General features: G+C 34.6%; 1 protein-coding gene across 1 annotated transcript; it reads right to left on the bottom strand.

Annotated features, from left to right (window-relative positions):
* Positions 1 to 13,075: 13,075 nt before the first annotated feature.
* ALDH1A1 (aldehyde dehydrogenase 1 family member A1) lies at positions 13,076 to 50,775 on the bottom strand. Its single transcript, XM_082782682.1, has 13 exons — positions 50,603 to 50,775; positions 40,048 to 40,152; positions 34,850 to 34,990; positions 31,824 to 31,953; positions 30,624 to 30,685; positions 28,530 to 28,658; positions 26,384 to 26,497; positions 24,487 to 24,589; positions 23,614 to 23,798; positions 18,975 to 19,139; positions 17,225 to 17,382; positions 15,892 to 15,966; positions 13,076 to 13,688 (listed from the first exon to the last, which is right to left on the bottom strand). Exons 1-13 carry the CDS (start codon positions 50,690 to 50,692, stop codon positions 13,616 to 13,618), a joined length of 1,530 nt encoding a protein of 509 aa, XP_082638808.1. The 5' UTR covers positions 50,693 to 50,775; the 3' UTR covers positions 13,076 to 13,615.
* Positions 50,776 to 60,948: the final 10,173 nt, after the last annotated feature.

Raw genomic sequence — 60,948 nt, 5'->3', positions numbered from 1 at the left:
AAAAGAGTCTTGGATTTTACAAAGTACAAAAGAATAAGATGGAAGAGAGATGGTTCAGCCTCACACAAGCTGAAGATATGTCAAGCACAGCTTCAAGCATTGAGATTTAATTTCACTGCGGGAAATTAAAGGTACATCTCAATCCCCCTCCTCCTCCCACCCCAACCTTTTCTTTTTCCTATATCATGGGTGAACAGGAACAATAGTATCTTTCTGTTTTCTGATACCCTTCTTTCCTCTTCTAACACAAAACATGAGTATGAAGCTGTGGAGATCTTATTTCCAATGCAATGAATGGCAGAGATGCAGTCATGCAGAGCAGTGGCATATCTAATTCCTACACTGTATTTCATTTAACCACAACAAATACACATACAGTCACAAATAACTCTCCCATAGACAACCTCTAGCATTGCACTAAAAAATGAACAGAACACCTCTGGAACACCTCTCGTGTTAGGAAAGGTTGTGAGAGCTGGGGTTGTTCATCTTGGAGAAGAGAAAGATCCAGGGAGACCTTACTGTGTCTTTTCCATACATAAAAAGGGCTTATAAGAATTATGGAGAAAGACTTTTTACTAGGGCTTGTAGTGACATGGCAAGGAGCAATAGTTCTGAACTGCAATAGTGTAAGTTTAGAATGGATAGAAGAAGAAATTCTTCACTATGAAGGCAGAGAGGCACTAGAACAGGTTACCCGGAGAAGTTGTGCATGTCTCATCATTGAAAGTGTTCAGGTTGGATGGGGTTTTGAGTAACCTGACATATTGAATGTCCCTACCCATGGTGGGGTGTGTGTGTGTGGACATGATGATCTTTAAGTTTTCATTCCAACCCGAAGAATTTTGTGATTCTATAAAAGACAAATATCACCTTACCTCCAGCTGCCACTGTTCAATGTGGAATTTTTTTGTCTCCTAAGAATCAAAAACAAACTAAAATGGTGTGGGAATCCAGCAAGCAAAAAAGCAGGAAAAAAAAATCCAGGGAAATATAAATACAAAAAAAGACCTTTACCAGGATAATTTTATACACTGTATTCATTCCTAGCAATATTTTATTACTTATGTGGGTCTATTTCCCTGTGGTGTTTTATGATGTGCCAAAGATATATAGCAGAATTCTATATGTCAGGTGATGTCTCTGCACATGTGGTGAACTTTGCTTTTACCACAGCAAGACTGCAGGAGATTGTGCTGCTTAAACTGCCATTGAAGTTTGGCTTCTTTTTCTAGTGTTTGTAAATGAATACATGGCCATCCAAAGTGACCAATCTGCAGAATGGCCAAGGACTTAGAGTACACCTTTCATGTATCAGATACACTTTAGCTGAGAGATACAAACTAAGGAGGTGTATCCACCAACAAAGACAAGCATTTAACTTCCACTTCCATTGCTTATAGAGAGGATTTCAGAATGAGTATTCTCTTTCTTGCTGCCTTTCCTGAATTTATTTGAAGTTCCTGTGTAAGATCTTTCTATCAGTAAGTTTCCCTGACATTTGGGTCTACTAGGGCATGTGCAGACATGATTAAGACATGATTGATACAAGTGTCAAATGCCAATTCACTCAGTTGTTCCAACACCTAAATTATCTTGTTATTAAAAAGGTAAGATTCAGGCTTAAAACCCACTAGCTATAAGTGTGTATGTATTGTAGAGCATGACTAACACTGTGAATGGTCAGGGCAGTACTCCCTTTTTTCTGTTCTAGAGTTCTGATAGTGAATGGGTTTTGTTGTATGTAACTCCAGTTCCAAATCTCTGGTACCAGATTCTTACCATTGTCTCTTCAATAAATGTTTGTATAGTAGCCTTCTCTGAAGATGGCTCTTTCTCCATTTATCCTGTTCCACTTGCAACAAAGCAGTCCTCACACCAGTGTGTGAGCCAAAATGACTCCAGAGCCCATTGATTATAGGGCCTATGTGAGAAGCTGATCTCTAGTCTGTGCCATGTTTAGCTGCAATGTTACTCCTTACTATTTTATAATTGATTATTAGTTCACAATTGATTTTTTATTTTTTAGTTGCAGATTTAAGTTCAATGTACTTATTAGGCTGGCTTGGATTCTTAGATCTCAGGGTACCTCTTGGAAATGTTCATAGGCAGCAGAGCACCTTCGAGTTAGAAATCTCAGGCTTGAGCAGGGAAAATTCCATGTTATTTTGCCAGTCTCTTGGAAGTTCACAAGTGCGTTTGTGGAAGAATTTCACTGAAGAATAAATAAATTAAAAAAAAAAATGTCTACTGCTTTAATTTAATTTAACTGTAGCTCTATACACAATTTCTGTGGCATTGTGGTATAAAAAGCATGATTTTTTTTTTTTTCTCGACAAATAATTAAAGAATATTTCAATCCTGGGTTAATAAATAAATAAATAAATAAATAAATAAAAATCTTCATGGTTCTAGAATAACTATATAATTGTACATTTATGTGTTTCTATTTCACTGACTAAGGCAAGTTAAATTAATGTTCTGCCATCACTTCCTTCAGGCTAGAATGTTTTCTTTGTCCAAAACCTTCTGCAGGTATTCTTTTTGCAGAAGGTTTTTCTTCATATATATAGATATGTTGAGGGAGAAAGTATTTACATTTGCACTATGGCAAAGGAAAAGTATGTTTACTGTGAAGATAAAACAAGACCCATCTGTCACAAATGTCACAGCATTAGAGCCAGATTTCACAGATAAACACAGTTTATCACAGTTTTTCACAGTTTAATGCCTTCTTGAAATCCTCACTAATATCTACAGCAAAGATTAATCTGAATGACTTCCTACTCATTAGTAGGTTACCTGCAGACGACTCTGCTCTTGTATACTGCTGTTTCTTAACTATCAACAATAAAGGAGAAAATACAAGAAGATGAGATATAGCTTAAATGTCAATAAATTCATTTCTCTAACCTGGATACATAGGTTCTCAAATGGCTTCTTCTCCTTTGCTTAGTACAGAACACCACTGTAAAATTACAGAAGTTTGGGTGTCACGCTATATCTTTTTTGCCATGTGTACTTGCATTTCCTTTAGATTTTTTAATTCTAGCTAAGAATTCTCTTAATCTCCTTTATACTGAGTTTTTTCTATACGTTTTTTTTTTCCTGAATTAAAAATTTTTAATATCCATGTGGATCTCTAGCCTCCTGGTATATATATTCCTTAAGGAAAGATATAAGGAAGAGTTAAAAGCTTAGGAGCTGGACATATTAGATGACCAATGAATATAATAATAATAATAATAATAATAATAATAATAATAATAATAATAATAACAATAATAAATATAATTAAAAAAAACATGAAATGAAATGAAATGAAATGGAATGAAATGAAATGAAATGAAATGAAATGAAATGAAATGAAATGAAATGAAATGGGATGAAATGGGATGAAATGTTTAGTTAAATGACAATTTCAGATGACGAAATGAAAACTTCAGTCTTTCAAATGCTAAAATATGATTTTTTATATATGATGATTTTATTATTTAATATGATGATTTTATTTCCTGTTACATCATTTGAGACATTTCTTTCTGCCTCTGCAAAAGATTCAGTGTATTTTTCTACATCAACTCATTATTAACTTTCATAACTTTTCTGCTACCATAAAGTTTCTCCTTGGGAGGGATTCTTAATTTACTTTATATCTTTACTTCTGCTTATTTTTACCATGTTTACTTCTTAAGCCAATAAAGTTTTGGGAATTTAAAATCTTCTTCATCTTGCTCATCCAAGAAATCCTCATGCCTTTAATTATTATGAACAAAACTTGACCTTGATATTATGGATTTTGCTAGGCGGTTGTAGTCTATGTGGAAACTTATACTGGCATATACACGCACAGATTTGTGCATCAGTGCTTTAGAGCAGCAAGTTTTCACACAGAGAGAACATTGACCAAAAAGTAAACAGATATTTTCTGTTTAATCATGTAATGTCTTATTTATACAATGAGAATTTTAGTTTTAAATATTTAACTTGTTTCTGGATTCTCTCAACTGGTGTGCTTTTCTTTCTGTCCTCACATTTGTTATACATTTCCCTGGTTGAATGCCATTATTAAAAGTCTCACCTTCAAAATAATTTATTCTATGCAGCATTCAAGAGAAAGATTAGCTTTAAAGATGTCCATTTGTTTTGTTTAAAAATTAAAGAGCTAAAATGCATCTTTCGGATAAAATATGTTTTGGGAAGTCAAAACAGTAATGTCACACAAGCAATTCTGAGGCACTAAAGGACCAGACTACAATGAATAACTGGTTCTTCTGTTCAGAGCATAGCCATGCTAACAGAAGATGTTTACCTGAGTTACATGGATATCCGGGGCTGTCTAAATTAGTGGTAGCAACAGATCACACCACAGAAATCTTCAATTTAAAGGCTGCTTATGTGGATGACACTGAAATTTGTATAAAGGTTATAGAATGTTTAGGGTGGTCTCTGTTGTATACAAGTCAGTGCCAGCATTGAAAGGGCAGAATGCCCAATTTAACCTTTGAAAATAATATTAGTTGATTAGATTTGGTGGTTATAGAAAGTTTCAGTCTGTTAGGGGGAATTCATCACTTTAGTATACAGATAGCTTCTCCCATACAGCTCTCAGTGTGTCATGAAAGAACTGCTAATGAACTGTGAATCTTTTTTCTCCAGCTGTGGTGGTGACATAAAAACACTCAAAAAATCTAAGTTAAACTGACTCACCCCACTTTTGTACCAGGTAGATAATTGTGTGCTAGGGAAATAGACAAAGAAGGTAACAGTGAAGCTGCCATGAAATTGATTTGGACAGGTACGTTTGGTGTCCTCACACCTAGAAGACATTCATAAGACACCTGTAATTTTTTCTTATCTGTCCTGTAGGTCAAGGTTTTTAATTTTCAAAACATTCCATTATGAAATAAAATTCTGCTGTGTTCTATTCTAGTGAATACACTCCATAATACAATGACTTCAATATAATGTGTCAGTGACACAGGATTAGTTCTTAAATATACATATATTTTGTGTGTGTGTGTGTAAGCAAAGTATTTATATGAAAAACAAGGAAAAAAAAAGTAAAATAGGTACTAAATATGTGCAATAAAAATGTCTCATAAAATTTTAATCATTTGATTAAATACGGTTAGAAAACTGACATATATAAATCCATATACATAAGTAGTTCAGTTTCTTGCAGTGAATAAACCAGTGGAAGTTAACAATTTGGTCTCTATGTTCATGGAGGCAGAGAGAAGTGACAGATAATATGCTGAAGGTTTTGAAAGATCTCCCTTGTTTAGTGATGGCTAGTAAATCACATACAGAAAAAAAAAAAAAAAAGTATGTGATTCTTCCAAAAGCGACATACTGTCTGACATGATCAGTCTTGTATCAGGGAATGGAGTAATCCATAGGCATTTTTCCTTTTGTTAAGGATAATGAAGACCTCTCTGAACAGGGGTACAGTGACAAAATGTGGAAACATACTGTGAATGAAACACACACCCTAAAGACACCTTACTTTGTAGATCATAACATTTAGGTTTCCAGGATGTTTCCTTGTGAAGATTAACCTCTCCTTAGTGTTAACGGCGTCAGCTGTTTCCTTATAATTGTTTGCTGAGAGATAAACATAAAGAAACCCAACCTCCCCATCAACATCAGCAAAATACAAGATACAAAACAAGATGTTTATCAGACTGTGAAGTTTCTATAGGTCTATAGAGAGGACTGGTTGTTTTGAATATTTGTATAATACCACAACTAATTGCCCATGTAAATAATTCCACAATTGTATTCCTCAATCATATTAAAGTTATTAGTTATGGCATTCATTGTGAAAGTTAACTTTGTAGTAAACAACTTCATTATAGAGGTGTTAACAGAGAAAATAGACATGCTGCACAGGGAAATATGTATATCAAGAAAAGCAGGTTGAAGTAGGAGAAACCTAACTGCTTTTCCCATTGCACGCTGGATGCCCTATGGGGAGACTAGCAAAGAAACTATATGTGAATTTCAATGAGATTAAATTTAGGTGTGTGAACTGGAAGTGCTTTTCTTCTCTGCCTTCTTACCTTTGTTAGGACTGTTCCTCTGATTTGTGATCATTCAAGAACAGTAGTTGACATATAGAGGAGGTTTTGTACCTGTTCTGGTTTCAGTTAGGACAGAGTTACCTTTCTTCCTAGTACATGGTAGGGTGCTATGTTCTGGTTTAGGATGAGAAGAATCCTGATAACATGCTGATGTTTTAATTGTTGCAGAGCAGTGCTTACACTAAGTGCTTACACTAAGCCAAGGACTTTTCAGCTTCTCATTCTGTCCTGCCAACGGGCAGGCTGGGGGTGCAGCAGGAGCTGGGAGGGAACAGACCCAGGACAGATGACCCAAACTGGCCAAAGGGGTTACCCCATTCCAAAGGGGTATTCATTCATTTAGCATGACCATAAGGGGTCATGCTAAACAATATATAGGGGTGGCTAGCCAGGGTGTGGGGGGACCGGACTGCTTGGGGTTAGGCTGGGTATCGGTCAGCGGGTGGTGAGCAATTGCATTGTGAATCACTTGTTTTGTGCACATAATTATTAGTAGTACTATTATCATTATTATTGTTATTATTTTCCTGTCTTAATAAAATGTCTATATTTCAGCTCATAGGCTTCACTTTCCTGTTTCTCTCCCCCATGGATGGGGGAGGGTGAGCGAACAGCTGTGTGGTGTTTCGCTGCCGGCCTGGTTAAACTAAACCACAACAGTCCTTTGCGGACCAACGTGGGTACTTGAATCCAAGACCCTGAGATTAAGAGTCTCATGCTCTACCAACTGAGCATGTACCCAAAAGCTTCTTTGTTGTTCTGCTGTTTAACCTGATCTTGTAGAATATTTTTTATTTTTTAAAAATTTTTTATTTTTTATTATTATTTTTTATTCTTTTATTTTTTATTTATTTTTATTTTTTTTCTTAGATCCCTAAAACCACAACGTCAGAGAAGCAGGATCAGTAACAGACAGATCTCTAATAAGCACAGTTTTCAGCAATATATGCTGCTTGTCCAAAGTCAGTGTTCTGTAGCATGTATCTATGTGTATCACTGGACATATTTAGAGTCCAAACACAACGTTCACATAACACTTTTCTTTCTCCACACTCATATGAAGTCTTTCTTAGTTATTGATTAGAGCTACTTGCAGACAGCTTTGTTTATTCCTGTTTAGTTCACTTCTTTTCTCATCAGACATTCTTTTCTTTCAATGACAATAAACCACTAATATTGCTCAAATTTTGCAGTCTTGTTCTTACTGTCACTACATGGTGTGCTACTTGGTCCTTAGCATGGTTGCTATGTCTCATAAGGATCTTTATTCAGAAAGAAAATAAAATCTGTATTACAAGAGTCACCAACATCCTTCTAGGAACTAATAAGTAAAGCTTTGATAGCCTATACTTATTTGGCAAGGTACAATGATACAAAGACATTATCCTGTTTGCCATAGCTGGATATGAGCTGTGTAGATCATGTTATATTATCAAAGTTTCTTAATATTCCATGAAAGAAGTACTCATGGCTATGATTTTTTTCTGCACTGACAGTGAGAGGGTTGTGCTCTGTTGCAGTGTTTTATATAAAAACTTGAAATGTTTGCCAGAAGCTGTCAAATTGCTCTTTATGTCTTCAGCCATCTTGGCAAGGGGTATATTGAACATTTGTAACTGTCAAGCAATAGTGCTATTATTTAGACATCACCCTACACTCCACATAGAACTATAAGCAATATGATATGTATAAGCTAAATTACTAAACAACAGCAACAACAAAAACTCCTCCTTGTTGCTGTCTCTTCTGGTTTTCTTGATTCTGAATGCCTCTTGTGCAATTTTCTTTTTTTTTTTTTTTTTTCTTGGAAGTATTTGCTACTTACATTCTGCTGCCATCCAGGACAACATTCTTATATTTTGAATAATCTTGTATTTTGGTTAACACATCTTCCAGATCTTTCTGCAATGCCAGCTAGCAATGTATAAAAGCAGCTGTGGTCTTTTCCTCTTGCATGTCCAGTTTATTATTCTGTGTATGAATCATCTTTGTCATTGCCCTTTGAGGACTATTTCACAAGTTTGAATTTCAACAGTCAAACCACCTAATACTCAGTTCTGTTTATTGGATCTCTATGCCTGTCCAATATTTCATGCAATAAGTGATTTATGTCCTTCCTACAAGACTATGCAGCATTTTATTTGTCTGAGTCAGTTTATGTTGTACTTCCAGATCTTTAACTTTTGTTTCCAGAGAAGTATATTCATCAAGGCACTGTTTTTCTCTCAGTGTAGTAAAGGTTATAATTCAGCCTTGAGAAGAATCCTTAAGGCCTCCCACCAAGTTCACAAGACACTATTATTCCCAATTTTTCAGAGGTTCTTCTTTGACTCTTTATTTTTAAGGGGACCTTCCTAATAAGGAGTTCCTTAAATCTCTGTTTTCAGTAGAAAGATAAATGGAAGACAGCTTTAATACTAAGAGAAATGGATGATAACAAGGAGAGCAGGAGGATCAGGCAGTACAAATACAATCTGACAGCAAACATGGTGACAGGGACATGTGGATGGAGTTTAGGAAAAACTTCATCCATTAAAGCTCTTCATATGAACTCTTACAGAATTGCAGTGAGATCTTACAAAATCTCAAGGTGACCTGCAGCTTTACTTCTTTATTTTCAATCCTTCTTGCACTCCTTGTATTTCCATCATTCCTCCCTTTCTTTCCCACTCTTTTTCTTGCACTTGTGTTTTCTGCACTTATCTTTTGTGTCCCAGATCCTACTCTCCTCCCCTCAAAACTCATTACTTGCCAAGGTCTCACATCTTTCAAATTCCTCCCTAAAACCTACTTCATCAGGGAATTTTCACTCCTTATCCAAGCCAGATGCCTTTCTTGCTCTGAATACTTTTTCTATATCTTCTCCTGACTGTCTTAAGACCTGAATATCTGGCAGTCAAGGATTATCAGTAATTTTCTTTCTTGAGACAGAATGAGAATTCCTTACAGCTTCACTGTTTTGACTGAAATAGCCTAAGGGTCTCTCTATCCTGCTGTTGTTGTTCAATAGCCTTCCTCCTTTTTAAAATTAGCACACTGGGGGCAGAAGCAGGGAGGGATGGCTTCCATCATGGCAAGACAGTGACTTTATAGACCTTATGTTTCTAAGACTTGCTGTAAAGACATGGTGTAAAGTAGCCTGGATCTGATAACTTTCCAAGAAATCTGCAAAAGCATGTCCCTGGTCATACTTCCAATTTTCCTGAATTCCTCACAGAATTAACTGTGTATTCAATAATGTTAATGGGACAGAAAGTTTTGATCTGTGAATGAAATCATCCTGTCCAGTTCTTCTGGGATTTTATTGTAGATTTTTTACTTAGGCACCCACTGTTTTGGAGAACTATACTAAAAATATCACTGTTTCAATCCAAACATAAAACATATCTTTAGTAGTTTCTACTGACTGCAAGAGTCAGTTTTCAGAAGCTCTAGAAGAAAGTGCAGCAAGTTCACACCTCTTGTTAATTTTTATTCTCTGTGAAATGCTGAACACAATTTCACTAACATTATGAGCAATGTTTGTAGAGAGATCAACTATTGCTGTTCTCATCTTTCATCCTAGTAAATTTGAATGGTGCTGCTTTGGCATATTAGAAGTGTAACATGATAGTGATTCAAGCCCAGAAAGAAAGGGCCTCATTAATTACCTGTGTAATATTTGCAGAGTTTAAAATCTTATTTATTCCTTTCCTGACTGGGTAATCACAAACCTTCATACCATATGCATGCATGATGCAAAGAAAGAAATGATATTTCACCTTGAGATAAATGAAATATTTAGTGCTATAGCCCCTGCTATGAACACTCTTAATTGTGAAAAGACTCATTGGTAAAACACATTTAAATGTGTGTGTCTGTGTGTGTGTGAGAGTGTGTTTACAGACAGATTGTATTAGTATTAACAGTGTGTGCATTGTGGAGAGAAATCCACTCCTGTCCTATGTATTAATAACTAGGTGGTTGAGGAAAAATTGGGACCATATTTCTGAAATTCTTTGGATTGTACATTCTTGTCATGCACTGTGAACTGATTTTCTCTTGTTATGCAAACAGGACTATGCAACTTATTGAGGCCTTGGTGTGCCTACCCTAATCATATTTCAAGTACTTTAGACAAACACACATATTGAATTCCTGAAACCTATCAGATGCCAAAAGGTGTATCTCTTTACTTTGTCATCTCTTGGGAAAAATGTCAGTGTGTCATCAGATTAACCCAAAGATATACTTTGCTCTGATGAAAAAGTTGGGTGTTTCACCTTGGTTAATGGCAGTTTTTGCCTTCATTTTCATGCACAATATACACATGGACACACTTCTTTTACTCAATACTTTTGCAAAAATGAGAACTTAAAGACATTACTAGATGTTACATTTTGATCATATTAAACCATTTAGATTTACAAAACAGGAACATCACCATCTTTCTTTTGCCTGCAGATAAATGAGAGATTGTCAAATAAGAAGTAAACCAGATTTTCAATATTTTGGAGAACTATATATATATTGTTTGGGCATTGTAAGAAATAAAATGTGCATGCATTCAAGGGCAGAGTTGGTACTTTTCGTATATCCCAGTATTTATCTGTTTTATTGTTGTTTGTTTGTTTGTTTTTTCCTTTCCTTGGGTTACATTTCATATAATCATAGAATCAAAGATTCATAGAATCATAGAATCATAGAATATCCTGAGTTGGAAGGGACCCATAAAGATCATTGAGTCCAACTCCTGGCACCACACAGGTCTACCCAAGAGTTTAGACTACGTGACTAAGTGCACAGTCCAATCAGTTCTTAAATTCAGACAGGCCTGGTGCAGTGACTACTTCCCTGGGGAGCCTGTTCCAGTGTGTGACCACCCTCTCGGTGAAGAACCGCTTCCTGATATCTAGCCTAAACCACCCCTGCCTCAGCTTGACACCATTCCCGTGGATCCTATCACTGGTGATTAAAGAGAATAGGTTGGCGCCTGCCCCTCCACTCCCCCTCACGAGGAAGCTGTACACTGTGATGAGGTCTCCCCTCAGCCTCCTCTTTTCCAGGCTGAACAGGCCAAGTAACCTTAGCTGCTCCTCATACATCTTCCTCTTGTCTCCCCTTAGTATCACTAGGGTTGGAAAAGACCTCCAGGATCCAAGATGGTCCAACCATCACCATACGAGGACTCTCACTCACTAAATCATATCCCTAAGTATCAAGTCCAGCCTTTCCTTAAACACACCCAGGGATGGTGACTCCACAACTTCAAAGTCATTCTTTGCCTGTGCTTGCAATAGAAGACAGCATAGCCGAGTAGGACTGAATTTGCTGTCCTATGCTGCCAAACGACCCTGTAGGAGGGTAAGGACAAACTGCCCACACTATACAAATTCAGATATGAGTTGCTTCAGACTAGTGCTAATCTGGTTCTATGAGCTGAACGGATGTTAGAGCTTGAATGACAGTGCTATGTCAGACATAACACAAGTGAGCATTTTCTGGTTTAGTGTCATTCAAAAGACATCTAGTTGTGCTACCCTGTATTGCTCATTCATGTGAACCAAAGAAGATAGGTGGGGATAATCAGGAAAATCACTTAAGAAGTTCACTGTTGATCCAGAACAAACTACATATGCAGACTTACTGTCATTTGACTTATTTATCCCCCATTTGGACTTCCATAACTGACTTCAGCAAAAACAGAATTTGGACAGCAAGAGATTTATAAAACCCTGTACATCTTCTACATTATGTTTTCCATTTCTTTCAAATATTTCTTTCAAATATTTTTCACTGAATCCGTATGTTATGTAGTACTGTGGTCCTTGTTGCTTTTAAAGTGTTTCTGCATTTTTTTCTCTCTTTTTTTTTTTTTTTTTTTCTTTCTCCCTTCTGTGCACCGTATCTATTTAGGATTTTTTTTTTCTATTTTTTTTTTTCCCTAATTTTGCTTTTATTTTGATTTTTGTCTTTCTCTATGCTTTCCTTTGCTGAAAAATCTCTGTTGATCAGTACACAGCACATATTGACACAGTACATTTTTTACTTTTGATTCAGTATTTCCTTTTCTTTTTCTGTTATTTTGTTCCCTGTTTCATGATATGGAATCAGGAGTGTTTATTTGCCATGGCTAATGAGATTTTTTCTTGCTGATATGTGGCACTTTGTGGTGTGCTATATTCTTACTAGTGGTCAGAGCCTGTAAATAAGTCTGTAAGGTTGTATGCACGGCTGACTCTAACAAGAGGTGAACTAGACTTCAGTGAGGCTTAAACAAAATATGACTTTATGAGCAGCAGGCTATGCAACTTCTGTAGGTGGTGTCTGCAGACAGATTTTTTCCTGGTTGCTGCTGATGGTTAGCAGCTGTCAGAGGGTGTTGATGGCTGAGCTAGTAGAGAATTACTGGACAATGAAGCTGCACAGACTGAAGGACCTTTTGAAGTTTTGATCAGCTTGAGATCTGTATGTCTGATGAGGGACTAATGAGAATAAGTAAAAATATATATGTATGTAATGTATGTATATATAATTATATATATGTAAAAAAAAAAAAAAAAGGCAAAAGTTTGAGGAAAAAAGATGAGGGGAAAAAAATGAACTAGAGGAGCAAAAAGGGGGAGTGGGGGTGGGGGAAGATCCTTTCTCTTCTGTGTTTCTTGTTTGTCTTAACAAGGCTTTAAAAGACCTCCAAAAAAGTTAAGACTTAAAGTCTTTTAAAGACTTTTAAAGACTTTAAGACTTTAGATATACATAAACCAAAGTTTTATACCAAAAAGCCAAGGTCAATCTTTTGCAAATAGGCCAGTGTTCTGTATATTCATATTTTTCCGTTGATAATACTTATGAAGAATTAGGGAGTTTAGTCTCCATATAGCCAATGTAATATACTTCCAATGACCTAAACGTACAATTGAGATAGTAGTTCTTATTTAAGGATATAAAATATGTGCTATGTAGTGCCCAGTGGTAAATGAATGTGATATAAAAGACTAATGAAAAATCAGTAATGTTTTGAAGATCTATTTTAATACTGTTTAATATTATCCAGATTACATTTGTGTAGTAATCAATATGATGAACAAATTCAGCAGTGTAAGAAATATGTCTACTATTTTTGAAAGACAAAGAAAATTATCTATCTGCTAGTTAGTTACTTATAAGTGCTTTTGTTAAGGCCACGAAGAAAGGACAGCTTAGCATCTAACATGTAGAAGACCACATAAATTTAAATGGTACCTGCAAGATATATTGGAAAAGAAATGTTTCCATAGCACTACAGAGAGCTCCCACTGAAAATAAAAAATAATTTTTTCTTAATACAGATTTAAAAAGACATTAGTCACGTTCCAAACATTAAAGTTTCCCTTTCTCAGTTAATCATGTTAAAATTTTCTATATTATTCTTTATATTGCTAATGTAAGCAAGGTTCTCTTTTACAATCAGAAAGCAAAAAGGCTAATGAATAATCTGGTATATAAAACTTTTCAGAATTCAAATACATTTTTCAGATTCAAGAAGAAGACACACTGCACCTCAAGCAGCATTATGAGTTCTTCTGTGGGATTTTGATAGTGACAGTCTTAACTTCTGTGTATTCATGAAGGCCGTATTCTCCCCTAGATAAAACAGAACAAAGAGCCATACTTAGGTTAATGCTTTTTATATGAGTTATGTCCTTGATGGTATTTTCTATTGGTGCTGTGCAATTGGCCAGATGTTTAACAAGGATACTGAACATACTTGGAAGACATCTGTGCAGCTAGACTACTGCTGGATGCCTTTTGAAAAGCTGCAGCAATTGTCTCCTGGGAAAAGTGTGAGAGAGTATAGTTTCGTTTCTGTGCAAAAGAATGGTGTTTAATCAATTTAGTTCATTTCTGTACTGCGTTTTGTGGTCTTTACAAGCACGCTCATCAAGTCTTTTGAAAAAGCCTTCCTCTGCTGTCAAGATTTTTTTCAGAGTCAGAAAATAGGGACTTCATCTCAAGTAAGTGGGAGACATAATTAATCCACTGTGAAATCTCCCAGACAGTAAAAAATACTTAAATCTCACTGACATGTCATTAGCATAATTTCACCTTCAAGTTTTATATGATGAATCTTACTTGTATGCCTGGCTGTTTGGCAGTTGTCATAGACAAACCATTTAGACATAATCGACTGTTTTATGGAACACAAGGTTTTTACAGTACAATGCCATCCAGTTCCCACAGCCATCTTAGTACATATGTATACAAAAGAAAAATCAGGACTCTGTGTTGTAGGAAAACTATTACTGATTCTCTTTTTCATATTATTTTGAAGAGGCATTCTTTTAATATGTATTTTACTTCATAATGGCATTATTATTCCAATAATTATACAGCTATTTTTATTCTGGGTTTCAAGGAAATCAATGGTTTGACATGATGACTTCCTGATTATTTCAGTGAAATTGCTTCACACATACTTCTGCTGCTCCTACAACTGATTCCCACATATTTATAAAATTTCCTTTTTCCATGGAAAAATTGCATGCCTTTCCCATTCTCACCTTTTAGCAGAACAAATTTTGATTTTCAACAGCATGAGGAAAACTTCATTTACACAAAAGCTGAGTACCTTAACTGATACAGAGATTATTAATTTTTATGATAGCATATTATTGTTTTCCTGTTATTTTCAGCGAATAGATCATCAAAATACTTCTGCAAAAGTCAGCAGTCCAGAATCATTTTCCGATTTTTGGCAATCAGCAAATACAAAACAGTCTGTGTTAGTAACGGCAAAAATGTGGTGGTTATTTATTTATTTATTTTCCATTTTGACATTTTCTAAAGCTCTCAGCATTTTCATAACTGTTTCCTTTGAAGTCTGTTGGAACTTTATCATCAGGAGCAGATTTGATGCAGTGGCATAAAAACCCAAAACTTAACTCTCTTAAGAAAAAAAAAAAAAAATAAAAAGAGAGAGAGAGGGGGAGAGAGGAGAGAGGGAAAGCACTAATGTATTTCATTTGCACATATAATTTTTAATTGGTTCAGTTACTCAGTAAAAGTGCTTTGCAGTTGGCATAATGTCAGGAAAAACATATATGTTCTGATTTGTATCCTTTGCTTTAAAAATAATTTCATTCTTAGTCACAGATTATATGACTGCTTATGATTTATGTTCCAAAAACTCAGAAAACAAAATGTTACATAATGTAACAAACATGTATGATATTAAACAGCGTAACACATTATCCATTATTAATATGAAAATCATAATGAATGCAGGAAAACAGCACATGATTCAAATTGAACCTGGATTAAACCTTAAAAGTTTGAACCAATTTGATTAGCTTTTCATTTCTGCATATTTCATTTTTTTTCCCACTTCTTTGGGGGAAAAAAAAAAAAAAAAGTCTGAAGACTATACAGGGTTATTTCTGTCATTACATTTATCCAAGCTGTACAGACCTTTCAAGGAGCATTTAAAGGGGATTCCACAAACTATGTGTGAACTGTATCTATAGTTAAATATATTCATGGAAATTACACTTTCTATATTTATGGAAAAACTGTACACCATAAACACAAGGATCAGTTTTGTATGTTAGTAGACTGAAAAATATTAAATGCAATCATTTTGGAAAGATTTGTATCTAAGCAATTTTCTTATTGGTTTCATAGAGGAATTCTTTGCTTGACATTGTGTCTGACAGTGTGTGGCCTGTGAGGCTACAAAGTAGGCCTCAAAATCAAATAAATCAAATAGAGCATCCTAGTTGTGAATGTTGTTTTTAGAACTTCATTTTGTACTTCCTGTGAATCTACAGTTTAAAAAACATTTACTCACATTTCTCGTCCATTTCCTGACATCTTAAATCCTCCAAAAGGACACTGAGCAGACATTGCACTATAACAATTAACCCTGGAAGAACAGGAAAATGACTTTAGTGTTCCACATTGTGGAACAAGTTTATTCACTTCTGAAAAATCAATGCTATTCCATGAAATGTATTAAACCTGTGGTGATATTCACAAACTATATACGAGCAACATATTTGCAAAAGTACATGTATTTCAAGACTGAAAAAAAACCACAAAGCATTACCGGATAATACATTACTATGACCAGGGCTCTAACATTGATCAAGGGCCTACAAGCAGAGTGACACTTATCTTTCTGTTAATAGTTATAGTAAATCTCCTTCCTAGTTAATGAGCCTAATTAATTAGGTAAATTCGGTGTCACTTCGATATCCATTTTGGAAGTTTTGTTTGATTCTTCTCAATGTTAAGCGATATTCTGTGCTATGGTTGAGAACAAAAATACAATAAGTGAGAATGGAATTTCATAGGAGACTTTGTAGCATGAATATTTTTGCCAGAATGTACATTCTACTCCATAGATGAGAAGTTCTTTCTGTCTTGCAACTTTGTCAAATCAGATATTCTTTATTTTCATATCTTATAATTTCTCCAACTGCCAGCCTCCTGGTTTCAGGATATTAGATATTAGGAAAAGATTCTTCACTGAGAGGGTGTTTGGACATTGGAACAGGCTCCACAAGGAAATGGTCAATTCCTTCATCTTTCAGTATTTCTCTCAGACTTTGCCTTTCTGGACCCATGTCTCTTTCTTTTCTACATGTATTTCTGCATGGCAGCTTCATTGGCTGCTTTTTCAGCCTTATAGTTTCCCTTGATATCTTCTTACTTGAAACAATTCTTTCCCCCTCTTGTGATTTTTTCCATTTCTCAACCACATTTTATTAATCTTTTCTACTACAGGAGGATACTCTTCACAGGTTAATGAACAAGCAACTTCAAATAATGGATTTCTTTGCACATTACAGAAAATTATCCCTGTAATTTGAGAATATATTGGGGTATCCCCAGATCCTGAATGAAAAGTAAAGCAGTACTCTTACTGTATTTTTTTTTTCCAGACTAAGTTTACAGGACAACTGCATGAAGACTTAGAAGAAATATTTTTCTAGTAGCACATTAAGAATGGAAAGGTGAGGGGAAGAGAGTCAGAGGAGGATGGCACTAACCTACCTATCTAAAGGTGACAAAGAATGGAAATACAAAAGTATGCCCCCAAAGAAGTGTTAAAATGTCCTACAATTACTGTCATTGTCTCCTGTAGGTCTGAGGGAAGAATTAAATAAGTTATGACTTACCATACTGTCCCAGCTTGAAGAGCAGCTGCAAATGTCAGTGCTTTATCAATGTCTTTGGTAAAAACTGCTGCTGCTAAGCCATAACTAGTATTATTTGCCCTCTTGATAACTTCATCTACAGTTTTAAACTTCATAATTTGTTGAACAGGTCCAAATATCTGTTTCAAACACACATAAACATATGAAGTGGACTAATATTGTTAAAAATAATAAATATTTAATACAACTTGTTGTTGTTGTCAGACAGCCTTATTCCAAAATTAATTTGGTCAAGAAGATACCTTTAAAACAGAGGTCTAAAAAAGATTATAAATTAACATGAAGGTAAGATTTTTTTAGCCTGCAGCAAATGAAGTTAACCTCTTGTGGAGAAAAAAAAAATAAAATAAAATTACCCAGTGGTAATGCTGTGTAGGCAGGGGGGCGCTACCATATCTAATTATTCTTTTTCCCACAGATTGAGTTTTCCACTTGATTTTCCTTGAAAGTGTTTAATGATACTTTCTCACTGGACTTGTATGGTATGATTTACATAGATCAGAAGAACGTTCTCTCACAACCCAAATATTCTTTAAATTGCCTTGGCTTTATGGAGGTTTATTATTCAATAGATTCAAAATAACATGAGAGGCTCTGTTCTTGTTGTACTATTGACCTGAAGGAAACATCTCTGTGCCTACCTACCATCTCCTACCTACCATTCAGGAATTCCTACAAAAGGAATAACTGAAATTACTGCTTGGGCAGCTCTCTCCTATTTTTGTTTGCTTTGCAATCAGATCTTAATGCTCTGCTGTTTGTTCATTTTAACATGAAGGTATGTTCAGTAGAATGTAGCAGCAGTATTGCTGGCTGCAAAAAGTAGCACCTAGATTTCTGACAGTTTTGAAGGAGTTTCTAGTGAGAATTATAATGGACACCAGTTGCACCCATTATTAATCAGGATGAATGTAAAGAAAAAAAAAAAAAGACAACAACAACAACAAACAAACAAAAAAACAAAAACAAAGCAAGCAACCAACAACAGCAACAACAACAACAAACAAAAAAAGAGATCATAACTGCACTCTGGGGATGTTTTTACAGGACTGTTTTCTCAAGAGAAAAGCAGATCTGCTGTCCTAACACTCTGGTTCCTTCCAGCTGGTCATTGCTGTCCTGGCAACACCCCCTTAATTGGTTTAGCACAAGCTTCTCAGTACTGTACGGGCACTTCTGCAAATGGATCCAGGTTAAATAACCCTGCAGAGGCAAAACTTTGCTTTGTTGAAATTGTTACCAGGCAAAATGCATGTGGAAGCACAACCTAAGTCTTTTCTCGTTGCAAAATAACTCTTTGGCACATTTGTGTCAAAACCACAACCTGAGTGGCTCCTTAAGGAGTGAAGAGTTCACAAACTCTTTCAAGGTTTGTTTCAGAGTTACAGGTTACCATGACTCTGATATCTGAGACATGGGTAGTATGGGGTGATGTTATTAACAGTCCCAGCCTTAACAGTTCTTGACTCCTATCAGCTTAAGCTGGAGCCTTTGTTGGCAGACCAGCCTCACACTCCTCTCTCTCACCTCCACTGAGTTGGTGAAATGGCATAAGAAACCAAGAAAAGGATTTTAAACAACACCAGGCTGGAACGACAGATTTACTGGGAACATTTTTATGCGACCACTTGACCTTCTAAATGGATATTTTGTACAGAAATTTAAACAGACAATCTCCAGTGAAAGTATAGACTGCCAAGAATTTCTTTACCTCTTCTTTGGCGATGCGCATATCATCTGTAACATTAGAAAAAACTGTGGGCTGGATGAAGTAACCTTTGTCTCCCCATGGACCTCCTCCACATTCCAGTTTGGCTCCTTCTTTTTTCCCACTCTCAATTAGCTCCAGGATTTTTTGAAACTGCTCCTTATCAATCTAAATGAAAAGATATTGCAGGAATGAAAGCAGCATACACTGATAACAATTCTTCTAGCTCATTAACTGCAACTTAACAATGTTCCAGCTTTGCTCAATTGCATGTGTTGAAGTGGAACATCTGGACAGCCTTGCAAACATTCTTGTCATTAACTTCTCAAAGTTTTTTTTTGTTTTGTTTTTGTTTTTGTTTTTCTCAGATAAATCATTAAAAAGAATTTTTGACATACTAGCATCAGCTGTGCAGGGACTGGTATGCTGTGTTTCTTCAATACAAAAGAAAAAATGTATCTTATACTTCTCCTAGTACTGTTGTCAACCACAAATGTTTAATCAAATGTTAATTTGATTAAAAAAATAATTTAAATTTAAATCAAATGTTAATGAGAATTGCTGAGCTTTTTTCTGCGATCTTAACAGAGGACATGATCTAGCCTGCAATATTACTCTTTGCTTTGCTGTGGCTGGTAGCTTGTTCCTGCCTTTCCCCTAAACTATTAAGGAAAGCTAAAAAGAAATAGTACAATTAAACTGAAATTCAGTGCTGTTTTCTGGACCTTCTGAATTGTTAGTGGAATAAAGACTTTTACCTTTGTGGTTAGAAAAAAACAGATGACAAATGTTTTGCTGGATGAAGCCAATATCTCTCCCTCTCCCCCAGGTTCACCACAAAATACAACATATGCCAAGCACATTTCAGTTTGGCTCTACGGTATAGCAGGTTTTAGTGCCTTTAGCTGGAAAGGGAGTTTACACTTCCATTCACAAAAACTCACAAAAGGAGAACATAAGAGATTTCCACTTCTCTATTTTTTAGTGACAAGATGGGTTGAAGGAAATATTGTACACCTGAGTAGAAAGAGCTCACATTTATTACAGTTCCAGAATCATAGAATAGTTTGGATTGGAAGGGACCTCAAAGATCATTGAATTCCAATCCCCCTACAATGGGCAGGGAAAGCTTCCACCAGACTTACTGACTCAAAGCCCCATCCAACCTTCCAACCTGGCTTTAAATACTTCCAAGGATTCACAACTTCTCTGGGTAACATGTTACAATGCCTCACCACCCTCTGAATTAAGAATTTCTTCCTTATATCTAATCTAAACCTACTTTTTTTTTTTTTTTTTTTTTTTTTTTTAAGCTTAAAACTCTTGCTCCTAGTCCTGTCACTGCACTCCCTGACAAAGAGTCCCTCCCCAGCTTTTCTTTATGCCTGCTTTATTTGTTAGTATTTGTTAGTATTTGGAAGGCCACTATTGGGTCTCCCTGGAGCCTTCTACAAGCTGAACTACCCCAGCTCCCTCAGCCTGTCTTCATTAGAGTCGTGCTCCAGTCCTTTGATCAAATTCATTCACTCCAACAGGTCCTTCTTGTGCTGGGGGCCCCAGAACTTCATGCAGTAGTTCAGGTGGGGTCGCACAAGAGCAGAGTAGAGAGGGAGAATCACCTCCCTTGATCATGTTGCTTTTGATGCAACCCAGGATTTGGCTGTCTTTCTGAGACTGCAAGTGCACACTGCCAGCTCATATTGAGCTTCTCACTAACCACCACCCCCAGATCCTTCTCATCAGGGCTGTTCTCAATCCACTCTCTACCCAACCTGTATTTGTGGGATTTATGGGATTGCCCCATGCAGGACCTTGCATGCATTTGGCCTTGTTGAACCTCTCGAGGTTTGCCCAGAATCACCTCTCAAGGCTGTCCAGGTCCCTCTAGATGGCATCCCTCCCCTCCAGTATGTCAACCACACCACACAGCTTGGTGTCATTGACAAATTGGTCCGAGTACTGACCCCAAAGGAACACCATCTCTGATCTCCATATGGGCATTGATACATTAAGTGCACCCTTTGAGTGCAACCATCCAAACAATTTCTTGCTCAGCAAGTGGTCCATCCATCAAATACAGGTCTCTTCACTTTAGAGACAAGGATATCATGAAGGACAGGAGTAAAGAAAATTTCTGATTTCCTTTCCTTTCCTCTTCTCTCTAAGACCTCTAAGATCATCAAGTCAACAGTTAATCTAGCACTGCCAAGTCTACCATTAAACCACGTCTTTAAGCACCACATCTACATGTCTTTTAAATATGTTCAAGGATGGTGACTCAACCACTTAATGGGACAGCCTGTTCTAATACTCCACAACCCTTTCAATGAAGAATTTTTTCCTATCTTCATGCCTGTAGGGAAATTGTGTACAAGGTAACATTTATTTCAGGAAAAACTCGATGCTTCTTTGATAAAGGCCTACAATACAACACCCTCTCTTCTATTTATTAGTTAATTTATTTATTCACAGTTTCATGACTCTTTTATTGACTCTTTTGGAGTTCAACCCTTCAAGAACTGGTTCATGAAGACACTGAGATTACTTCTGGGGGGACTTTTGTGCAAACACTACTTCTCTATGATAATACTCATCATCACAAGTAGGTGTGTGTCTTATTTTCTTATTCATACAGTTAAAAAGGTGACATTTCAGCTTAAGCTACAAGTCTTACCATTGTAGAAAAAATAAAGTATTTTAAAATATTTTGGGGATCTTGGATGTATATTAGACTAAACAGTTACTCAACTAAAGCTATGATAAAAGCTTATATTTATGGGGATATTTATTTATAGGGATATTTATAAAGAGGTGGTTTTTAGTTCCATGTGCTCCCCTTGTCATTATGCTTTCAAACAGTTACCTTAGTGCATGCTGAAGACATAAAGTTTCTGCTACCTTGGTGGCCAAATATCTCTTGTGCATAAACATCATGAAGAGAAGAAAACGTTTAGATGATACAGCTTATGTTGTGTTCACTTATCCCTTTGTTATTATTATCATCATAATTTTTCTTAATAATGTGTGAATTAGCATATATATGATCTTTTCCATTCCAGTAGGGACTTTGTCTCTTATTTTATGCTCACTGTCCAAAGCACTACACAAACTTTCTGCCTGAGGCAGGTGCCGTCCCACAGAGCCTGTGAACTGGAGGACAAATTTGGCTTTCAAGGAGGCTCTATGACACAACATAGTGAATTGGTTTTCTTTTCAAAAGAGAATTAGGCAAAAAACAGCAAATGATTTAAAGGCAATGAGAGACTAAAAGAAATTAATGCAAAATAAATTTATCTAAAGTGCATGTTTACATTTTCCATTAAAATTGGACTATAAGAACAGCACACACAGAAAAAGAACATACCAATTCTAGCAGGATAAATTTTAACCTGTGAAAAACTTATGATTTCTTATAAAGCTTGCTAACAAGTAAAAGTGGTCAAAGAAACCAAATGCTGAGATTGAGGGAAAAAGAGTCCTCCTGTTCTTTCTAATGATTTAGTAATTATTTCTCAAATGTTTAACTGTCCTTTTAAAGTAGAAGTTTACTTTTGTTTCTTATTTAAATTGCTAATATGAATTTCAAACTCAGTAAAGCCACAATAATATGAGACTAGATTTCTCTTAGCTCTGTGTTAGCTGCATACAAGACTGAAAAAAAATATACCTGAATTCCTGGAGTTTCCTTGTAAGAAAATTCTTGTCCTCTGACATTTAGATTTATTTAGCTGAACATATTAGCCCATTAGCTAGACACATGATAGGATATCAAAATAAGGTCCTTAAGATTTTTCCATTAGTTTGTGTAGCTTGGAATAAAATTTTCCAGTTGACTTTGTTTCTTTGATTATAAAAAATAACTGTGATAACCAATGAATAATATATTACATTATCAAATGTGTGGGTGTGCGGGAGTTCCTTTGTCTCCAGCTTTTGCTTTGTCTCTCATACGATTCCTGTGTTCTGCGATAATCAAATGTGTTTATAGTATCTCTTCCAAGAAAATGTATATCCTATATCCTATAGTATAAACTGATATGGGAACAAGACTCAGGAAAAAAATAATTTAACATTTCTCTGATGTGATTGACAGAATCCACTGAATCCATAGTACTATGATAGTAATGCTTATTAATATTGAATTTCAGCCTTCATTTAATAGGGAAGCTCTTGGCATACACTTTTAACACAACCAGTAAAAAACATAAAGTGCTGTTTTTTAATTGTGGAATATTCTAAAATTGAGAACATCATAATGAAACACTAGCACCTTGGAAAAGAAAAAAAAAATAACAGTATCAGCTTTAGTTTCATCAAGCTACTCATTTACACTGGCAGTCTTTGAATATAATGCTAACACTCCAACATGGGTGATCAAACTTGCAGTTTTACAGCTGTTGCTCTGTAACTTTCTCAGTGCATTTAAGTTCTATATAATTGTTCCCTTTCCATAATACTGGAAAATAGAATGAAATTCTGCACTTAGGCATATCGTGGTAACACAAATGACCCTCCATTCTTTTATCCAGTCTAACTACTGGACAATAATAAGCAGACTTAACACTAACACTAGAGTAGATTTTGAAGCACTTTAAAGTGTGATGTTCTCTCAAAATTATATAAGACATATAATATTACTTACTTGAGGGCCCTGCTGTACACCAGGCAGCAGAGGATCCCCAAGGGTATACTTCTTTGCTCGTTCAATGCTCCGGCGAACAAACTCATCATAAATAGGCTCTTCCACAAAAATTCTAGATCCTGCTATACAACACTGTCCTTGGTGGTAGAATAGACCAATATGTGCAAATTCCACAGCCGTGTCCACTGTAAAGAAATGCAGAGTTCATCAGATCTTAAGTTTGAGTGGTCACCTCTTAAATTATTTGCAAACCTTTGTCATGACATCTCATTTCCATTTTTTAACAGTTTTTATTCATATGGTCCTTTAAAACACGGGTATTCATCCATTTACTGAGGTCCAAAGCTACTCTCATGTTGAGTAGCACAGTATGGCAAGACAAACCCACATTCAACTGTTGTGTGTGAAATGTTGGTTCAACATTATTTGCTTTATCAATAGTACCAAGAGAAAAATTCAGCTAGGATGTTAATAAAGTCCATCTAGCTGTTTTTGGTTCTGAATTCATGTTCCATTAGAAACATTATTAAAATAATAATGAAACATTAAAGAATCTTAATAAAGAAATATTATTAAAATAATAAATAACTTGGCAAGCTGTCAGGTATTCCTGTTCATTCAAGAGCCATCAATTTCTGATGACAATTTGTTTTGAAACTATGGCAGGACCAGAAAACAAAATGGAATAAAACAAAACAAACAAGCAAACAAAACAAAACAAAAACAAAACAAAACAAAATAAAATAAAACTCTTCTCTAGAGAGATGCATTTTTTTTTTTTTTTAATCTATTATTTTTTTTTTTAACAAAGAGGAGAATAACTATATGGGACTTGAAAAGGTAGTCAGTTTATATAATGAAAATGTTACTAACAATCTGCATCTGCAAATATAATGTTAGGACTTTTTCCTCCAAGTTCCAGTGTAACTCTTTTCAGGTTGCTCTTTCCTGCAGCTTCTTTGATCAGTTTGCCAACCTAAAAGGCAGATAAAAAGACACTTTTACCTCAAAAAATATCACCCCAGTAACACGCCTCTGATTTCCATGAAAGTGGAAGCCATAGCTCAGGTTGTGTAACTGTGTAATTGTGTAACCAGTAGCTATAGAAATAAATAATTGTACAAATAAAAATAATAAGAAAAAAAAAGGAGAGAACAGAATTGGAAGGAAAGAATCAGTGTATAGATGAATTTTAATCTACAAAGCAGTAGAACTGCTTCCTAGAACTGTTTTCCCCTGGAAATATTAATTTTATCTAACAAAGAGATCTGATGTCCTTTTGGTACCATCATTCTACTTGCTTGTTTGAATGTGTAATCTAAACTAGGCATTGATTGGTGCTCTGTTACTTGCTCTCAATAAATTGAAATATATATATGGGAAAACCCTTTGATGTATGAATTAAATGAGAGAAAACTCAGATCTCTACAGTGCCTGCATGACTGACTTTACCTTATTATAGTTTCTCCCTTATCAGTAAAAAGGAGACCTGAAAGAGCAGAAAATGGGCACAGCGAGGCAGAGCCCCTGTCCTGTTTCCACTGGTGGCATAATTAAATGATTTTTTTTTTTTTTTTTTTTTTAATGAGAACTATCCTGGAAAAATTATGAGTAAAAAAAATAAATCTTGCAGCTTTGGCCTGTAACTGCTAGTGTGTAGATAACATCAGATAACTTCCCTTGTGTATCAGCCTTCCTGTCTTTGGGAATACCTCTTCATGATTCTAAATTACACTATCAGAAGAAAGGGACAGCCACCAAAATCAGGAAATATTTGTCCACCTGCCTTTGGAAGGACATTGGGCACGGGGAATTGTAGTTACTGTCTGCTGGGAATATATACGGACTATTTCTTATATGTCCTGGTTTGGGATCCTTTTTTTTTTTTTTTTTTCTTTTTTTCTTTTTCCCCACTATTTTAATGCTGAAGGTTTCTGAGAATAAACACAGATCTTGCTCTCAGTGTACACTGACTGTTGACATGAGGCAATGATATTTATCTTTGGAGTGCACATCCAAGAAGTTAAAAGGCCAGTTGGCAGCTCTTCCTTGTAGCATGCATACAAACAGAAAGTACTATACATACAGACAGATAGTACTGTACTATATGTAGTAAGGATAAAGTTAGAGAGTGCATGCATTGAGAAATCTTCAGTCATATCAATCTTTGTTCCTGAGAATGAAGGTTAGGAAAAATTAAGTGACCTTCCTTTCAATTGTTAAACTGATACATATCCTTCTGATGTATAACTGATACACTTCTAAGACCACCCAAATAATTATCTGTATCATTCAAATACCCCAAACCCATCACCTCACCTACATGTGTGCAGGACTAGGAATGAGAGTTCTGACGTAACTTCCTACCAACATGTTATTAAAGTTAAAGAGAACAGAGCACAGCTTTTTTTTTCACTTTTTGCATTTTTTTTTTAAGTTATACTTAAAAAGAAGCAAACAACAACAAAAGTTATTAAAATATTTTCTTTTTAAAGGACAAGCCTTAAAATAGGATTGTTATATAGAAACCATTGTATCTCATGGAGTGCCTTTGTTTGAAGGGCTTTCCTGCAATACAAACATTGTTTAAATATGTTTAAAGTTAATAATAACCAACAAATCATTAAACAGACTTTGTTTAACAAACCAGCAGCCAAAAGAAAGAAAAAAATTAAAACAGTTACATAGAACAAGTTAGACATTAAATCATTACTGGGAATCAGAGGGCCACAGTTCCTGCTTATATTTTCTTGCATTCATATCTCAATACCTCAGTAGAGCCTGTGAAGGCCACTTTATCTATATCCATGTGGTGAGAAATAGCAGCTCCAGCAGTAGGTCCAAAGCCTGGCACAATGTTCACAACTCCAGGTGGAAATCCTGCCTGAATTGGAAGAGAGAACTCCATAAAACTGGAGAAGTAATGATGACTAGAAGAACGTCTCATATAGTCTTATTTCTCTTTTCAGTTCTCCAGCCACTTTTTCAGAGTCATACAGTTATTCTCAGCCTTACAGCCCCAGACATGTCTATTTCTCACATGATTTATGAACCCCCAGAGATGTTTTTATGCCATTGAGCTGGCTCTTAAAAGCAAGCAAGGAAAAGAAAAGAAAAGAAAAGAAAAGAAAAGAAAAGAAAAGAAAAGAAAAGAAAAGAAAAGAAAAGAAAAGAAAAGAAAAGAAAAGAAAAGAAAAGAAAAGAAAAGAAAAGAAAAGAAAACACATTATTTTAATTTTTAGTGCCATTGGCTAAAAAGTACATTTTTTTTTCATCTTTCAGACATGTCAAGAAAAAGATGGCTTAATTTTTTGTCAGCATCGTTAAAGTTGTTAGAATCATTCTGTGTGCTTGATGATTTTTGCTCATTGTCTCTCATATTAAATGGCATTTAATTAATGATCTGCTGACTTACAATATATATATATATTTAATAAAAATGATGGAAATGATATTTTCAACTCAATGTGTTTTCTTCTTTTTCTGGACAGCAGTAGAGAGTGGATAAAATGACAGCTAACAGCACAGAAAAGGAAGACCATTTACCAGGCATGAAAAAGTTGCCTCCTGAAGATACGTAAAGTTCCATTATCTGGCAAACTTAATAGTTAAAGAAAATGGAAACCTTTGTGTAAAATCAGACCTCTATTTTCCTACAAATTCTATACTAGATATGTATACTACAATCATTCTTGAGGGACATGATGATATAAATGTGACTTTTATTAAATCCCTACTGTATCTACCAGATAATACAGTAAAGACATTTAACAATGGCTTACCTAAACTTCTCATCTAGATGAACACTAAATGGGTAAAATGTGTATCCTTTACTAAAAATGTTCTAGTGTTCTACCAGTCATTACCAGTAATAGTTCTAAAATGCAAGTGATCTATGATCACTTTCCCACTTTAGAGCACTCCTTTGAAGTAATTAGAAATAATAGAAAATATATCTGCTTTTTTATCTCCTTGACCCAATGTTATCTAATAGCATTTCCTATGTAATAAAATAACAGTAGGGTTTAGTTTCTTCTTAATACTCATTTAATTGGCTTGAAATAGTACTGAAGACTGTGTGCTCTGCTGAATCATTGTTTTGAACCAGAATAATAAAAAGTGCCAAGTCATTGCCATTAACACTGTACAAAGTTACTGAGCTGGCAGTTATTGACATCTGTGCCAACTCTTCAAACATGTTAGATTACATTTGTTGATCTTATTGGGAAGTGAGATAGCTAAACTGTTTAACTGTTCTTCTTTGGGTGTTTGCTGGGCTGGGCACAATGGTCAATGTAACTTTCGAACTACTGGATAAACTATGACACTCCTTACATTCAAGAGCACAAAGTGCTCCCAGTTTCTGTGTGAAGAAAGTTCATAAGTTTGGAAGCAGTCAAGCAATGCAGATTTACATCTCTCTGTTAATTATAAACCGAGCTGGGTGAAAAGTATGTTCAGTTTAAAAAGTATGTTCAGTTTAAAAAAAAAAAATAAATCTGATAATAATTAGCTGTACAAACAGGTTATTTTCTGTGATAACTATGCTAATAAAGCCATTGCCACCCACTTCCAAATACCCTGCTCCTGACTTCTTGTTTACTTTTAACTTTGAAAGGTACTGTGCAAATATGTTTACCAAGGAATGGAGTTTACTAAATTGCTATTGTGAAGCTTTTTTTGTTTGCTTATTTTGTATTGTTTTGTTCTGTTTACTCTGTGTGTGTGGATAAAGCTGAAAGATATGTATGCTTTTGCCCTCGATTTGCTTCACTGGTTTACAGTAGGGTAAGTTCCATAGTACAAGGCTAGACATGCAATGCTAGTACTTGACAGCCTAGCTTCTGTGGTATTTCAGCTGCAGTATTCTCTTACATTTCAAAGAAGGGCAAAATACTGTGCTGTTACTGACTTACCTCTTTAATTAAGGATCCCATGTAAAGGGCAGTCAGTGGTGTTTGTTCTGCTGGTTTGACAACCACCGTGTTTCCACAACAAAGGGCAGGGGCGATCTTCCAGATAAACATAACCAATGGGAAGTTCCACTGAAAGACAGATGAGAAGGTGTATCCTATTACTAATACATAACCAAAATGCCTTTGCTTTTTTCTATGATAATAGCACCCAACAGTGTGGATGAACTCTTTGTTGAGTTCTTTTCAAAGTGAAGGTATTTAGAAAAAGCATCTGGCAAGCCACACTATACAAAGATTGTGATTCCAGGTATATGTATATATGTGATTCCAGGGGATCAAAGGTGTTAGTTAAAAACTGAAGAGATCAGGAGGGTACTCCTATAAGAAAGACTGACACCAAGTTGCTGAATTACTGGTAAAGCTGAGAGTTTTGCTATCTTGTTTCTTAAATGATCGTGTTCACCATCGATTCAGTTTTCAAAGGGAAACAAGGCAATAAGGGGTACCACTGCTGCTGTTCTCTTCCATTGTGATTTCACTGTCTGCTTTCTATTGTGTTTAGTCCAACCAAACTGCATAGTAGCTGACTCCTTTGGACTCCATATTCAGCAGTGTATGGGACAGTGTAGTTGGGGAAAAATGGGCTGCCTCTGTGAGAAGCGTTAAGCCTTTGGGCCTATACACAAAAGATGCACAAGAAAGAGGAAAAAGAAGTTAACAGTTACCTAGCTAACAGTTACCTTTGTCAAAAAAGCTCGGAGTATACATGCAACTGTCCTTTATCTCATTTAAATATCACCCCACCCTCAGAACTAACCGAAGAACAAATAAAGTAAAGGATTACAGGGCTTTCTGGTCTTCCTTATTGAAGCAGAATTGGAAGTGGAAGAGAAATGCTGATCTAGCAAAAGTGTTCGACAGCACTCACTTAATGCTTAAATTTTGGTATATGTGAAGACCTTGAGCTAGGTGGCTTTAAATTTCAATGATGAGAAAATAGAGATATACTTAGAAATCCTTGAACATTTTGTACGGAAAGCCAGCAATTGTACAAATTGTCCATAATTCCAGGCTATAATTTTACACAGAAGAGTGTCTAGTTCTTTACCATATCTTAACTCTGTGCTTCATTTGAAATATCTTGTGCTGGACTTACAAAAGAAGCTAGATCAATAGATTCCCAAACTGTACTAGAAGCTGGATCCGTATGCTGTGTTCTAGAGATGTTCTCTCAACCAATGTAGTGGTCTAAAGATACAGAAAATCTGCAAGATCAGCTGAAAGATGTCAGGAACAAGAGTAGGGCCCACATATCAGAACAAACCTGATAGACAAGCTGACTCTTTTAGAATCTGGCAAGCTGTTGAGCAGGTCAAGTCAGGCTACCAAACCTACTGTGCAAAAAGGCGTGAGGATTAGGTGTGTCTAGCTCATATAACCATTTTCACAGCTACCTGTTGAAAGCATGTAGATCTCACAAAAGTGTTTGAGAGTTCATTTCCTCAGCGTTTTGGATGCTCAGACTCAGGCAGGCCTTTTGAAACTTCATTTAGAATAAGTGATTTCAGAACTGGGAATTTTGACACTGACCAGAAACTTGGGAACGTGTCTCAGTATCACTGTGCCAATCAAATATATTATTTTTATTGCTTGTACCATCAACAAGATAAGTGATTCTCAACCATAACTAGAGATTGCTGTTCAGATATTATATAGAACAGAACAGATATTCCAAGTACCAAACAGTTTATTGGTTATAGGCTTACATTATCCTCTCCAACTAGTTTATTTCCAATTCTCGTGGTTCCAGCAGAATGCACTTCTATCTTTAAACTAATTCATCAGCCAATCTTTTGTGTTTTACTTGCCCTTCACATACAGGGAGAAGAGAGACAAGGCTGAACTAGACTAACTGTTCAAAATGTCATGATCTGATGAAAGATTTTGATGAATACTTAAGATAGTCTCTAATTTTAGAAACATAAAGTTTCTGACTGGTAATGTTTCACTAATCCGTTTGCAAAGAAAACATTTCAAAAGCATGCCCATTTACAACAGGAACATTTATGCATTAGATAAATGGATTCAACTTACAGGAATAATTTGGCCACACACACCAATGGGCTCATGTCTTGTAAATGTGAAAAAGTTCCCATCTAGAGGAAGAAGAAATAAATTAGATATTCAGGAAAAACAGTTATGAGAAACAGTTAAATCAGAAAGAAGATAAAGTTGGATACCAAACATAGCTACATACAATTTAACTTAAGATATTTTCAAAATCTTAACTGTGCAAGAACAACTATGAAGTACATCTGGATTCAATCTCTACTTTCTTCATAGCTTCAAGGTTTGACTCTGCCAGTCTGACTAAGTTTTCATAGTGAAAACCCTGCTTCTCAAAGTGGTATTCACAGCATACCAATGAGCATTCTTCACTTCTTTTTTCTATCACTTTTTTTCTTTCTTAAAGTTCTTCTCTAAAAGCTACTTGCAATCCTAGGTACATATCAAACATATTTTTAATATTAGATCTTAGCTTAAATCAAATCCATTAAGTATAAAATTCTCTTTGATTCAAATAAACATGTGTTCCATTAAGCCTAGCATAGGGATCTACGTCATGCAAAAAGTTGGAAGTATTTATCACTTCAGTATTCCTTAATTCCTTCTTTATTACCATTCTTTTCCTTGTCCTTCTGAGAGAAAGAGGCTAGCAACAATGTTTTCTTAGAGCTGCTTAATGGAACAGAACAAAATTTCAGAAAAACAAAGAAAAGTTTCCTCATTCCTCTCTTTTAGTACTCTTCCATATAAGCTATCCAATAACTGAAAGAAATACTATTGTTTCTGCTAATCTTAGCTTTAGTATGCTGCTACCTGGCTTTCAGTATTGTACCCTTGCATAAATGATACCTTGCTATACAAAAATAACCTATGAGTCTTACTCATACATATAAGATAAAAGCTTCCTTGTCAGTATTATATTATATTATATTATATTATATTATATTATATTATATTATATTATATTATATTATATTATATTATATTATATTATATTATATTATATTATATTATATTATATTATATTATATTATATTATATTATATTATATTATATTATATTATATTATATTAATTAGTGGTGCATAAAACAAGATAAGCTATATTAAGAACTGTCTAAAATATTTTCCTTTTAAGATGTTTTTGGTGCTGTGAAGCTTCTAGAAAAATGTAGTTTTTCACAGGTCACATTGTTTCAATTACGTACGTTTATCTCAAAGCTACTCACCCATTGGAACAGTCCGACCATGGATTTTATCAGCCCAGCCTGCACAGTAACGTAATGTTTTAATACAGGCACCTAAATCCATTAGGTAGGCAGTAGAAAAGAGTTTCCCACCATCGATGGCTTCCATTGTCTGCAAACAACAGCAATTACAAAGTTAATATGAACTACTGATACGCCTTCTCATATCTGTACTTCATCACTTAGTCTTTCGTTGTCCAGTTCAGAGTACTTGCACTTAATACTAGCTTTTAGGGGATTAATTCTCCTCCAAAGTCTACTTAGCACTTGAAAAACCCAAGGTGGGAATTTGCAAATGAGAAAATTTCATGATGGTTTATTCTCAGTGATCTATCCAGATAACATGACCACCATACATTTGAAGTGGTAACCAGTTCTGAAGAAAAGAGTATTTCTCCCATTTGAATTAATTAAGATGTTCCAGTTTAAACTGAATATTATACAAGCTGTAGATGTACAGCTAGGGATCTGTGGGTTAATTGTTGCAAATAAATGGAGTGGCCTCCGTTGGTACATTGACATATAAGGAAGGCAACAGTTTCCTACAGATAACTGTCACGCTAACTTGGGATCTTCTACTTTTTAATTATCAAGAGAGATCTTTCTATGTGCTTAATGAATGATTAGCATCTTATATGAGCAAGAAGAGACAAAGTATGGAATATAATTCTGTAATAAAGCCCAAATTTCCTCATGTGCAAAGGAACGATCTGAGACTTTGGGAACTATTGAGACAGAGAAATTAATTGTATCACTCCAGCCAAATCTAGGGAGTACGATTAATGTCATTTTAATACCCCTAACTATTGGGACATTTAGCTAAAGACTATGTGAAGTCCTTAGACAATGTCAACATCTTCTTAATAGTGATAGATTTTTTCTCACAGATTTTCATCACAGAGACACTGTGGACCTTCAGCTTAGTGAACAATATTGTAAGGATGCTTAGTAGTAAAAACCTGAAGTATTGTTTCAAGATCTAGTCAGATCTTACAGATATTCTTTTATTTTCTAAACTTGTTATTTTGCATGTCCAAAATTCCTTAACGTTCATAATGAATCTACTGACTAATCGTGAAAGTAAAATGTTTCACCAACAACCTGCCTCTAAAGTCCAAAATTTTAGTTAAATTGGTGCACTGCAGATATCAAATTTGAGAGGACAGCAGAACAAATGGAGAAGTTATTAATGCTTTTTCAGCATACTGCTTTTACTTACTATTCCAGAGTATACTTATCTGCCTACAGGACTGTTCAGCCTCTGGACTTTGTGAGAAACATAATTATACAAAACAGTGAAATGGAATAATTTAGATCCTGAATAGATGCAAAAACACATGAAAACATGCTTGAAATGAGCTAAGGGGTCTATTTTAACCTCTAATAGCTATAACGCTATATGTAACTGAAGCACTGGCTCTGCTGTTCTTAGGATAAGTTATGAGTGGACAAAGTCTGTATTCATTCTGGTGAAGTTCGGAAAGCACTTTGTTCAAACATACCTTATCTAAAAGGGAAAAGTAGGCAATAATTTAAGGAAGATGTGGGAAATAAAAACAAAGTCAGCAAAATAATAACCTGGGAGGGGTCTCAAAGAAAAGGAGTATTTTAATATTATGAAAATGGCTAGTAGGAACGAAATCTAAATGTTTCATCTTTCTTAAAAATATATAATAAAAAAATAAATAAAAAGATTATTTCTCTATCCCCTTTGCATGTGCTGTACCACCTTAGCTGGTACAACAAAGAAGCAGATGCTAATTTATCCAGTATTTAGCTGACAGGTGGGCTTACATTTTCTATTAAAAAATGTAATTCTCTTAAAATTTAGCCTCTCTCAACTCCAATAAATCTAGCACTGTCAAGGACACATTAGCCACTGAAGATTTCTCCTGAAAACCTAGGCGATTGTTATTCCATATCAAGGTGACAGGATGAGTTCAGTTGTTCAGAGAAGCAGCTTTCTTGAAGAAAAGTGTAAATCTGAGTTGTAATCTTCGGAGCTTGAGGACACAACCTCAGTTCCTTTGAAATTTTAATTTGTCTTTAAAAACCTGTTTGGACATGCACAAGTGCTTTTGTATACTAAAGCTATAAAGAAAATAGAATGAGAAATGGACATTTCATTGGAGCTTTTACATATTTTGGAGGTTAAAATTTTATTGACTTATTATTGGTGTGTTTTGTAGCTAGTGGCTAAATACTTCTAATAGTGACTAGATCAGTATGAGTGATGATCCTGAATGCTGGATGCTCTTGATTCTCTCTCACATAGTGGCACAACACCAGTGTTCATCTTAAGGAGAGCACAAACAATTAACTTTCCTAAACATTCATCCCAGAAGGCATATGAAATATGAAAGAGATCATCTTAACTGTAGCATCCAACATGGAATAGGTAGAGTATTGCACTTTACCAAATAACTGGAACGTTTATTCTTTAAATGTTCTTCCTTGAATTACTGCAGTTAGATGGTGGTGCCATATCTATCTGTCCACAGTTGAGCAGTAAGTAACATGGCCAACAAATTAACCCATGTTCCTGGGTTAAGGTGTTTTTTGTTTGCTTTTTTTTTTTTTTTTTTTTTTTTTTTTTTTAAACTCATAACCATTTGCAAGCTAGAGTTAGTGAAAACAAGATGTATAACACTGAAATTCAAAACTTCCCATGTAAGGCCTTGACTCAGGTCTTGGTTTAGACAAGCGTTAAGCATGGGGTCTATTAATGTGTTCTTGTGATTCAACATCTGAAATTGCATGGATTGTAAGCAGCTTTAACATCATCTTAAAGTTAATGAAATACTCAAGTACTTTGTGGATTTAGGGTGTCTATACACCAGAGTGTAAAACAGTTTAATGCGGTGTACTTGGAATAGAGAGGGAAAAATGAATACTAAAACAGTCTTATTTTCCATGGTTTTAGTGCATTACTGTTGCTTATATCAATCAGTAAAAATCAGAACATATATATATGTATTTCCACATTTTTGTTCACATATTATACTCACAGCTAAAATCAATCTATCTCTTTCAACTAAATCAGCTAGTTTATTCAAGAGCCTTCCTCGCTCTGAAGCATCCATTGTACGCCAAGGTGATCCAAGCTCAAAAGCTCTTCTAGCTGCTTTAACAGCCTTGTCTACATCTGCCTGTGGGAGAAAAAATAAAATAAAATTAATCAGTAATTGGTTGTGTCATCCAGGCTTGTTAGTTGCTAAACATGCAAAGTGTTTTGCAATCGCAGAATCAGAATTTGTACAGTAATTTTAGATATATAGTTTATTTTCTTTCAAACACCTTTCCTGTCATTTCAGCAATGTGAAGTTGTATGAGAAGCAGATGGGTTTTCAAAAATCATGAAATTAAAAAATAAAATAAAATAAAATAAAAAATAATAAAATAATAAAATAAAATAAAATAAAATAAAATAAAATAAAATAAAATAAAATAAAATAAAATAAAATAAAATAATAAAATAAAGGAATTCCGGTTCTAAAAAGTCTCTCTTTCAGTGTCTGTAACTGGGGATGAATACACAAATTACAAATTTGAATTTGCATTTAAAATAATATTAACAATTAAATAATTGACTACATTTGAAATGTTAAGCCTAAGTACTTTAAAGTTTAGGCATTGGCTCAAGATAATTTTTCAACCCATTAATGTTTTTTTTATAACATAATGCGTTATTTACCATATGGCTTTTGATGCAGTGAGAAAATATACAATGAATTACATGGAACTCTTTTGTGTGCAAGGCAGTTCCAGGTAAATTGATTAAAAAATCCCTTGAGAAATGGTTTTCAAAACCTGGAGGGTATTTTTTTTTTATTATTTTATTTTGTTTTATTTTATTTTATTTTATTTTGTTTTATTTTGTTTTATTTTGTTTTATTTTGTTTTATTTTGTTTTATTTTGTTTTATTTTGTTTTATTTTGTTTTATTTTATTAATCTTGTTAAAGATTCTGAAAGAAATATAACAACAAAAAGGAGGTTTATTGCAGTCTTTTGTTAAAAATTAAAAACAATGATTTTTGAAAATATATATATACTTATTCCATACATATATGGAATATATTTTCTTAAGCAATTTGCATACTTTTTTTTTTTTACTTTTTTTTTTTTTCTTTCTTTTTTTCCCCTTCTGATTGCTAGAATGTAAATCACTATAAGGTTAACTAAGTGAGCCAAGTTGACTGCAGGTCAATGTGCAGGTTAAGTGGTTCTAAATGTGGACCAGATCTAGAATCTTTAACTGTATAATTCTCCTTCAAAAGGGAGAAAAGAAAACCAAAGCCACAAACCAAAGCCTAGTATAGAGCTGCTGGACAGGAGACTCACAAAACTTCCTAGGATGAAGTTTGGAAAAATGATATTGGGAAGGATCTTTACAACATGCAAAATAATTACTGTACTGACCCACTGTCTACATCAGGTAGATAAAATCTATCAGATTAAAAAAGGCAGTTTTTCTTCAAAAACTGCCAAAATGTTGTTAGATACCTCAACACTTATCTGTGACACAGAAATATGTATTCAGTGAATATTTATTTTTTTTTCCTTATCTCTTGCTATCATAAAAATTCTACAGCTTTGCAATACAACTTCAGATGTATGCAGTGGCCTACACTAGTAAAGAATGGGAGAAACCATGAGCTACACTTGTGTGAATGATGTAAATTAAAATTAAAAACAGTGCCATGTGTTTTTTAGTGCAGAAATAATTAAAACCAAGAAAAGGATATTTAAATATAATTATGGGCTGTGAATAACAAGTAAGGAAAAAAAAAAAGATATTCTTTAAATATATGAAATTTAATTTGGGAACTTAAATCTATACAAAGAAAATAAAGATGGTTAGATCTATACAGAGCTAGATTTATTTTTTTAATAGACTTTTCATTAATAGACATTTACCTTTCTTCTTACTGACCACTTGTTGAGCTGATTTATTATTACTATGAGCCTTTAATATTAGTCAATCTGGAAAAAAACTTTTTTTATTTTATTTTATTTTATTTTTTTTATAAATACTACTGCAAGGCAGTGGACATCCCTGTTGTACAAACAAATCAATTTCCTAAAATCTGGTTTAAAGAGTAGGCTCTAGAATATCAGGTTCGCAGTGACCATGTAATTTATTAGATTTGTACAGTTCACTTGGCAATTTTATTTTTACACATTAGTTGGAAAAATTATTGGAGAGAAAGCAAACCTCTGTTTGCTTTTGAAAGCAAACAGCATAATCTTTCTATCTAATGCATTACTATATTGCCTGTAAAAAATTAAAACTAGAAAAATTCTGGATGTTAAATGAACAGTTGCAGGTCATGAGCAATTTAATTGGAGAATGATCAAATATTAGGCCAACCTGATTTTTAATATAACCTTATTTTAAAACACTGAATAGAGAAGTGATAGAAGTAGGGTTTTGCATCAAAAGCACTTATGGTGCTTTTGTGATAAAATTCAATAGTAAACAACATGCTTATCAAATGTTTTGGTTGAGGGAAAAATGAGCCTGAAATAATCTCAGTGATACTGAGACAGCTAACTGGGAATAAAAAAAGCATGAATAAGACATTTTAAGAACTTACGATCAGGCATATGCAGTTACCACTAGATTCATGCAGATTTTTTCAATTATCTCAGTCAAAGAGAGAGTTTAAAATGTGTCTTTGGTATAGCCTTCCTGTATGGTCACTATTGATGGTATACTAGACAGAGAGCTCTTGAGCCAAAGTTTAAGGCACTCAGGATGTAATTACCAAACAGAATAACTAAGTTTCAGTGAGCACAGGAAGCTGCATGAACTCTGTTCCTACACATTTCTCAAAAAAACATTTAATTTCAGAGTGAATCTCTGTACAGTAAAGTCAATATTCCTAAAAAGAGTGTGCTAACTATTTTGACAATAAATTGCTGGTGAATTTCCAGCACTAATAGACTGATTGTGAGTTCATTAATATCTTTCATGGATAAAATGGTGTTCAACAGACATTTTCCTGCTAAACTTAAAACAGGACTCATACACAAATTATTCTAGTGATGAATATTTCTTGGCTGAAATGAACATCAGATATCATTCTGTGAGAAATATAAGAAATTCTATTCTATTATTTTTAAAAAATATTTATTTATTTATTTAGTGTTTGTGTGTGTGCAACTGTCAACTGGAAATAGAACATTCACTTCTCATACTTATTTTCTCAGACTTTATCAAAAAATATGTCATCAGTTTTAAAAGTGTTTAAGCAACATTGTCTGTTCTATTTAAACAAGTAACTCCTCTACTTGACAACATATATTTAAACTATATGGTCAAACTAATTAAATCTTTTTTCATCTAAAAATACTTACCAATGCTATGGTGAAAAAACAAAGCTGCTTATTTGAGGACACGGCTTTTCATTATATATCTGGTTAAATGCCATTTTTTAGTATTTTTTCCTAGTAAAAAAAAAAATCTCATACATGTAAAAAAAAAAAAAGTTTGTTTTTAAGTGTTAACACTCTTTTTACTTCTTTGCTTAAAACCATCAATTTAACATCCAGTACAGAAATACTCTTTGTTAGGATTAATGTCTATTTGGTAGATGACCTTCAGCTTCATAACCCACTTTAGTACTATGTTTCAATATATTCTTCACAAAAATTACATTTTCAAGATGACACTACTGAGAAGAAAAATTCACAGCTAAAAATGCTGCTGATGATGAACAGTTTCTCAGAGTCTCCATCAGAAAATGTTACTATTTTTCCAATTTATGGTATCTGTAATGTAAATCCTTACATACATGTAAATGTGTTATGAACAGATTAGATCACTGTGTAAGGAAGAGCCAGGAAAACAAACAAACAAAACAAAACAAAACAATGATGAAAAAAATGACAAAATAATAACAAAACTAAATGCCACTGATCAAACACAGCAAAAAGAATTGCTATTATTAACAAGAAAATTAACAACAAACCTTTCCTCATTATATTATTAATAAGAGTGAAATCTTATCTGAAAGATAAGATTATGAAATCTTAATCCTAAGAGTGAAACAGAAGAAAGGAGGATGGAAGTATAGAATCATAAGATATCCTGAGTTGGAAGAGACCCACAAGGGTCACTGAGTCCAACTCCAGGGTCTGCACAGGACCACCCAAAAATCAGACCATGTGTCTGAGAGCGTTGTCCAAATGTTTCTTGAACTCCAGCAGGTTCAGTACTATAAGCACTGCCCTGGGGAGCCTGTCCCAGTGCCTGATCACCCTCTGGGTGCTGAATCTTTTCCTAACACCCAACCTGACACTCTTTTGTTGCAGCTCCATGCTGTTTCCTCAGGTCCCACAGGTGTCCACTGAGAGCAGACATTAACTACCTCCTGCCCACCTGCTCCCATCATGAAGGAGAAGCAGCCCGCCATGAGGCCTCCCCATAAGTCACTCCCACAAAGTGACTTCAGCCACTCCTCGTATGTCTTCACCTCTTTGTTATCCTTCATTCGACATACAGTTTTATGTCTTTTTTTTTTTTTTTTTTTTTTTTAAATACCGTGGTACCCAAAACTGCACAGTGCTCTCAAGGTGGGGCTGCACCAGCGCAGAGCAGGGCAGGAAAAATCCCTTCCCTCAACCAGTTAGCAGTGCCATCTCTTGTGTGCCTGGAGGTATGTTTGGTTCTCTTAGCTTCTGGGGCACGCTGCTGGCTCATGTTCAACTTGCTGACAACCAGAACCCCCAGATCCCTTTCTGTGTGTCTACTCACCAGTCTCTGAGCCTCCAGTCTATATGTACACCTAGAGTTGCCTAGTCCCAAGTGCATAATTCAACACTTGCTCTTGTTAAACTTTGTATTTGTTAAACTTCAAATCTTGTTAAACTTCACAATAATTGGTGATTGTCCAGCTCTCTAATTTGTCAAGATCTCTCTACAAGGTCTCTCTACAATCAAGACAGTCAGCAGCTCCTCTCAATTTAGTATCATCTGCAAACTTACTCAAAACAACTTCTAGTCCTGTAGCCAAGTCATTTATGAAAACATTAAAGAGTTTATGAAAACAAAACAAAACAAAACAAAAAAAAGCATTAAGAGTTTATATCAGAAGAGATGGATGTTCATCTTCCTACTTTAATGCAGAATTGAACTTAAAGACAAGGTTAAAAGAAAGAAAACCAAACCAAACCAATCCAACAACCAACCAAAACTCTACCTTGTCACCTTCTTCAATCTCACAGATTTTCTCTTCATTTGCAGGGTTAAAGACTTCAAATTTTTTACCACTGACTGAATTGTGCCATTCATTGTTTATAAATATCTGTAAAGGAAAAACAGTGCATTACTATTAGTAACATATATACCTGTTACCTATCTTCTATGTCAAAGAAAAACACCAAGAGCTGTATGCTAAGTTCCTGAATTCAAAGAGGAATAGTTATTGCTACATTACTATGAAGAGAAGAATGATCATATATGCAGTTAACCAACTTTTTATAATTATCTTATTTTGGAGAAAAGCCACTTTCTTTCTCCACAGCATATTTTACACTTTGTTTCATACTATGAAAAGATATTTTTACACTGAGATCTTTCCTCTTTCAAACCAAAGTCTGTGATGCACAGTAGAGGTACAGTCCTAAATAACCTACCTAAAACTACCAGTCTTTCCTGTGCTCATAGGACTGATAAATATGGGGGGGCCTTTCTGTTACATGTCCCTTTGGAAATTAACACAGTATTTAGGTTTTGTGTAAATAGTACATGCAGTTTATTGCAGATTATCATATCCTTTGGGTTTGCTTTGATTTCTCTTCACCTTCTCCCACCAAAAAAGGCAATCCCACTGAAAAATATCTAACAACACTATTTTTCTGAAATGAAAGTAAAGACTTAAAAAAGTTTTACAGTCAACTGAATGAAGAAAATTAAAGGAGATAACCAATTACAGTAAAAAGCAAGCATGTGTACTTTATTTCCATGTTACAGAAGAAAAATAACCAGAGATTAGAGAGCTGTTATTTTTTTATTTTTCACCAAAATCCTTTGATTTTGTGGATTGGTCCCTCACTGAATGTATTTTTAATTAGGATTTAAAAGCAAAAATTTAATGCTCTTAATCTTTTACATGAAATGTAGGATGGTTTTTTTTTTTTTTCTTTAGAGATAGAAATCACAAATGAAGAGGAAATAATGGATGTATTCACCAGAAGATATTGTTAGAAACCATAGAGAAATGCTAGACTATATTTTCTGTTGATAGTTAGTACTCTTCACAGAAACACTTTCCTAAAAAATAAAACAAAACAAAACAAACAAACAAACAAAAAACAAAAACATAGTAGTACATACTGGAAGAAAAGTTCTCTCTTGTTCATAACAGTTGCCTTGAAAAAAGTTGAATTAATTTACCTATGAAATAGAAACACCAACTTTATTTACTCTTTTTCTGCCTGTCCTAGTCTTGTAAGTCTAGCATTCCAGATCAAACCACTACATAACAAAATGTTTACACTGGCCACACTACAAAAGTTCAAGAGTTAACAAGCAGGAGAATTTGAAGTGACTCATGGACAGCATATGACCATGGTCATATTCTAACATAGTTACACATATAATCTAATACATCCCTGTAGATCTTAGACAATAACATGTGAAAAACTATGGCACTTCTGATCAGTGCTTTCAGAATGAGTTCTCACTTCTCTTTTTGAAAGTGTTTGCAGTACCTTGGTGTGAATATTTTTGCATCACAATGCTCTATTTATTTCAAAGAGGTCACGCTATGGGTGGCAGAAGGGGGGTTCTGATCACATGACCATAATGTTTAATTCAACACATGAATAAACATATAACAAATGTTGCTGCCGACAATGTATATAACTTCAACACTTGGCAGTATTATAGTTTATGGTAGTATATATGGATGGGTTCTCCTTGCCCTCCCTACCTGAATATCTCTCTGTAAAACACCAGAAATTCAAGCCTCTCTGGTTTTGTTTTTCAACATGTACTGTAATTCCTTTTTTTGAAGGGTAAAGCTACTTTGTACGACTTCAGGCTTCAGTAAGATGATCTTTGAGTAACAGTTTTAGTTGTCATTGCTTTAGAATCTGCACAATTATCTTCTGTTTAAAATGATACTAATCATTTGATGCCATTCATTACTTATTCAACAATTTGTATCAAGATCCTGATTATCTCCAGTTTAATGGCTGCAGCCTCCTAATTGTTTGTCACCCTCAAATTGGTGTCACATCCCTGCCTCCATTTTAGTAGATAAACGTAAAATGCAACCACTCCTGTTAGTTACCAGCAGTCTTTATTTATTTTTTTTTTATTTATACTGCAAGGGGTACTACAGAAAATCAATATTACTTGTGTCCAGTCTGTTAGTGTCCATCCTTCATTCTAACTCTGAGGTTCCCTGTTATGTCTCTACACTGATGTTGCTCAACAGACACCAACATTTGATTTTCCACCAGGAAAAGGAGGCCAGCATGCTTTGCTCATGTAGAAGTTTTTCTCACAACTGTTAAGTGACATTCATTGGAAATGTCTAATAACATTAAAATAAGATACATTTGTGACTACAATTTAAATTGAATACTGCCCTGTTATATATTTCTATTTCAGTCTCTTCATAAACAACCAAATGTATAGCTAGCAACTAAGAAGCATGTTAGAGGAACAATTGCACAACAGCTGGCCTGAATCAAATATAATCACAACAGCTTACCTAACAGTGGTGAAATTGATACCCAAAGTTCATTTAATAAATGGTAGGAACTGTGTTCCTACTCAAAGATTAAGTTTTTATACAGGCTATGTGAAATTGATACCGAAAGTTCATTTAATAAATGGTAGGAACTGTGTCCCTACTCAAAGATTAAGCTTTTATACAGGCTATAAAGCACAGTGTGTACTGAATTTGCTTTGTGTGGCTGGAACAAACATCATCACATCTTGATGGCACACGTAGAATAACATCTAAACAAGGCAAGATGGGCATTGTTGTTTCCATAATTGAACTTTTATGATCCAAAGCCTTTTGCAATACAACACTGGAAATTCAAACCTAGAGACTTTTATATGGGAATAACTAATTAAAAAATGCACCATCACAACCAAAATAAAAATTAAATGTTTGAAATTCTTATAATGTCTAAGTGACATTAGTGTCAAAAATACTTTCTCCAGTGACAGCACAAAATCCTGTATACTTTGTTTTTGCTCTTAATGTATACTTTTCTTTTGCTCTTAATTTTGTTATCTGCTTGGCATGTTTTTTCCTTCTCTTCCAAGATCTGGTGTCCTAATTTCAATCATCTTATGTACCTTTTAAAAAAATGCCTAAAGAATATATCAGGAGTGAGCAGTTCTGCATTTCTCTGTTTTTGATTGCTGTTAATATGACTGTTGATGCTATCTGTAGAAATTACTCTGCTTTTCCATGAAAAAAATAGGAAATAAACCACTACAATTATTCCTGAAAACAAACGAACAAACAAACAATATTTTTTAATTATGTCAGGAAAAATATGGCAACATGTACAGTATTCTTAAAAGTTAAATGTTGCCTTTTAAAAGATCTACTTTATACCATTATAGAAATGATACAGTATTTCTGAATTTTCTTTTCTGTTCTATTGAAGAAGATACCAAAAAAATCACAGAATTAAACAACTGTTGAGGTTGGAAGGGACCTCCAGAAGACATCTGGGCCAACCCCTTGCTCAAGCAGGGACACCGATAGTGTCAAGCTGAGATGCTCAGGACCATGTCCAGATGGCTTTTGAAGACCCCAACGAGGCAGACTCTACAACCTCTCTGAACAACCTGTGCCTGTGCACAGTCACACACAGAGCAAAGTGTTTCCTGATATTTAGGAGGAACTTCTTACATGCCAGTTTGTTCTCATTGACTCTTGTCCTGAACCAATTCAGACAACAGAGAATAAAATGAGTTACTAAAACTGTGCCCTATTTTAGCTGTAATTACAGACAACTTTTGTAATATTACACAGCTGTGAAAATTTATAGGACAAGCAGGGCTAGGGGTCCCTGGGTGAAATTTGAGGCACTTATCTCCATTTGTAAATGAGAAATAGATTGCGAGTCTGATCTCCAGGTGTGTTAGATCCATGCTATCCCAGAGCCTGACATATTTGAATCTCTGTGGATGAAATTGTCAATAGGAGTTAGCCTTTTCATTCTGATTCTGTAGGTCAGTCTTCAAAGAGAAAGGCAAACCTCATTAGAAAGATCTGAAATATGTCACAGAGGATAAAAAGAGAAGGACATGTTGCTACCAAGTGTGAGGTATGTTGTTTTTTAAGGTGAACATGGTAATGTATGCAGTCCAATGTTATAAGCAGCTGTCATCCTGTCTAACCCTCAAACCCTCCACCAAAGGCACTCCCTTCTCACTGTCCACCGGTGTCACTTTGTGGCCAACATGCATGTTGATCTTGCTCATGCTCATCACTGAGCTCATAGCAGACACTGATTTTACTGGTTATTTTGTCTGTGAGGATCATGGATGAGAGCAGCTTCCCCACATCTAATCAATCACTGGTTACAACCATGCAGGCAGAAATCTGCATGCTCAGAGAAGCAGGAATTTCTACATTTAAATACAAAAACAAGAAGTATTTGGAGGCAGGAAAATTAAAGCAAATGACAATTGATAAAAGGCAGGACAGAGACAGAGTGACATAACTGCAAGATTATTATTATTTTTTTATTATTATTATTTATTGGTCACAGAGAACTGCAATTTAAACCCTACCATGGCAACTATGTGTTATAAATATATGACAGCTTTCTTGGAACTTTTTTTTTTTTTTTTTGCATACTACTGAAATGGTTTGCACTGACTCTCTGTGTAGTCATTAATAATAGGTTAATGGTTTGATAATATTGGCAAGACTGATAAAAAGATTATATCTAAATGTATGTGGTAACTATTTCCTGTTAATATATTCCTGTATGTTTCATCTTGATTATATGTGGGCATTGTATATAGACTGTCATTGTTAGCTCCAGTCATCAGGGCAGATCAGAAATTCCTGATATAACAAAAGCTGTAAGGGAAATTAAAATACTAGTTCCTTGAAATGTCAGAAATGCAATAAAACTGATCATAGGAGTATCCATGCAAAATTCTGACTGTTATGAAAGGGCAAATACAGCAGTTAAGTAGTTAATATGAAAAAAGCCATCTTTAGTAACTAGTTACATTGCCAAGAAAAGAGACAAAGTAAAAGGTAAATATTAACATAACACTGCTATGATGTTACAATATGCCAAATTCATATCTGTCTGTAAAAGGAATAATCGTAAAACATACCATTTTTGGAAGTTTTGAAAGTATTTGTTTAAAAATTGCATTTATTGCACCAACCAATATCAACCATAATATTACTTTAGAATATCTTTCTTATTATTGTTTCCAATACCATTCCCATTTAAAACATAACTTCATTACTTTAACTATATACACAACATTGTATCAGGACTGTATAAATCAAACTATCCAGATGTCTTTTTTTTGAGCAAAACAGCAGTCTTATGCAGGTATGACAGACAGAAGAGAGAAGGAAAAAAGTCAAAACCCTCCACGTAACAGACACATATACATGTGTATACATTGCAATGTATACATTGCAAGCAGCTGCATTCAAATGTGCATGCAGACATACTCATACAAGTCTGTGGAGTTATGCTGAAAATGAACAAACAAACAAACAGGGAACACTGATGTACCATCCAACAGCAGTCTCTGGCAAGTCCATCATCTTACTGAAAAAAAAAAAGGATCATTTTGAAATGTGTTACACAGTTTTGTCTGTCAAGCAGAACTCCTTTGGCAGCTTTGATTCTTTTTTCTCATTTGTTGGATGTGAATGCAAAAGACCTACTTTTATGTTGTACATACTGTGCATTGAGGATTGTCTCTGATGACTGAGCATGGTCAATGAATTTTAGGGCTGCAAATTTACTTTGCAAGGATTGATGTCTTAGAAGTTTTGTTGTAAGTGTCGTAAGTATTGAAGTGTCGTTTTTTAACTGTTATTTCGGGGGAATTTTTTTTTTTTTTTTTTTTTGAGGTAAGACAGTTTTTATTTCAATAAATTGAAGAACTAATGACTATCAGTTTGTACCACACCTGAAAATAAACATTTTTTTGTAGATGAGGAGGTATTACTCTATTAAAACTCTGTATTTAAAATAAATTCCAGGTAACAAACTATTGTAAAGACCCTTTGATTGACTTTATTTCCTAGTATCAGGGTGAAATAAATCTTGATTCTCTGAAAGGATTGGTTTCATTTCAGAAAATCAGATACCAGTATACTAGTTGTGGTAGAAGTTACCTGCAAGACTGTGGTATTTATTTGTTTAGGCAGTTGATGTTACCACCATAGTGGTCTCAGCAGAAAACAAGGAGACAAGACATGTTCTTTGCTTTTTTTTTTTTTTTTTTTTTTTTTTTTTTGTGTCAACCCCTGGTGTTTTTTTGTTTATTCATTTATTTTTCTTCAGTCCCTTAATATTTTGAAAAGACTGTGAGTTCATTTTATAAAGTATCTGTTAGACAGATGGTGCTGTATTAGTGTCTGTGCTGCAGTAAGATTTAACTTGATTCAGAGCAGCTTTGCCTCAGATGGACAAAGCTCTGCTGAAATAGTTAGGATCTGTCTATAAACTTATTCTTCCTTAGGGAAGAATTTTAATGTATTTCATTATTACTATTATAAACTATAATCCATACTACTGAGATATTATTAGGAAGAGTACAGAGCTATCTAAAATATGGACAATCCAAAACTGACCTAAGGGTAGCTTTATAAATATGGAGTGAAATGTTTAAGCTGTCATTCTAGACACCTTTAGGTACAAGAAACTCTTTCAACTTCATGCAGCAACAGAAGAAAAAATAACCTTTTACCACCACAAATGTGCTCCCAGATAGCCTTCGATAGTGCTTTTTTTTTTTTTTTTTTTTTTTTGACAATGCTCTTTAAGTGAGTCCAGCTGCTTGTTTTACAGAGTTAAAAGTAATCACCTAATGTTGGCAGCTATTGAGGTGGCTGTTCACAAGCTCTCCAGGGCAGATAGTAAACCAGGAGATGACATTGCTAGCATTTCTTGGAAATGAGGAATAGTGAAAAGCTTTGACTGAACTCTTGCATACTGAGGGCTGGAATTCAGCATCACTTAGGTGAGATGAAGCACAGTGCTGAAAAATTTTTGCCCCGTGCTCACACCTGCTCTCATAGAATATCAGGATCATTCAGAGATTCTTGAATTTGATGCTATCATTAAGTTTACAGTCATATCCAAGACTGAAGGAGATCTATGACCCAAGAGCAGATTCATTTCAAGTGCTATATTCTCTGATTTACTTGTCCCAAAATATCTCATGGAGTCTCACTGTATTCTTTAGGCTGTACTGTTAAAATATATGAAATTATTTAAGGAACTACTGGAGACAGAAACTGTAAACTTGAAACAAGTACATCAGTATGCAATACATATGAAATCTTCATAAGCTAACCTCTACCCCGGTGTTTTTCTGCACAAGAAACTGATAATGGGTTTATATATTTCATATGAGATTTTTTTTTTTTTCATTCAGAATTGTATGCTAAAAAATGTATGTATGAAGAAAATTTACGTAATGAACTAATAATCAGAAAACATATCCATTCTGTTCATTATCTATTTGAACTTTGGGATGCATCAATTAGTGGCTTTTTATTTACAAAGACAGCTGAGCTTAAAAAGAGTAGGTTTCTATAGTAGCTTTATAACCAATGACCTTTCCCCAGGTATCTTAATTATTATTATTATTTTTTAAAAATATCTCTATCCCTTGTCTTTGTTTGTGAAAATAGTGATTACAAAATACATGATACTTAACTAAAGTTTTTCTTCACTCAGGGTGGTTTACATTTTCTGGTATTCCACACAGAGCCTAGTGAGATAATGGGTTGTCATTTTCTCCCCCTCATGTGATTTAACAACTTAATAATTAACTAATCTGAGTTTCTCTGTTTAAAGGAACATCATCAGGCTTAGTATATTTGAAAGTATCATGACAAATCATTTGTTACACAATCATTGTCTAATTCCTCAGTGCTAAGTAAAATATTTACTAGTACATTTGTAGCCAGGTACCAACACTCGTTCTGTTGGAATATTTTTAAAGGAGGTTCAGATATAAAAGCAATTCAAGATCACATTTTGTATACACTTGTGGTTCAACAACAAAACCAAAGTATTGAAAATTAATCCTCTTAAAATCTTGGAATTCAAATTTCCAAGGGAAGGTTTTGTTTTATGCTACATGAGAAAGGCACAAATGATAATCTATCTATACCAACTTACAGATCTGTAGAATAGAATAGAATAGAATAGAATAGAATAGAATAGAATAGAATAGAATAGAATAGAATAGAATAGAATAGTTGGAAGAACTATAGAATATAGTACTATATAATATAAACTATAATAATGCATAATATAAACTATAAAATAGAATAGAATAGAATAGTTCAGTTGGAAGGAACCTACAAACATCATCTAGTCCAACTGCTTGACAGCTTCAGGCCTAACCAAAATGTATTACTGGGGGTATTGCCCATGTGCCTCTTGAACACTGACAGGCATGGGATGCTTCTTGCCTGTTCCAGCGTTTGATCACTGTCTTGTAGTTAAATGATTTTTGTACGAGACCCAAACTGATCCCTCACACAGAAAACAAACAGGAAAGTGCATTTAGTTTAAAGGAAAGTCCTTGGAATATCTGCTCTAGACTTTCCTCCAGACAGATAGTAGTGGTAACTGTACTATTGCATACAAAGAGAAGGGAGAGTTTTCAGGTAAGAGGAACCTGTCAATGTCCAAGGTGCTTCAGGCAGAAGGATTTATACATCCGCAGTAATTAATACTTTCCTGGTACCTCCAATGTAAATAGTCACAGCAATCCCACCTTCCATGCACTGACTTGCATGGCACAGGAGAGAAACGGGACAGGTAACAAGACAAAAGTGGAAAGGTTATATTAAATTGTGGGAGGGAGGGCCAATGGATTTGGGATAACATTTCTATTATCCCAGTTCTCTGTCCCTCAGTTCACTGTTGTGGATTTTAGATAATCCTGTGTGCTATTTGAAGAGAGGAGGAATGCACTGCAAAAAGTTTGATCTAATCACTTGTAGGTACATAGTTTTGCAAAGAAATGCAAATTTCACATAAGTATATTTGTCATATTTCTCCAGAGATACATATTATATGTTGTTTTTCAGGAAATAATATCTCTTGTCCAGGCAAAAAAACACATGAATTTACTATGTGCCACTCTCCTTAACTGGGTATTACAGAAACTTCAAGCATGCTGACTGTTTTGTGATTCTAGACTGTTTTGTGTTACTAGAATGGGTTTTGCTGATGGATAGAAAGATACAAATTTTTATAGGAATTTCTGTCATTTATGTCTTGCATATTCACTTGCACAGGATTTCTGAGTAAGCAACTTTCTCATATTAGTTGTTTTTGTTTTCCATTGGGGAAAACAAGCAAACAAACAAACAAACCAAAACAGAATCACTGTAGTTTGATGTTTCTAGAACATCAAAGTCCCCTGTGTAGAAATGAATCATCCCTGAATTAATCTTTTTTTTTTTTTTTTTTTTTTTTTCTGAGACAGGAAGAGATATCACATGGTAGAGCTACATAGCTTTCCTAGCCTGTTAAATATTTACAGAGTAAGGTCCTGCATGATTTATTCAAGAAAGATATGCATTGAAATCTGGATAGGTTTTTCCCATGATAAAACAGTATAGAATGGAGTAGAAAAGAACTAATCTAGATAACTGATGGATACTTTTCTGTTAGAAAAGAAAATAAATTCTGGGAATGTAAAAATTATTTCTATAGCAGTGGCAATAAGAAATAAGAAAGAACAATAAATGAGAAATCTCCAAAGAGAACAGGTCCTTTCTGATCAGATGTTCTATCTGAAAGTTTCAGGGGCAGAGTTTCAGTATTCTTCTGCCAATGATGTGTTCAAAATACTTGAAGATACCTGTGTGCTATGATATTACAGAAAAAAAGGGCCTTTCAAGCCGGGAACATAACAATGGACTCAGACCCTCTTTATCTGTTTGTTTCTAACTGCATATGTAAATAAGTTATTACTAAAAAAATGCTTCTAATAGAATTGAATAATTATCAATGGTAGAATTTGTTTTATTGTTACCTGATTAGGCTGAAAAATAGATTCATTATCTCAAAGATAATTAAGTGAGTAGAATGAACTTTAGTTTCATTTTCACACATTTTTTTTCCACATAAGTATATTTGTCATAATTATTTAAATCTGCTTATAATACAATGTGAAACCCTAGCATTTCAATTTGTTTTCACTGTTCTGAAAAATACTGTAGTAACAGACACCTTTCCTTCTTTGTTCCATTTATACTTTCTAAGAAACTTTCTGCAGAAACTTTTGTTTCAAGAGACAAAACAATACTAGTTCCTAATGAAATGTGAAATGATTCTCTTACACTTGCACACTTCCTGAAATACTTCAGGTAAAAGGATCACTAAACATTAATTACTAACATACATAATATCATAAAAAGATCAGAATAAACATTTTAATTACTGACATAATGTTGCTTTCATATAAGATGAAATGTGCACATATTACAGTCTGAGGTGAATGCATCAGAGAAGTTAACAAACACAAACACTACTAACCTTGGTGTACTTAATTTTCAGATCTTTGAGTGGTTCTGGCAGTGCTGGCAAAACTGGAGCGGGATTGCTGTCTGAGCCTTGCTTCTTCATATTGTCAAATGAGGAGTTTGAGGACGTTCCTGAAACACAGGTGAAATGAGGTATCAGGGAAGCACAGTGATTTTTGTCCTGACTGAGCCCTTAGCTTTATTTGTGCTTTTTTATCTGTACCAGCTATGGTATATTTGCATACAGGAATATGATTGGATGAAAGAATTCCCTGCAAAGAGAAAATGACACGACTTATTTTTAAGACCAGAAGTAACAGCCTTTTCACTGAGCTGAGATATTGAAGTAGCAAACTCTGCTGACAAAATGCGTTTAGTCAGACTCTGTGTTTTTCACATAGGAGAACACAGTTTAAGGCCTCCTCTTCTTACCTGTAAGATTGCTTTCTCTCAGAAGGTAGGTCCTTAGATTTTAAGTGATGTTCTTCACTTAATTGATGGCAGCTCTGAAGATAAAGACATACTTGTTAGTTCTGGAAACAAACTAAACCCTTCTCACTAGAGAGCTAACAAGAATAACACCCAGAGCTGGAAAGTATTCAGCAGAAAACAAGCCACCCTAGTTTGTGCTTTACTATGTTCAGAGTAAATTATAATTCTTATAATTAATACTTGTTTTGTAGATCACAGAGATAACAGATGATTGTGCTAATACATAATACTTCATATGCTTTTCAAGAAATGTAAAGACAACATAGTTTAATCTATGAAAACCAACAAGCAAACAAGCAAACAAACAACCAAATAAAACCCAATTTCTCTGGGTAAAACCAAGCAATGTCTTGTTCTTATTTTTTCAGGTAGCAGCACAGATTTTTAAGGACAAACTCTTTACAGTAGGGTCCTTTGGAAAATCTGAGTTTGTGCCTTTCAAAAGGAATTATTTAAAAGACAGGGCTTTCCTACCAAGAATAGAAACCACCAGCATATGTATATAGAGTTCTGATTATTCAATAAGAAGCATATCTCTGGTACTGGTATATGCCACAAGAAACTCCTTTCTTCATGAAGTCCTATTTTTTCTGAAGAATGACATCACAGAACAAGATGGGATTGCATTAACACCTGTTTTTGTATAGTAAGTTTTTGATACATGCACAATGGATTTGAGCCATAGAAATAAAGAGAAATGATCTTATTGCTTTCATTGAGACTGCACAGATGCTTGAAAAACTCACCAAGCTCAGTTAATTCATGTATCAGGCATCATCTAAACCATCTGGTAATGGTGGCTTTGTTGCTTTTAACTGATGGATGATACAGGACATCATGAAATTAATCTTATGATGCATTAGTTATATGTAACATACTTTCTGAATTAAAGAGCATACTATAATTCTCATTGATTATTATTGTGTTTGGACATATGATTGGAACAAGGGTTTCTAACCCTTAGAAAAGTCTAAGTAACTTGTGGATAAGGCATAATTTTCAGAAAAGTCTTCTTGCAGTGACGTGCAAAGAACTGTGGGGACCTGAACAAGTTTCAGTCGCACACTTTGTTATGTGAACAAAGGAGTCCAGTTCTCATTGCTATAATGCCATATCTAGGGTATGTTATTTTCTAGCTGTTATTTTCTTTTTTGCCTCAGTTGGCTGTCTCAAGATGTCAAGCTGGCTGACTCAAGACATCAAGAATGATATATTTGAAAATGTAGTGAACAACACTTTCTCACCCTAACACCTTGGATTACAATGTTTGCTTGCCTTAGAGAATGTCTTTATTATGAGATTTATGAGACAGAGAATCTTACAAAAAAAACAAAAACAAACAAACAAACAAACAAAAAGCCTAAATTGGATTTGATCATTAATGATTCTAAACAGTTTCATATTTTGATTCTACCTGTATTTGGAATATGAATTTTTCCTTCCTTCCTTCCTTCCTTCCTTCCTTCCTTCCTTCCTTCCTTCCTTCCTTCCTTCCTTCCTTCCTTCCTTCCTTCCTTCCTTCCTTCCTTCCTTCCTTCCTTCCTTCCTTCCTCTCTCTCTCTCTCTCTCTCTCTCTCTCTCTCTCTTTCTGTCTTTCTCACTGTCTCTCTCTCTTTCTGTCTTTCTCACTGTCTCTCTCTCTCTTTCTCTCTCTCTCTGTTTCTCTCTTTCTCCCTTTCTTTCTCTCTCTCTCTCTTTCCTTCTTTTCCTTCTTTCCTGCTTTCCTTCTTTTCTTCCCTTCCTCCCTTCCCTCTCTCCCTTCCTTTCTCTCCCCCCCCCCAATTTTAAATGTAAAGTCTGCTCTAATAATCTTCCTGCTAATAATCTTCCTGTCACTTATTGCTCCACTAACAACTTAATTCATCTGCTAATTGCTTTGATTTGTGTACCTTAAACAGAATTTAACTGGAGTTGTAACAGAAAGACCAGTGGAATTACCTGGTTTCGACTGAAAAATAACCTTTCTCCCAAGTGAGAGTGTCCTAAATAAAATTTGATATTTTGATACCATCTTTTTCCTGATTTATTTATTTATTTATTTACAAATGTTCAAGTTACAAGTCAATTATAATTACTTCTTTGAAACACAGTGAGGTTTTTCTCTTTAAATATCTATAACTGCAGCCTGAAATCTGCTTAAATAAGCTTCATAGATACTTCCCTGGGTGCAAAGTTTTGAATTCTCCCTAACATGTTGTTAATAATTGTTTTATTTTTCTACACAATTTGTTCATCTACTTTATCCTTTTTTTTTCTTTGTCATTTCCCTCTTTCCCTCTTGTATCGAATGAATCACCTTCACTACCACTCTTCCTGAGAGCCCTTTCTTTTCTCTGAAAACCTTGTGAATTGTTAAAAAGATCTCATCTCCTAAAAAGATTACTTGCTATCTTGAACTCTTTGCTTGCCCTGTCATCTGGTCTTATCTGTTGAGTGAGACTTGCTCCAAGCTTTAACATTAATGTCAGTAATTCCTTTACTTTGTGGTCTCGTATCTGTGAATGCCTGACTCCATCCCCTTTTCCAGGAAATTCTAAGTATTGCTTAGAGAAGCTGTTCATGATCCCCCTATGGTTTCCTTCTTCTCATAAATTTCATATTCACTTTCAGCCTAAGATTCTCCTAAGCTGGTAGAGAAATTGTTTCCTTTTCTTCACATCCTATGTTCCTGTTTTTGACAGTTTCTATTTTTTTTTTTAATTCCTTTTTTTTTTTTTTCCTCATACTGCATCATTTTTTACTCATTTCACCTAAATAATGATGTGCACTTCAAGCACTATCTATTTAGCAGACTTCACTATTCTTTCAAATAATGGATAAAGCAACACTTAAATATTGTACCTGGAAATTTACCATTATTTTCCATCTAATATGGTAAACATCAGATTCTGTCTAGTTTTTTGCTTTCCTTTTTGCTTTTGTTCTTTTTGTTTCTTTTGCTATACTATGTGACTATGATAGTTAGTTCTACATTTTAATATAAAACTTTTCCCTAGGTTTAAACCTATTGAGTTCCCCTATTCAATACAAGATCAAAGAGGAACAAAGAAAAGTCACTGGTTCATCATGTAAATTGTAATTAACCTATGAGACGCCTTGCTGCATGATAGCAGCAATAATAGTTGGTAATAAAACACAAGATTGAGGGCTGCATGGACTTTAGGACAGTCTTAATTTATTAGGTCAGTAAATTAAATGAAACTTGTACACCAGTTAGCTGGGAGAAGCTGTAAATCATTTGTTCTTGTGTTTCTTCATAACATTAAAAAAAATTAATAACTAACCAAACATAACATTCCACAGTACAAGTTACCTCTCTCCTCAGAAGTCATACAGTAAGATATCACCAACATTGTTAGCAGTTCTTTTTGATTGGGTTTGTTGCAACCTAGGTGGGCAAACTATTTGTCCTATAGTCTTGAGATTCATTGAACCGGCATATTCATTACATTAGATACCACTTAATAGACAGCAGCATACAGACTAAAACAGAGTTTTTGTTTGGGACAGTTGGCAATCCAACTAGTGAAATCTGTGTGCCAAAAAAAAAAAAACAAAACACAACAACACAAAAAACCAAAACAGCTGGAGGTAACCTGTGACTATTTTTATTTTCCTAAATTTTTATTTTCCTATTTTTATTTTCCCCTGTACTCAGCTCTGGTGAGGCTGCACCTCGAGTACTGTGTTCAGTTTTGGGCCCCTCACTACAAGAAGGACATCGAGGTGCTTGAGCGGGTGCAGAGAAGGGCGACGAAGCTGGTGAGGGGCCTGGAGAACAAGTCCTACGAGGAGTGGCTGAGGGAGCTGGGCTTGTTCAGCCTGGAGAAGAGGAGGCTCAGGGGCGACCTTATCGCTCTCTATAGGTACCTCAAGGGAGGCTGTAGCGAAGTGGGGGTTGGTCTGTTCTCCCATGTACCTGGTCTCAGGACGAGGGGGAATGAGCTTAAGTTGCGCCAGGGGAGTTTTAGGTTAGCTGTTAGGAAGAACTTCTTTACTGAAAGGGTTGTGAGGCATTGGAACAGGCTGCCCAGGGAAGTGGTGGAGTCACCATCCCGGAAGTCTTCAAAAGATGTTTAGATGTAGAGCTTAGGGATATGGTTTAGTGGGGACTGCTAGCGTTAGGTCAGAGGTTGGACTCAATGATCTTGAGGTCTCTTCCAACCTAGAAATTCTGTGATTCTGTGATTCTGTAAACATGATACAAGCATCTTCTAAAATGCTCTGTCATATCCAAACAGCACTGAGAAGTCAGTCCAGAAGTCTTTGCCAATTCATATCAGTGTCTCCAGAAATGTCATACAGATCTAATGTCACTAAATGACTATTTCTAAGTTAATGGCTTCACAAGAACCAAAGACAAGGTTTATAATTCTATTTAGTATATTTATGTTGATTTATACATTTAAAAAAGACATATTTTCCTTTTAATTGTACTGTAGAAGATTATTCCGAGAATAGACTCATCTCTTATCCAGAAATTGCTTTGAGTTTTTTAAAGGCCAGAAAGTGTTTTATTTACTTGTTTGTTTGTTCATTTGTTTTGTCTCCCCCCTTACCCTCCACCCTCCCAGAGGTCAGCTCTTTAAATCATCATTTAGGAATTGTTACGGGACTAGACAGAATCTTGTCTCTTTTCAAAACAGTCTTTATCATTATTACTATTATTACTTTGAATCATTGCCAAACTGTCTTCCCAATTCCCACAGTCTGTGTGTCTCCATTCTCTAGCAATAGGGGACAGGTGACTTACATTTTGTGTACTATTGAGATTACAATCACAGCAGTAAGAAATTCTTGTCCATAAGTTTCTACAGAAAAGAGAGTTTGCCCTTCAAAACACATATACCTGATCATTAAAGAAATCTAACTATTGCCTTTTACCAGACAAGCTCAAAGCTGAGTAGATCAGATAACACTGAATATGTTTAGCTTGCACTATTTCTAATGAAGGACAGTGCGAGTATTTTAATGAAGGTGAACAAAGTTTTTGTTCAAATGACAAAACTTTCAGTTTTTGTCATTTATAGTTCTGGCAATGTTCCAAATAGCCTCTATTTGGCATCTGATAATCTATCAAAATTACTTCTTGAATTGCATAACAATTATGCCTTCTAAAAAGTGAGATAATGGTTTAAGTAACCTCAAAAAAAAAAAAAAAAAAAAAAAAAGTTACTCCAAAGTTACTCAAAACACTTAAAATGAATAATCTTCCATAGTGATTTAGGGCACTGTTGTCAAAAATGCTCTAGAATAGGAAGCCAACACAATCACCTGCTGTACCTCACAGTTTGGTAATGGTATTGTATCATTTGTGTTGAACATAGTCTTAAATATTTAAGCATGACATCATAAAAAAAAAAAAAAATCACTTTAAAAATCTCTATTGAGACTGTTATACAAAATTCTGGATAGATGAACCACTTCTTCCAAACTCAGATAATACAGGGATTGAAGTGGTTCACATGGATATACTTCTGATATTGACAGAAACAGCCATTAACTTTGGACTGGAAAGTGAGTTTCAAGAGTACCAAAACAGGTTAAAAAAGGGGGAAATACAGTTTCATAAAATAACTGGACCTTCACTCTGAGATTCACTTTTTCAATCTTTCTTATGTCATCCTATGAATGGTGGCACAGAAGAAATGGAGGTCATTATTTAGAAACAGACACACTGGAGTGAATTGTTCTGAATTGTGTGCCATCTTTTATCTCTGAACTGGGAGTCTGAATGTGGGTTGCAGGTCTGGAAATTTTAACTGTGAAATTGAAACCTTCAAGCCAAAACGATTTTTTTTCCCCCCTGTGGCTACTGAGAAAATTCTTTTGACTTTAACAGTACCTGAATACCTGGCATTTCTGAAAATCCATTCATTCATTTTATTTAAATAGAAGTATCTCTCAATACAATTAGAAATCCTTTAGTCCTTATAAAACTTCTGTGAGGTATAAACTCATAGGGTGAGGCAGCTGACAGATGCATAAGCATTTAGTTATTTGAAATTTGAACCCAGTGAAAAATCTTTTCCTTTTGCTACATGGACAATAACATTGTATGAAGAAATGTCCCAGAAGATATTTCTCCATAATGCCTCCACAAACAAGTCTGAACACACATTTTAATACTAGGTACTGTTTGGCTGATTCATGCAAACACCTTTGCTCCAGTAATGGCCAGGTTTAACTTGCTTTGGTAAGTACAACAAGGGCAGAGTCAGAGCAAGAAGTAGAAAAACTAGTGCTACCCATTTTGTTATCTTGATATCAAGAGATATTGAATGACTTCTTGATATCTGCACATGGTCTGTTCAAAGGGATGCCGTCATGAGGTTTATTTTCTGCTGAATCCGTAATGACACTTTTAGTCCAAGACATTTTCTGAAAGGAGGGACAAAGTTAAGTGTGTCCTCTACTCTTCCACAAAAATTTGCAGCCACATTTTTTTTTTCTTTGTCCCTATTTTTTTTCTCTCTCTCTCTTTTTTTTTTTTTTTTCATTCAAATAGAGCCCCACCTATTAGTGAAGCAATATCATTTCTTCCAATTTTATGCAAAAATCAGGTACTATCTGCTCACTTGTATGCAGAAAGGCCTGTGCAACAAATTTCATGAAATTTCCACCTTTTTACCTTAAGTACTTTCACAGCAGACAACAAAGCATGACAAGGGAACCAAAGAGTGCAAAGTACCTAGAAAGGATAGTTTGGGCTTGGAGTTAAAAATACCACAACCTATTCAAAACATGAGCATCAGTCTAATACCCTGGAAACCCCAAACACTGGAATAGTGGTAGTGCAAATCAAATTTGCTGGTGAAAAACAGTAAAAAGCCACTTTTAGAAAAACAGTCATAATTCCACTCCCTCGGATTTTACTGGGTGGAGATGACATGTTTTGTCTTGATTAGCCAATGACATGGCTCATTCTTCAATAAATTTATGTCACTCCCATTCAGTTATCTACTTCTCAGCTAACTGTATAGCAGCTCTTCCTAATCAGTGGTGAGAAATAGAGCCCTTAGAGCAAATATCCTCACACTCCAGAAGAGGTATTTAAAGTAGGCCAACTGAATAACGTCCCAGAAGTAAACAGTTATTGTTGTTGACAGTAAAGGAAGTCTAGTTGTCTACCTCTAATATAAAGACTTTATTGGAGTTTCTGGAGTGTCCTAGAGCCAGGTGAAATAGGTTATATGTGTATATGTATATATATATATGCATTTTATACATATAAATGTTTATATATATATATATTACATATATATATATAATACATACATACATATATACATATATATACACATATATACATATATGTATGTATGTATTTTATTTTCACTATAGGGAGATGTCTTCATGTCTATCATTTATGAACAATTATATTACTTTTGGACTGCAAACAAAGCTTAACAATATCCTTCTGTGAATAGCAGGCCCTCAGGAGAAGATAAACACATCCTCTGTCGAAGAGTCTTTGCCTTTTAAAAGATTGACTAGGAGCCCAGGAATATTTATTTAAAATCTAGCTGGGTTTAACTAGAGCAAAATGTTTTATTAGAAGCATGTACATCAGTCTAAACACGTTTTCAGAATGCTCATCTCTCTTCTCCGGACATCTCTGCATGGCCTTTACTTTCTGTAACATGTTTCTTACTCTGTATTGATTCTGCGGGCAGATGGTCTATCTTATATGAAAGGCAATTTGGAGATTAAGAACAATGACTTCGATGCAATCATAAAAAGCAACATCAAAGAAAAAATAAAGAAGTAAATAGATATTTCATGGCAAGATGGTAAAGAACAGTGTTTCGTAAATTATTAACATTATTTCTGGAAAGGTTAGTTACAGAACCTATTTCAGCCACAGGAAGCAATTTTCTCTGTAAAGCAGATTACGCTAAGTACCAGCTACTTTATTATTACTGTACTTCCTAAAAGTTGCAAGAATATTTATTAGCATCTAACAGAGTTAGCTTCTTTAAGTTGAAAAGACTTGTAATTGTTTTTTCTCCCTTCTTTATTTTATCATCAGAAAACTAAGAAAAAAATGAAAGATATGACAGTTTCCATGAAGAAGATAACAAATAAAACCAACTCATTATAATTTGGTACATGAAAAATATCCATGCAGTTCTGGAGAAATCATTTTTTCACAAATCTGACGTAAATCGTATTAATCCAAAATATAATTGTGACTCTTAAAGGTCTGTGACTGCACATTTTCCCTAAAATACAGAACATAATCAATTATATATATAAAAATATATATATATATTTTTTTCCAACTATTCTAGTTCTTTCTTATTTATGTCATTATGTCATTATCAAATCTTTCTTATTTATGTCATTTATGTCATTAAATATGTGTAAAAATGAGGTCATAGAAACTGTCTGTTCATAAATTAGCAACTCCCAAAAGTATATGTTTTTCACTCAGGCTAATCTATTTTTCATGTCAACAGGATATTATTTAAATGAAACATTATTAATGGTCTTAAAAAAAAAATAAAAATTAAACTAGTCTGAAACTTTATGAAGATTTATATTTCTTATGTCTCACTTTAAGAAAACTATGGAAAGAACATCTGGCTATAACAAATGAGAACTGATATATGAACAGTATTTCCATAACAACATCTTATCAATGAATAAATGTGAATAGAGTTTTAGTAAACAACTTCAAATATTTCATGGCAGTCTTGGAAAGCAATGAATGATTTTTAATATTTAGAATATTTTTCTTTGATACTGTTATATTTGTTCCTAATTATTCTGAAAACAAAAACAAAACAAAAACACCATTAAATAGTGACATTTTGCATATGTCAGAATGACAAACTCCTATGTCTTTCCTGTTAAATTTATTCTTTTTTTTTTTTCAATATATAGGTCAAATGAGTGTAAGTAATAAGTAATGAAATAGTTTAAAGTTTCCTCAAATAATTGTTTATGAATAAGGAAGCAGATTTTATGCCACAGGTCACAGATAAGATCACTTATCAGTGAACATCACAAATAATTTAATGCAAATCAATAAAGTTCATGCAAGTGCAAAACTAGTCGGTTAGATCAGAATCAGGCCCAATGCTGGTTATTAACCTGCATTGTTAGCAACAAATGTTGCCAAGTAGTTTTCAGCATTTCCTCCATAAACTTTTGTTTCAAAGCCAAGATTTAGACAGCCACAATTGGTTTTACATAATTGCTATGTGCTTTATACGCCCGTGTGTAGTGATTGTGTTCGTCATTTATGAAAGTGGAAATATGGAAATATGGAAATATGGAAATAACCTTTCTTCTTTTAAAGTTTTGAAGAGCATCTAGAAAAAAAGCTGTTGTACAGCTAAAAATAAGAAAATGTCATGGGCATATGCATCACTTTTTTTTTTGTTGTTTGTTTGTTTTGTTTTGTTTTGTTTTATTTCCAATGTTACTGTTTCATATTAATGACCAGCAAGACTTAGTGTTTCTCAAAGATTTATTTTTTGTATCTGGTTTTGTGAGATGTACTGGGCTCTGGGATCTGCATAGTGGAAATGAGAAAATCCTTCTCATTCAAGAGCCAGTGTACATTTTCCATACATAAAGTAGTAAACAACTAGGATGTGACTTGAAAATTGTTGTTAGTACAGCAAATCAGAGTAATATCTAATTTTAAACTAATTCAAAATCAATAACAGTACATTTGTGTTAAAATCCTCCTGTCTCAAAATGCTTTTACTGTGTATATTACCAGAAAAGTCCTTCAGAATTAGCTTGACACCATCCATGTCAGTAAGAAATCTCTGGTCTGAACTCACCTTTATAACATTTGAATTGGAATGAAGAATGCCAGCAAATTAGCATACTTGCAGTAGGAATATGAGT

This window comes from Aythya marila (assembly GCF_965140915.1).
Source record: "Aythya marila genome assembly, chromosome: Z".
Taxonomy (NCBI): domain Eukaryota; kingdom Metazoa; phylum Chordata; class Aves; order Anseriformes; family Anatidae; genus Aythya; species Aythya marila.
The sequence above is the reverse complement of the archived record's forward strand: the minus strand, read 5'-3'. Positions and strand labels throughout refer to the sequence as shown.

Coding starts and splice junctions, on each gene's coding strand:
- ALDH1A1 (XM_082782682.1), bottom strand. CDS start 50,692: ATGAAGAAGCAAGGCTCAGACAGCAATCCCGCTCCAGTTTTGCCAGCA. Junction 31,954..34,849: donor GAGATAGATTGATTTTAGCT/GTGAGTATAATA, acceptor TGTTGTTTGCAG/ACAATGGAAGCCATCGATGG. Junction 15,967..17,224: donor CTTCAAGCTGGGACAGTATG/GTAAGTCATAAC, acceptor CTGTTCTTCCAG/GGTTAATTGTTATAGTGCAA.